The 70777-nt window shown below is 46.1% G+C and overlaps 2 protein-coding genes and 2 long non-coding RNA genes across 6 annotated transcripts; 2 read left to right on the top strand and 2 right to left on the bottom strand.

Annotated features, from left to right (window-relative positions):
• The first annotated feature begins 15132 nt into the window (after positions 1-15132).
• On the top strand, positions 15133-48461 carry ece2b (endothelin converting enzyme 2b). 3 transcript variants are annotated; one of them, XM_026191602.1, is made up of 19 exons: positions 15134-15442; positions 31011-31097; positions 33710-33845; positions 34292-34507; positions 34675-34799; positions 35939-36085; positions 36315-36380; positions 36466-36654; positions 39527-39669; positions 40658-40772; positions 41577-41687; positions 41781-41879; positions 42143-42220; positions 42589-42692; positions 43805-43915; positions 44302-44369; positions 44830-45020; positions 45098-45193; positions 45486-48461. In XM_026191602.1, exons 1-19 carry the CDS (start codon positions 15410-15412, stop codon positions 45660-45662), a joined length of 2292 nt encoding a protein of 763 aa, XP_026047387.1. In that variant the 5' UTR covers positions 15134-15409; the 3' UTR covers positions 45663-48461. The 3 variants fall into 3 exon arrangements, with proteins under 3 accessions (XP_026047389.1, XP_026047387.1, XP_026047388.1); XM_026191603.1 differs by lacking the exon at positions 15134-15442 and adding an exon at positions 30507-30877; XM_026191604.1 differs by lacking the exon at positions 43805-43915 and having other exon boundaries at positions 15133-15442.
• A 79-nt stretch (positions 48462-48540) lies between these two features.
• Positions 48541-62681, bottom strand: LOC113036509 (scavenger receptor cysteine-rich type 1 protein M130-like). The gene is made up of 8 exons (XM_026192909.1): positions 62596-62681; positions 61348-61703; positions 60994-61275; positions 57428-57733; positions 57074-57355; positions 52727-53056; positions 49741-49832; positions 48541-49651 (listed from the first exon to the last, which is right to left on the bottom strand). The coding sequence occupies exons 1-8, from the start codon at positions 62679-62681 to the stop codon at positions 49535-49537; spliced, it is 1851 nt and encodes a 616-aa protein (XP_026048694.1). The 3' UTR covers positions 48541-49534.
• Positions 62682-63486: 805 nt separating this feature from the next.
• On the top strand, positions 63487-64856 carry LOC113036748 (uncharacterized). Its single transcript, XR_003274495.1, has 3 exons — positions 63487-63758; positions 64438-64526; positions 64717-64856. It is a non-coding gene; the product is annotated as an uncharacterized LOC113036748 (long non-coding RNA).
• A 765-nt stretch (positions 64857-65621) lies between these two features.
• LOC113036852 (uncharacterized) lies at positions 65622-67379 on the bottom strand. Its single transcript, XR_003274512.1, has 3 exons — positions 67263-67379; positions 65999-66093; positions 65622-65882 (listed from the first exon to the last, which is right to left on the bottom strand). It is a non-coding gene; the product is annotated as an uncharacterized LOC113036852 (long non-coding RNA).
• Positions 67380-70777: the final 3398 nt, after the last annotated feature.

Below are 70777 nucleotides of genomic sequence, written 5' to 3'. Positions count from 1 at the left end.
TCCGAAAGCCGGGTAGACCGGAAATGAGCGACTGTGAAATTGGACGGTGTAGCCTTCAGAATTACGTCACCTGCCATCTCCTCCTTGCTGTCTAAAATATAACCGGACACTGGTGTAGATGTTCTCACACAGCAGTTTATTCAGCTGTGTGAGAACCCCGGAGGAATCCTCCCGAGGGATTAATAAAGTTTTATTTAATCTAATAACTTTAATCTCAGCCAAACCGATTTACTCACCAACAAATAAAACACAACTAAAGCACTGAAAAAGGCCAAACAATAACATGTTTACGTTGTTTGACGTTTACACAGCTACATTCTCGCCTGAAAATGTGTTAAAAGTTTATTTTGCGACCCAGAAAGATTAATAAGAGTAATCCGGTCGTTCAGTCTGACGTCACTAGCCGTGTCTGGGTCTAAACTCCGCTGCAGGTCCATATATCAAACGATCACTGTGGCATTACTGAGAGTTAAAAACTGTCTAAAGTCTTTCATCTTTAATAAAATGATCAGCGTTCTGCTCTACCAGGTGTAACAATTGAGTTTAACATCCAGGCATCCATGAAAACGGAATTTATGACATTTAATGGAGTTAGAAGTTAGCAGGGAGTTAGCTCGCTAGCTTCTATCTAAATACAATATAGCATGTCCTGACTGCGGGGTTTTGGAAACAAATTAAAACGTACAGCTCTGTTATCACTTCCAGCATAAATGAAGACAGAAAACTAAACAGCAGTGACGTTTGTAGGGTTACTGAAGTTGGGCTAGCTGCTATATAATGATGTGCTACGTGACTGCTAGCGACACAGCTATGTTAGCATAATATAAACAAGCTAACTTTTTTTCCACTCGATAAAAGTTAACGTGAGTGTTCTCGGTGGTCAGGAACAAATGTAATCGCATGGCAGGATGCTGTAAAAGGACCAAACTTCAGCCAGGAGAACAACTGAGATAATCCATCCACAATACGAGGTTAGTCATTCATATACTGCTGCATGGGCTGGGCTGTAGTTACATCCTAAGGTTTTAAAAACTGGCCTAATCACATTGGCCATATTTGTCACATGAGGTAGGACTCCAGTAGAGACCGTAATTTAACTCTTTCTGCTCCGCTGGCTGAATGAGACGCTGACAGATCGTTTTTTTCTTACTATTGGGTTTGTTTTTCTTTACTCGAAGAGATCAAATTATTGGTGGGGACAATTCAATAATCGCTGGATGTTGGTGGGGACACGTCCCTTCCGTCCATGCCAAATCTACGCCCTTGCCTGAAAGTGTGGGCTTGGCATGGCTGAGCACAGGAAAACTAAACGAGGGCCGACAGACAGACTGGTGTGGAAAAGCGTGTCTACAGTCAGCAACAGAGAAATGAATGCAAACATAATCAGAGCACGAGCCTCCAAACACAGAGCCAATAAAGCCCGATGTTCTGTGAACCTGTCCCCAAAACTCTCACCTCCATTTTAATCACAGCAGCTTCTTCAGCGAGCAGCAGCAGGAAGCATTTTAATTTTCCATTCCAGTTATCTTTACAATCACCGCGTGTCACACCTGAGTACAGGCTATCTAGTATGAGCAGCTTTCATACTGTTGCTGAGTTATTTCCACACGTATATTCTGTGTAATTACAGCAGAGACGCTGTGTAATTACTGTCTGCTCTCAATGATGCTGGAGGGAGCGAGGATGGAAATTAAACTCGCTGAAAAAAGACTCGACTAAAACTTCACAACTTCAGCCAGACGCTCTCACACTATTCATCACTGTGTCCATGAACGAATCGCTGAAATCAGTATGTTTCTGACTGCTCCTTACTTTTACTCCCTACATTTTAAAAACACTCTCGTTACTTTATGTGTGACGTATCTGAGTCACAGTGAGGCAGCGCTGTTCGTGTACGAATCACAAGGAGACGTCGCGTCAAAGACGTCACAGAGAGTTGACTTTGTCTCGGCCCAACACCTGAGCGACTGTTTGCGTCAGCGTGGAGCTGACCCTACAGAAGAGGAGCGAGCACAAAGGGAGCAACGTTTTTAAGTGTTTCTGTCAGCTCAACAATCCTCAGCAAACACACAAACTGTGTGCGCGCAGTTTGTCTCATGTTGTGAATCAAACTGATGGAGACTAACTGTGATATTTAAAGACTGCATGAAAACCCTCTGCAGGTTAGTGCAGGATAAACAGGTTAGCTTGCTGCACAGTGGCCTGGTTTCATGGTCACAGGAAGCTTACATAGGTGGAGCAGAGATTCATAACAACAAATCAAGAAGACTGTGGAGGAGCAGACGGAAAACACCGAGCGTTTGTGACACAAACCACCAGCTACACTCAAGAACTGCGAGAGCAGATTAGACTCAAAAATCTAACAGAGCTGGAAACGTTCTTCAGGACGACTGAAAGTGAGAAAGAACGAAGAATGAAGAGAAAAATGTGGAAAGGAGGAAGAGAGGAAACGAGCCACAGGTGGAGTTCAGGAGACGTGATTCTGATCGGCCTGATGTTAAACTGCTGCCTCGCCTCCTCTGCCACGCTAAAAGACAAGTGAGGAAGGGTGTGTGTGTGTGTGTGTGCGTGTGTGTGTGTGTGTGCGTGTGTGTGTGTGTGTGTGTGTGTGTGCGTGTGTGTGTGTGCGTGTGTGTGTGTGTGCGTGTGTGTGTGTGTGCAGCAGCTGCTGCAGTCAGATTAGCAGCTCCTTTCACTCATTAGTTCTTTGTTAAGAAAAGCTTTCAGGAGCTTAATGAGAGCTGATGATTGGCAGCTGAGACACGCAGCAGCAAATGGAGAGGGCGTCCATTACCGCCGATCACGCGACGGCACTACGTGTGAAATCACATGACCCGCTTTGAAAGTTGGTCAGATACTCAAAGTGCATTGAAAACAGTAACTGCCCATTTCTTGTAAACATGATCAGAAACAGATGCAAACCGAAGCTCAGCGGCAATAACACATGACGCCGTGTAGCACGTTCAGGAGGAGCTAGCCTCAGTTCTCACGGTGGGACCGTCTACCCAGCTGGTGATTAAATACATTAACTTCAAAATGATAAGAAATGAATGATGCCAACCAAAAGAAGAATGCAGCCCAGAGGCGGAGCCAGACATTTGAAACACCCGGGGCTTAGCCCAGTAAGCCACACCCCCGCTCCACCACTGATGCAGCCAGAACTGAGCCTTGTGGAACACCACAGGTTAGGGGAAGACCGTGTGTTTATCATATATACGTCATTCAGTGTGATCAGAGACACAAGGTCAATGACTCGACACGAAGGATGAGCCGACCCAGTTTAGACCAGATTGGACTTCATGTGGTGTGTGACCTGAAACCAGTTTAATACCACGATTTAAGCTATCGCTGTTAACATTACACAAACTTACAGACTCTAAGCTAAACGTTTGCGTGAAGCCAGTGTCCTCGATGTCCAGGCTTTGGCGTCCTGAAGCGTCCCGTACTTGCACTTATTTCAGGGACGATCTCAGCAGCTGCGACGCCACACGGAGCTGTGACCTCACTAAACTCTCTCCTGATGACTTTACGGTCTCAGCCACTGATTTCAAGCCCGAATGAATAAAACATGATTTCTGTTTGGTTTCATTTTGTGGTTTCATTAGAGTCAGAAAATCCCACAAAGCAGGGGCGGGCGTAGGCTTCACAACACGACCCCACAAATCGCATCTTTTACACACAGTCTGTGAGCTCATCTGCGCTTCCTGCTGTGGATCTTATTATAATGTCCGCATGGCCATCAGAAACCTGCTGCTTGAATATATGTGATTGTTTCACAGCGGCGTGCAGCAGAGCGTCTTCCCTTTTTCAATATTAAATTTCAGCATTTAATTACCTTCAATAAAAGACTTTGGCTAATTTGAGGCATTCGTGTTTGCCTTCCAGCCTCAAATCCTAATTAAAGCCTAAAAAGGTTCGAAGCCTCATAAGATAAGATAAGACAAGACAAGACAAGACGAAATAAGACAAGATAAGATAAAATATGATAAGATAAAATAAGATAAGATAAAATAAGATAAGATAAGACAAGATAAAATAAGATAAAATAAGATAAGATAAAATAAGATAAGGTAAGATAAAATAAGATAAGATAAGATAAGATAAAATAAGATAAGGTAAGATAAAATAAGATAAGATAAAATAAGATAAAATAAGATAAAATAAGATAAGATAAAATAAGATAAGACAAGATAAAATAAGATAAAATAAAATAAGATAAGATAAAATAAGATAAGGTAAAATAAGATAAGGTAAGATAAAATAAGATAAGATAAAATAAGATAAGATAAAATAAGATAAAATAAGATAAAATAAGATAAGATAAAATAAGATAAGATAAGACAAGATAAAATAAGATAAAATAAAATAAGATAAGATAAAATAAGATAAGATAAGACAAGATAAAATAAGATAAAATAAGATAAGATAAAATAAGATAAGGTAAGATAAAATAAGATAAGATAAAATAAGATAAGATAAAATAAGATAAAATAAGATAAAATAAGATAAGATAAAATAAGATAAGATAAGACAAGATAAAATAAGATAAAATAAAATAAGATAAGATAAAATAAGATAAGATAAGACAAGATAAAATAAGATAAAATAAGGTAAGATAAAATGAAATAAGATAAAATAAGATAAAATAAGATAAGATAAGATAAGATAAAATAAGATAAGATAAAATAAGATAAGATAAAATAAGATAAGATAAGATAAGATAAGATAAGATAAGACAAGATAAAATAAGATAAGATAAAATAAGATAAGATAAAATAAGATAAGATAAGATAAAATAAAATAAGATCAAATAAGATAAGATAAGACAAGATAAAATAAGATAAGATAAAATAAGATAAGATAAAATAAGATAAGATAAAATAAAATAAGATCAAATAAGATAAGATAAGATAAGATAAGACAAGATAAAATAAGATAAGATAAAATAAGATAAGATAAAATAAGATAAAATAAGATAAGATAAAATAAAATAAGACAAAATAAGATAAAATAAGATAAGATAAAATAAGATAAGATAAAATAAAATAAGATCAAATAAGATAAGATAAGATAAGATAAGACAAGATAAAATAAGATAAGATAAAATAAGATAAGATAAAATAAAATAAGATAAAATAAGATAAGATAAAATAAGATAAAATAAGATAAGATAAAATAAAATAAGATAAAATAAGATAAAATAAGATAAGATAAGATAAAATAAGATAAGATAAAATAAGATAAGATAAAATAAGATAAGATAAGATAAGATAAGACAAGATAAAATAAGATAAGATAAAATAAGATAAGATAAAATAAGATAAGATAAAATAAAATAAGATCAAATAAGATAAGATAAGATAAGATAAGACAAGATAAAATAAGATAAGATAAAATAAGATAAGATAAAATAAGATAAAATAAGATAAGATAAAATAAAATAAGACAAAATAAGATAAAATAAGATAAGATAAGATAAAATAAGATAAGATAAAATAAAATAAGATCAAATAAGATAAGATAAGACAAGATAAAATAAGATAAGATAAAATAAGATAAGATAAAATAAGATCAGATAAAATAAGATAAGATAAAATAAAATAAGATAAAATAAAATAATCGCTACCTTATCGTGGTGGAGGGGTTTGTGTGTCACAGGGATCCCAGGGGCTATGTTGTCTGGGGGCTATTGCCCCCTGGTAGGGTCTCCCATGGCAAATTGGCCCTGGGTGAGGGACCAGACAAAGAGCGATTCATAAGACCCTTATGAAAAGGACACCGAGGGAACAGTTTACCCTGCCCGGGATAGGGTTACCGGGGCCCTGCCCTGGAGCCAGGCCCGGGGAGGGTGCCCGAGGGCGAGCGTCTGGTGGCCGGGCCTTAGTCCATGGGGCCCGGCCGGGCACAGCCCGAAGAGGAGACATGGGCCCATCCTCCCGCAGGCCCACCATCCGCAGGAGGCGCCATAGGGGTCGGGTGCATTGTGTGCCGGGTGGCGGCCAGGAGCGGAGGCCCTGGAGGACTGACCCCCGGCTGCCAAGACTGGCAATAGGGACATGGAATGTCACCTCTCTGGTGGGGAAGGAGCCTGAGTTAGTGCGTGAGGTTGAGAGGTACCGGCTAGATATAGTCGGGCTCACCTCTACACATGGCTTGGGCTCTGGAACCAGTCTCCTGGAGAGGGGCTGGACTCCTTGGTGAGAGGCGGCGGGCTGGGGTGGGTATCCTAATATCCCCTCGGCTTGCTGCCGGTACGTTGGGGTTTTTCCCGGTGGACAAGAGGGTTTGTTCCCTGCGCCTTAGGGTCGGGGAACGGGTCCTGACTGTCATCTGCGCTTATGCGCCGAGTGGCAGTTCAGAGTACCCAGCCTTCTTAGAGTCCCTGGGGGGGGGGGGGGGGGTGCTGGAGGGTGCTCCACCTGGAGACTCTGTTGTGAGACTTCAATGCTCACGTGGGTAACGACAGCGAGACCTGGAGGGGCGTGATTGGGAGGAACGGCCTCCCTGATCTGAACCCGAGCGGTGCTCTGTTATTGGACTTCTGTGCTAATCACAGTTTGGCCATAACGAACACCCTGTTCGAACATAAGAGTGTCCATAAGTGCACGTGGCACCAGGACGCTCTAGGCCGTAGGTCGATGATCGATTTTGTAATCGTATCAGCAGATCTGCGACCATATGTTCTGGACACTCGGGTAAAGAGAGGGGGTGAGCTGTCAACTGATCACCACCTGGTGGTGAGTTGGATCAGGTGGTGGGGGAAGACGCTGGACAGACCTGGTGCACCTAAACGCATAGTGAGGGTGTGCTGGGAACGTCTAGCAGAGGCCCCAGTCCGCGAGATCTTCAACGCACACCTCCGGCAGAGCTTCAACAGCATTCCGAGGGAGACTGGGGACATTGAGTCCGAATGGACCATGTTCAGCATCTCCATTGCCGAAGCTGCTGCATTGAGCTGCGGCCGCAAGGTGGTTGGTGCCTGCCGTGGTGGTAATCCCCGAACCAAATGGTGGACACCAGAGGTGAAGGGAGCCACCAGGCTGAAGAAGGAGTCCTATCGGGCTTGGTTAGCCTGTGGGACTCCGGAGGCAGCCGACAGGTATCGACAGGCCAAGCGGAATGCGGCTCGGGCAGTGGCTGAAGCAAAAACTCGGGTGTGGGAGGAGTTCGGAGAGGCCATGGAAAAAGACTTTCGGACTGCCTCGAAGAGATTCTGGCAAACCGTCAGACGTCTCAGGAGGGGAAAGCGGTGCTCTACCTGCACTGTGTATAGTGCTGGCGGAGCGCTGCTGACGTCGACTGAGAAAATTGTCAGGCGGTGGAAGGAATACTTCGAGGACCTCCTTAATCCCACTGATACGTCTTCCGAGGAGGAAGCAGAGTCTGGGGATGAGGGGAATGACCCGCCAATTTCCGGGGGCGAGGTCATTGAGGCAGTTAAACAACTCCTTGGTGGCAGAGCCCCTGGTGTTGATGAGGTCCGCCCCAAGTTCCTGAAGGCTCTGGACGTTGTAGGGCTGTCCTGGTTGACACGCCTCTGCAATGTTGCGTGGAGATCAGGGGCAGTACCTGTGGACTGGCAGACCGGGGTGGTGGTCCCCATCTTTAAGAAAGGGGACCGGAGGGTGTGTTCCAACTACAGGGGGATCACACTCCTCAGCCTCCCTGGGAAAGTCTATGCCAGGGTGCTGGAAAGGAGAGTTCGTCCGTTAGTCGAACCTCGGATACAGGAGGAATAAAGCGGTTTTCGTCCTGGTCGCGGAACACTGGACCAGCTCTTTATCCTCTCCAGGATACTTGGGGGTGCATGGGAGTTTGCCCAACCAGTCTACATGTGTTTTGTGGACTTGGAGAAGGCATTCGACCGTGTCCCTCGGGGTGTCCTGTGGGAGGTGTTGCGGGAATATGGGGTGTCTGGCCCATTGCTACGGGCCATTCGATCCCTATACAACCGTTGCAAGAGCTTGGTTCGCATTGCCGGCAATAAGTCGGACTCGTTCCCGGTGGGTGATGGGCTCCGCCAGGGCTGCCCTTTGTCTCCGGTTCTGTTCATAATTTTTATGGACAGGATTTCTAGGCGCAGCCAAGTGGCGGAGGGCTTTTGCTTTGGTGGCCTCAGAATCTCATCTCTGATTTTTGCAGATGATGTGGTTCTGTTGGCTTCATCGGGTGAGGGCCTCCAGCTCGCACTGGAACGGTTTGCAGCCGAGTGTGAAGCAGCGGGAATGAGGATCAGCACCTCCAAATCTGAGGCCATGGTTCTCAGCCGGAAAAGGGTGGAGTGCCCACTCCGGGTCGGGGATGAGTTCCTGCCCCAAGTGGAGGAGTTCAAGTATCTCGGGGTCTTGTTCACGAGTGATGGGAGAAGGGAGCCGGAGATCGACAGACGGATTGGGGCTGCAGCTGCAGTAATGCGGACGCTGCACCGGTCCGTCGTGGTGAAGAGGGAGCTGAGTGTAAAAGCGAAGCTCTCAATTTACCGGTCGATCTACGTCCCTACCCTCACCTATGGCCACGAGCTGTGGGTAGTGACCGAAAGAACGAGATCGCGGATACAAGCGGCAGAAATGAGCTTCCTCCGAAGGGTGGCTGGCCTCTCCCTTAGAGATAGGGTGAGAAGTTCGGCCATCCGGGAGGGGCTCAGAGTAGAGCAGCTGCTGCTCCACCTCGAAAGGAGTCAGCTGAGGTGGTTCGGGCATCTGACAAGGATGCCCCCTGGGCGCCTCCTGGGTGAGGTGTTCCAGGCATGTCCCACCGGGAGGAGGCCCCGGGGCAGACCCAGGACACGCTGGAGAGATTATATCTCTCGGCTGGCCTGGGAACGCCTTGGTATTCCCCCGGATAAGCTGGAGGAGGTGGCTGGGGAGAGGGAGGTCTGGGCCTCTTTGCTTAGGCTGCTGCCCCCGCGACCCGGCCCCGGACAAAGCGGATGAAGATGGATGGATGGATGGAATAAGATAAGATAAAATAAGATAAGATAAAATAAGATAAAATAAGATAAGATAAAATAAGATAAGATAAGACAAGATAAAATAAGATAAAATAAGATAAGATAAAATAAGATAAAATAAGATAAGATAAAATAAGATAAGATAAGACAAGATAAAATAAGATAAGATAAAATAAGATAAGATAAGATAAGATAAGATAAGATAAAATAAGATAAGATAAAATAAGATAAGATAAAATAAGATAAGATAAAATAAGATAAGATAAGACAAGATAAAATAAGATAAGATAAAATAAGATAAGATAAGATAAGATAAAATAAGATAAGATAAAATAAAATAAGATAACTCAGCAGGTAATGTCGACTGATTGCAGAACCACACACAATAGAAGAGTCAGATGTTCTTCCATTTTACATTCATTCTGAATTTAATTCAACAGAAACAGTAATGTGCAAAAGTCTTGAGCCATTTCTTGATGTTTTTATTTACGAAACATGCAAACGGTTTCATTCTAACTCGTCACTATTCGGTGACTATTTCTGATCGCCAGTTCTCGTGTCATTTTCATATCTGTTTCCCTTCGTTAAGCACGGCTTCCTGGCAGCCGTCCTTCCACTGAGGCATCTCTGATGAGGATCAGTGGACAGTAATGATCAGCTGACGGTCCAGATCTTCTCTCAGCTCCTGTGTCAGAACTTTCAGAGGTTTTAGGCCTCGTGCTGCTTTGTTTAAACGACACACTGCACACCCCACTGAGTTTTTGTCATGTGTAGTGGGACCAGAAGTACAAACTCAGATAACAAACTGACCTTTATTACACACAGGACAAGAGACTATCAGAATAAAGCAGGAAACTCACAGTGAGACTAAACACCTGAACCGAATAAACACAAAGACACGGATAATATAACGGAAACACAGACCAGACACGTGGAACACAGGCGGCAGAATAACGAGGAAAACGCTGATGATCAGCAAACAGTGGGTACTATGTATCATTAATGTGTAACAACAGTCTGCACAGTCATCCACGCTTTAATCCTATCAAGACTTAAAGTGTGCATTATTAGGGGCGTGGCCTCTTTGACTGACAGGTGGACGGTGACACCGGTGGCTGTAGCTATGTTGGTGCTACGGCTGCGGTGAGGTTTGTGTACTAACAGACATATAGGTGACATTCATCCTGAACCTGTCTAAACGCGACAGCCTCAACCTGACATCATCTCCATCATCTGCTTCAGCAGCAGCGAGTCATCTTTAGGTGGATGTGCAGGTGCGTTCAGCCTCTGACAGGAAGCTGCCGTGACGTCGTACACCTCTCCGTCTTGTTAAGAAATGAGCGTTTCTTTATTAAACAGGAAACGGCAGCTGCAGCTGCACAAAGAGCCTGAGCTGCCAATCAGCCCGTCAGCCAATCACACGCCAGCATTTAAACAGCTTCAATAAACCTTAATGAGCGTTAATTACATCTGAAAGCTTCACTGGAACACAGCGCACACTGCCTTTTAACTCTGTGTGTGTGTGTGTGTGTGTGTGTGTGTGTGTGTGTGTGTGTGTGTGTGTGTGTGTGTGTGTGTGTGTGTGATGTATGCAGCAGCTGATTAGTCGTCTTTTTAAGGTGAAATCATCATCAGAAGCCACACACACACACACACAGACACACACACACACACACACACACACACACACACACACACACACACACACACACACAGACACACACACACACACAGACACACTCACACACACACACACACACACTCACACACACACACAGACACACACAGACACACACACACACACAGACACACACACTCACACACACACACACACACACACACACAGACACACACAGACACACACACACACACACACACACACACACACAGACACACACACACAGACACACACAGACACACACACACACACACACACACACACAGAGCACGATGATGTCAGCAGCATTCAGGAGATCAGAGGTCAAACTGCGATCAGCAGGGCTAACCAATCACAGAGCAGCTGATAAAGTGGAGAAACACAGCGTGTTGCCGCGGTGACGTTATCATCAGCCTCCAGGTTTGGAGGTGAGTCAGACTGTGAGGTTTGTGTGGGGCCCAGTGCATGATGGGTAGGCGCGGCGTGCTCTGGGTTCAGTCTGCAGCGAAAAGATGACACAAACTTCAGAGTTTAACATTTAAGAGACGCGACCTTTGACCCCTGCAGCAGCTGCTTCCTCCTGATTAAAACCTCGCTGAGCTTTAGTTTGTTCACACATCCACACGTCTTTCACTGTACGCCGTTTATACAGATGAGTCACTTTAACCTCGAAACAAAATGAAGGCCCATGTTTGTGAAACGCTGCAGGTAAGAGCTCCACCTGGCTCAGGTAAGCAGCCAGCTGCTGGGACGATATCTGCCTCAACTTCAAGACTCTGAATATCCATGAGCGTCTCTTTGTCCATCGACACGACAACGTCTGAGTGTCTGCGTGACTCCAGACGATCTCCACAGTTCCTCCTTTAGCCATCGGCCTTTTTGTTTCTTCCATGGTGAGATCTAAAACCAGGCGCAGAGTCCATCATGGAGAGGACCTGGAGGAGACATGGTCCACGTTTGAGTCTGCAGCACAGCCTGTGATGACTTCACATCTGATTCACTGAAGCTTCACAAAGATGCACAAAAGAAAACGTTGTTTTCAGGAGGCTGACCTTCAGCTGTAACTGTGTTTGATTAAAAACTGAAAGGGGAAGCGACGCAAACGCCGCCGCCGCCGCATCATGTAAAGTGACGTTTGGAGCGCACAGGTGAGGATGAGTCAGCTTCCTGCAGGTGTTTGAGCGTCACCGGCGTCTCTCCCACAATAAGAAGTCACCCGACAACGAGAAGCTGAAGGTTTTCACCACAGCTCGTCTTCGTCTCTTTGACAGATGCAGCTGCTGCTTTTCTTCTGCTCAATGACAAGGTGACGCTGAAGAGCTCCTCATTCACTTCACCTCCTCTCCTTCACTGCCTCTTCCCCTCTCTCCTTCCTCACAGGGAAATGAGAGGAGAGGATGAAGAGGAGAGGATGTGATGAGGAAGGGAGGTCGTCTTCTTTGGAAGAACCGTCAGAAAAAAGAGGGCAGGAAGAAAATGAAAAGAAATAAAGTACAAGAAAACTGAAGATGGAAAGAAAGAAGACAAAAAGATGGTGAAAGGTTGATGCACTAAAGAAAGAAAGAATCTGTCAGGAGATGACATCATCAGTCATTTCCTGGTCCAAACAGCAAGAACGGTCTAAATTCTTTTAGAGTCAGAAGTTCGTTTCTATCTACAGATGATAAACCATCACATGAATGCATCAGGCAGGAGTCAGATGGTCTGCAGTGAGAGCAGGGAGCAGGTGGAGGTTACAAACCCAGTGGAGACACAGACAGGAGGAGAGGTAGTGAAGGTGGATGAGCTTAAATAGCTGGGGTCAACCTTAAAGCCGTGGACGGTACCCGAGACAGGTGAAGATGAGAGAGCAGGCAGGGTGGAGTGGGTGGAGACAGGTGTCATGGGTGGTGGCTGAAGGAGAGCAGCAAGAGGTAAAGGGAAGGTTTAAAGACGGCGGTGAGACCTGCTGCGATGCATGGAGGAGGAGGAGGCCCAGCTGAAGGTGTTAGACGCCACAGTCTGTCAGAGGAGGTGTGCAGAGGAACACTTTATCATCCACAGAGGGGCAGTTTGCTTTGGAGCCAGCAACACAAATAACACAAGACAGAATGACAAAATGAACAGGAACAAATGAGGATTCAAGGGAGGGAGAGTGGATATGATGGAGCTGCCAGGCTGGAGGAGAAGAGGACGAGCTCAGAGGCTGATGAACGCAGTGAAGGAGGACATGCAGAGGGTGTGTGTGTGACAGAAGAGGTGCTCGCTCAGCTCTGTGAGAACAGCAGCGACGCCTGGAGGATTGATGATGTGCTGCCACCTGGTGGAGCACGTCCTGCTGGACAGACCGTTCACTATCATCTGACAGAAACACGTCAACACTTTAGAAAGAGAAAAGCCTCCATTAGAGAGGCGTCTGGCAAACAAGGAAAAGAAGGGAGCTGTGCGACGCTCCTCCACGTGACGTCACGGGCGAGTAGCTCACAGAGGCTGAAGAACTGCTGCTCGTACTGTGTGTCTGTGGCCAGCAGGGGGAGCTGCTGGATAACTTTGACTTCATCTCCACAGTTTAATGAGGAAGCAGGTGTGACACAGACACAGGTGACAGCGTGAGTCACTGAAAAAAGAAGAACCTGTCTGAGCTCCAGGTGTACCTAATAATGTGGCCTGCTCCCAGGTGAAATTTTATTTTGATGCTGAAATCTGAGCACTTCCTCCTCCTGCTGATCCAGTCCAGCCGGTTCCTGGTTTGTGCCTCCTGTGAGCCGTGATGTGGGAGAACCTGCTCAACCCGTCTGACCCCGCCCACCTGCTCCAGGTGACAGCGTCAGCTCACATGCAGCGCAGTCGTCTTTATAAACGCTCGTTTCATCTTCTTGATCCTTTCATTCCCTCGGCCGACATTTTGATTGGATAAAGTTAAAGAGGATGAGTTCTGCATGATTCACTGCTCAGAATAATCCTTCTTTGTCTTATGCTCGTGCAGCCCCTCCCTCCATCCTCTGTCTCAAACACGTTGTTACTGTTGTTACACGTTGTTCTGTCTGAGCTTTGGAGATTTCTGAGGTTTGTGTACCTGGACACAAAGCAGTGAAGCGTGCTGGAGCGTCCTCAGAGGAAAATCCCCTGGATTGAAGTTTGCTGGACAGATAAATTCAGACCGTTATGAAAGCTCTCACTGACTCGTGGTTCGTGCATGTGAGCGTCCCCCAAAGGGCCGTTGAGAGCAGGAAGAGCAATAAACAGTTTATTGATTTGGTCTGTCTGTAAATGGTCTGTATTTGTAAAGCGCTTTTACTTGGTCCTAAGGACCCCAAAGTGCTTTACACTACACACAATCATCCACCCATTCACACACATTCACACACTGGTGATGGCAGCTACAGTGTAGCCACAGCCGCCCTGGGGCGCACTGACAGAGGCGGTTTCTACGCCTGTCCTGTGAGGCTGATGGAGTCCTCGGCGTTCAGCTCTCACACTGACCATTAACTACACATCTACTCATAGAGATACAGAGAGTGGTTTAAGGGTGGTGTAGTACGGTGGCCCCTGAGGTGATAAAGAACACTTCCCTTCCTGGAAAACGATGGATCACATTCGCGGCTTCGCGTGTGTCCAGTTCCCGGTGTGAAGGATAAACTGAGCTGAGAGCAGCAGATCAGAACCAGCGAACGCCGTGACGTTATGATGTGTTCGTTTTCAGCGTGTTTACATTTTAAACAAGTGTTTCGGTTTTATGAGCATCGTTGACTTTTGTAAATGATCAGAATAAAGACTTAAAATAGTATACAGAATACTCCTAAAAATACACTTAGTATATGTCTCAGTGTGTGTGTGTGTGTCTATATAAATGGAGAGTCCTCTTCACACGCTGAGGTTGATTGTGGAGTTCCACAGGGTTCAGTGCTGGGACCAATTCTGTTTACATTATACACCCTTAGAGCAGGGTCTCAAACTCGCGGCCTGCGGGCCACTAGCGGCCGTATATTGATGTGAAGAAATACGCTGCAGTCTGGTCCTTGATGTTTGGGAGGGTTGTTTGTTGAGTGCAGTTAAAATAAGTTCTTAAAAAATGATTCAGCGTGAAGACAACATGAGCAGAGAGCAGATGTGAGCAGATGTGCACAGATGTGCACAGATGTGCAGGTCAGCTGCTTCTGTGTTTGTAACAAGTACATTTTTTAGAGTTTTTACTTTGTTCGGTTTGATCTGAGTAACGTCATCACGGATGCCGGTGACCGTGCCGTGATGTGCGCGCGGTAAGGTTAAACCTTCAGGGTCGTGGAGGCTGAAGCTCTGCGGTCACAGGAGTCACTGCCGCCGTGGATTCTGGGAGTTGGAGGAAGAAATGAAAGTGTAATATTAAGGGAGGAGGAGGGCTAACAGCGGCGGATTTTCGCCCCACAGGGGGTGAATGAGGCCACGCGTGGGGAATTCACAAAAAACTCAGTGCGGAACTTACCGCAGCCACAGAGCGACGAGGAGCTGGAGGAGGTGACGTAGGGCCGTGTGAGTGACGTCAGTCCCTGTGTGTTTCGGGGTGTGTTTGTTTGTGAGAGGAAGAGGCCGGTTGGATGTTGGGCGGGGTCTGAGGAGAGAGAGGGAGAGAGAGAGAGAAGCGGAGAAAACCGAAAAACCTCCCGATCCTCCTCCTGCTGCTCCTGCTGCACACAGACAAAAGGACACCGGGACGACACACACGCACAGACTCGCACCCACACACACAGACGGCCAGAGCGCGGCACAGACGGACGGACACCCGGGAGGATGGGCCGGCGGAGCGGTCGTCGGTAGCGCTCTGATTTCGGGGACGGAGCTCCAGGATGAGCGTAGCGCTGCAGGACCTCCGGAACACCGTGAGTACGCACACACACACAGCGCGCCCGGACGCGTGACACTCGCAGCCCACGCGTGTTCTCTGTGATGCTGATCACCTGTCAGTCACTGTCGTCGGTGTGTGTGCACGCGTGCGTGTGCGTGCGTGCGCGTGAGCAGGAACACTGGCAGGCCTGAAATCAGGGCTGACCTGACAGTGACGTCACGGATCAAACAGCCTGATCAGAAATGAGTGTGACGCAACAGGTTTGTAAACACACACACACACACACACACACACACACACTGATCCCAATGGTGTAGGTTTGTTTATAACCACAGAAGAAGAACAGACAAAAACACTCTTCTTCTTCTCCTCACCTCGCGGAGCTGAGGTGGACAGTTAGCTTGTGGCTGCAGGTAGATCTGCTCCTGCACACTTTGATAGTAAAGATGGAGCTGCATGACACCACCCACTGGTCTCTGGTGTTTTGGCCATGGCTGTGTTGGTTTTCATGGTGCCAGAAGTGACCATATTTGGATAAGACCGTATTGGAGCATCTCACACACACACACACACACACACAGACACACACACACATCGATACCTGTAACTCAGTAGCACACAGTATTCCAGGGACTCCTGTTACCCAGGGTGAAGCCCAGCAGCTACCTGTATCACCAAGCAGCTGTCAAAGAGGCCACGCCCTTCTTAACGTAGAGTTTAAACATTAACTTCACCCTGTACAGGTGTTACGAAGCAGGACATTAACTGTACAGACCAAAATCAGTTTTCTCTGAAATAAAGTGAAGCGAGTGTACAGCAGGCCGCCTGCTCCCAGAGGACACCGCTCTGTTATCTGTGCTGCTGGGTTTGCGTGGGTGACTGGGGTCTGCTGGCAGGATGCAAAGATAAGTCAGTGTCATCAGGGTGTGGGTGGAAGTGGGAGCAGCTGCACATAAATAAAACAACTAAGAGTCAGAGGTCCTCATCGGGTGCCTTGTGGTACTCCAGATCTGATACTCACCTTTGCAGTGATGTGATTTGTCAGGAACGCAGACACACGTGTGCGAATGTGAGGATATCTGAGGTGTGAGTCTGTTTGAGGTGTTGTGCTTTAACTGTGTGTAAAACCAGCAGCTGCTGTCTGACAGTGATTTAGCTTCTTATTAGCTATTTAACAATGTGTCTGCATAGTGGGAGTGTGACCCACAGCGGGCTCACAGGACTCGCACAACAGGAAGTTTTGGGCTGGACCTTAAATACCCAGCAGTGCTGTGATGACAGCTGAGCCCTGCACAGGTACGAGCAGCAGCCATTCTGATGCTGACTGCTTCAGACAGTAACCGATACACTGGTCGAGGAGTCACACGCTGAGAGACTTGAGCCGAGAGAGCCGAACACCAAACAAGCCGAGCCCCCTGAAAGTGACTCCCTGCAGTGTGACGCAAACAGGAACACTTTGTTTTGCAGCTCCGCGAGTTTGCACTCTGCAGTTTGTCTCACAGAGAATGAACACGTGAGCTGTGTCTGCAGTCATGAATGCAACGTATCAATAGTTTCCTGGAATTAAAAGATTATTATTCAGCTTAATTGAGTTTAAATGGGCGAGTCCCTGGAAGGAAAATCTCTCCCGGAAGTGTTTATCAAAGTTTAGAGGAAGTTGTGGAAAGTCTGGAAAACAAAGCATCGCTTGTTGGCCGTCCGGTTTGGCGACTGCAAGGATCTCAGACTGAAATAGGCTGATGCACAGACTGGCTGAGGGGCGAGCTCAGGGGAAGAAAGCCCTCAGTGGTTTTTATTGAGGTCACTTTTCCACTGCAGATTCACTTGGAGTGGAAAAGTTCATGAAGAGATGATAGCAACTAAATACAGGTCTGTGCAGACCCCACAATTATACCTACAGAGCAGGTGATTGGACGTCAGAGAACGTTGTACTGGACATGTGATGTCAGAGGTCCTGACCTCTGTGTGTGTGTGTGTGTGTGTGTGTGTGTGTGTGTGTGTGTGTGTGTGTGTGTGTGTCTGCATTAAGGTACAGATGTTTAAGACTGCTCTGTGTGTCGGGGTCCCGCCCGGTGTAATCAGCCTCTGTATTTACCGAGGACGTTTCCAGGTTTGGTTTGCTCCGCCCTCCTTCTGTGGGTACTATTTGGTCTGTGGAACCTTTTGTCCCCGTTCACTCTGTTATCCCCACAAATCGGTGTGTGGAGAAGCAAAGGCTGAAGCGCCATCTAATAAAACAAGATCCACGTGTGTCATTCTCACAGTGCAGCTGCACAAACACACACCAGCACCATTAAACCTTCATTCCACTCGGAGAGTTTTTATCCACTTTCTTTGGTTGTTTGGTGTGTGTGTGTGTGCGTGCGTGCGTGCGTGCGTGCGTGCGTGCGTGTGTGTGTGTGTGTGTGTGTGGGCTGGGCAGGGTTTACTGTTTCCTGTCTGCAGCTCTGTGACTTCCTGTCTTAAGACACCCACAGTTTCCATCTGAGCAACAAAACAAATGAAGACGTGTGCGAGTGTGACCTCTGACCTTCATCGCTTACGTCATCATCATCATCTTTTTTTTCCTCGGCCTCTTGTGTGTTGGTAGAGCCGCCGCCTGCTCCTGTTCCTCAGCTGTGAAACCCTGAAAATCAGATTTCCATCATCATCATTTCCAGCTGGCAGCAGAATATTTCCCGTCCATTTCTTCTAATAACCGGTCTCTATCGTCCTCCCCACCCTCGTCTTCATCAGCCTAATGACTGGAGCTGAGACTTCTTCTCCATTAACTGATGGATCCTGAGCGCTCCGTCACAGTTTCTTAAATCTGAGTTTTGCAGAGCAGGTGGAGTTTACTGGGAAGAGATATAGGCTTGGAATTGGGTGGAGGTTTGACGGAGGGTGGAGGAGGGTCAGGGGTCAATGAGGAGTCACTGTGAGTGATGATGTGCCCTCTGGGATGGGAGGTGGTTGCCGTAGTGATGACCTGCAGGTGGTAAAGGTCACGAGGCAGCTTTAGTGTTCAGTTTATAAAGTCACACCAGTTTGATGCGAACGAGTGTGTGTGCGTGTGTGTGTGTGCATGTGTGTCTGTGTGTGTGTGTGTGTGCATGTGTGTGTGTGTGCGTGTGTGTGTGTGCATGTGTGTCTGTGTGTGTGCATGTGTGTGTGTGTGCGTGTGTGTGTGTGTGTGTGTGTGTGTGTGCATGTGTGTGTGTGTCTGTGTGTGTGTGCGTGTGTCTGTGTGTGTGCATGTGTGTCTGTGTGTGTGTGTGTGCATGTGTGTGTGTGTGTCTGTGTGTGTGTGCGTGTGTCTGTGTGTCTGTGTGTGTGCATGTGTGTCTGTGTGTGTGTGTCTGTGTGTGTGTGCCTGTGTGTGTGTGTGTCTGTGTGTGTGCATGTGTGTGTGTGTGCATGTGTGTCTGTGTGTGTGCATGTGTGTCTGTGTGTGTGCATGTGTGTGTGTCTGTGTGTGTGTGGGTGTGTGTGTGTGTGTGCGTGCGTGTGTGTGTGTGTGTGTGTGTGTGCGTGCGTGTGTGTGTGCGTGTGTGTGTGTGTGTGTGTGTGTGCGTGTGTGTGCGCGTGTGTGTGTGTGGGTGTGGGTGTGTGTGGGTGTGTGTGTGTGTGCGTGCGTGTGTGTGTGTGTGTGTGTGTGTGTGTGTGTGTGTATGCAGAGAGCAGATTGGTGTTTCTGACCTGTCGGTGGAACTTTTGAAGATGAAAATTTGTTTTTAGAGTTAAAGTGAGACTTGGTTTAGCTCAGGGTGAGTTAGTCTCAGGGTGAGTTAGTTTGGCCCAGGGTGAGCTAGGCTCAGGGTGAGTTAGGCTCAGGGTTAGTTAGTCTCAGGGTGAGTTAGTTTGGCCCAGGGTGAGTTAGGCTGAGGGTGAGTTAGTTTCAGGGTGAGTTAGGCTCAGGGTGAGTTAGTTTCAGGGTGAGTTAGTTTGGCCAGGGTGAGTTAGGCTCAGGGTGAGTTAGTTTGGCCCAGGGTGAGCTAGGCTCAGGGTGAGTTAGTCTCAGGGTGAGTTAGGCTCAGGGTGAGTTAGGCTCAGGGTGAGTTAGTTTGGCCCAGGGTGAGTTATGCTGAGGGTGAGTTAGGCTCAGGGTGAGTTAGTTTCAGGGTGAGTTAGGCTCAGGGTGAGTTAGTTTCAGGGTGAGTTAGTTTGGCCCAGGGTGAGTTAGGCTGAGGGTGAGTTAGTTTCAGGGTGAGTTAGGCTGAGGGTGAGTTAGTCTCAGGGTGAGTTAGTTTGGCCCAGGGTGAGTTAGGCTGAGTTAGGCTGAGGGTGAGTTAGTCTCAGGGTGAGTTAGTTTGGCCCAGGGTGAGTTAGGCTCAGGGTGAGTTAGTTTGGCCCAGGGTGAGTTAGGCTGAGGGTGGTTAGTTCAGGGTCAGTTAGGGCTGAGGGTGAGTTAGTTCAGGGTGAGTTAGTTTGGCCCAGGGTGAGTTAGGCTGAGTTAGGCTGAGGGTGAGTTAGTCTCAGGGTGAGTTAGTTTGGCCCAGGGTGAGTTAGGCTCAGGGTGAGTTAGTTTGGCCCAGGGTGAGTTAGGCTCAGGGTGAGTTAGTTTCAGGGTCAGTTAGGCTGAGGGTGAGTTAGTCTCAGGGTGAGTTAGTTTGGCCCAGGGTGAGTTAGGCTGAGTTAGGCTGAGGGTGAGTTAGTCTCAGGGTGAGTTAGTTTGGCCAGGGTGAGTTAGTTTCAGGGTGAGTAAGTCTCAGGGTGAGTAAGTCTCAGGGTGAGTTAGGCTCAGGGTGAGTTAGGTTCAGGGTGAGTTAGTCTCAGGGTGAGTTAGTTTGGCCCAGGGTGAGTTAGGCTGAGTTAGGCTGAGGGTGAGTTAGTTTCAGGGTGAGTTAGTTTGGCCCAGGGTGAGTTAGGCTGAGGGTGAGTTAGTTTCAGGGTGAGTAAGTCTCAGGGTGAGTTAGGCTCAGGGTGAGTTAGGTTCAGGGTGAGTTAGTCTCAGGGTGAGTTAGTTTTGCCCAGGGTGAGTTAGGCTCAGGGTGAGTTAGTTTGGCCCAGGGTGAGTTAGGCTGAGGGTGAGTTAGGCTCAGCGTGAGTTAGTCTCAGGGTGAGTTAGTTTGGCCCAGGGTGAGTTAGTCTCAGGGTTTGTTAGGTTGAGGGTGAGTTAGGGACAGGGTGAGTTAGGCTGAAGGTGAGTTAGTTTGGCCCGGGGTGAGTTAGGTTCAGGGTGAGTTAGGCTCAAGGTGAGTTAGTTTGGCCTAGGGTGAGTTAGGCTGAGGGTGAGTTAGGCTCAGGGTGAGTTAGTCTCAGGGTGAGTTAGTTTGGCCCAGGGTGAGTTAGGCTAAGGGTGAGTTAGTCTCAGGGTGAGTTAGGTTTAGGGTGAGTTAGGGACAGGGTGAGTTAGGCTGAAGGTGAGTTAGTTTGGCCCGGGGTGAGTTAGGCTCAGGGTGAGTTAGGCTCAGGGTGAGTTAGTTTGGCCCAGGGTGAGTTAGGCTGAGGGTGAGTTAGTTTGGCCCAGGGTGAGTTAGGCTCAGGGTGAGTTAGTCTCAGGGTGAGTTAGGTTGAGGGTGAGATAGGCTGAGGGTGAGTTAGGCTGAGGGTGAGTTAGTTTGGCCCGGGGTGAGTTAGGCTGAGGGTGAGTTAGGCTCAGGGTGAGTTAGTCTCAGGGTGAGTTAGTTTGGCCCAGGGTGAGTTAGGCTAAGGGTGAGTTAGTCTCAGGGTGAGTTAGGTTGAGGGTGAGTTAGGGACAGGGTGAGTTAGGCTGAGGGTGAGTTAGTTTGGCCCGGGGTGAGTTAGGCTCAGGGTGAGTTAGGCTCAGGGTGAGTTAGTTTGGCCCAGGGTGAGTTAGGCTGAGGGTGAGTTAGTCTCAGGGTGAGTTAGTTTGGCCCAGGGTGAGTTAGGCTCAGGGTGAGTTAGTCTCAGGGTGAGTTAGGTTGAGGGTGAGATAGGCTGAGGGTGAGTTAGGCTGAGGGTGAGTTAGTTTGGCCCGGGGTGAGTTAGGCTCAGGGTGAGTTAGGCTGAGGGTGAGTTAGGCTCAGGGTGAGTTAGTTTGGCCCGGGGTGAGTTAGGCTGAGGGTGAGTTAGGCTGAGGGTGAGTTAGGTTGAGGGTGAGTTAGGCTCAGGGTGAGTTAGTCTCAGGGTGAGTTAGTTTGGCCCAGGGTGAGTTAGTTTGGCCCAGGGTGAGTTAGGCTCAGGGTGAGTTAGGCTCAGGGTGAGTTTGGCCCAGGGTGAGTTAGGCTCAGGGTGAGTTTGGCCCAGGGTGAGTTAGGCTCAGGGTGAGTTAGACTGAGGGTGAGTTAGGCTCAGGGTGAGTTAGTTTGGCCCGGGGTGAGTTAGGCTGAGGGTGAGTTAGGTTGAGGGTGAGTTAGGCTCAGGGTGAGTTAGACTGAGGGTGAGTTAGTCTCAGGGTGAGTTAGTTTGGCCCAGGGTGAGTTAGGCTCAGGGTGAGTTAGGCTGAGGGTGAGTTTGGCTCAGGGTGAGTTAGGCTGAGGGTGAGTTAGACTGAGGGTGAGTTAGGCTCAGGGTGAGTTTGGCCCAGGGTGAGTTAGGCTCATGGTGAGTTAGACTGAGGGTGAGTTAGGCTCATGGTGAGTTAGACTGAGGGTGAGTTAGGCTCAGGGTGAGTTTGGCCCAGGGTGAGTTAGGCTGAGGGTGAGTTAGACTGAGGGTGAGTTAGGCTCATGGTGAGTTAGACTGAGGGTGAGTTAGGCTCAGGGTATTACAGCTGAGTATTAGTGCTGTATGTGTGTAACACACATTCTTCACACACGTGTCTGTGAGCCATCATCGGGTCAGGAAGTTCATGTCTTTCCTGCAGAGACACCGAGGACAGCATATCCCCCGCGGTGCTGCTATTGTAGGTCTGAGAGCACCAACGTGACCCGGAGTAATGAACTCGGGATCACCCTGGGCCGTCAGTGAGGCAGCCATGCACACTCACAGACACACCTGCAGCCCAGGTGAGCTGACATGCACGTGTCTGGGCTGTGCTTTGTGATGTGTGTGTAAGTGGGATTATAAGGCTAATTCAGAACAAAATCTCAGTCAGCGACTGTTCGGTGACCCTTAAATCACAGATGGGGTATTTCTCGTTTATTTCGCTCGGGAATTCAGATTACTGTCTGGAAACTTTACCGGGATGGTCGACGATGGCGAGACTTGTTCCTCGGAGGGCGTCACCTTTAAAACCAAAGGGAAACATAAATACAGACAAGTTCATCCATCTGTTGGGAAATCAGGCAAAACGACACTTGCTCAGGTCTTCGTAGTTGTTCCCTGAAGGAAAGCTTGCAGCAGAACTGGAGGTCACGATGAGCGGCTGCTACCTGATGTAAGGGGAATGTTTTCACTCCTTTTCCTGGGATGTTGGTGCAGCGGTCTTCAGGCCTGATTTGTTCTGTTCTCTATTTGTTTTCTTGCCCTTCATCGTAGACGCTGTGACCCAAACTAAGAAGAAGATTGCAGCGTGAAGGTTTCCGTGATTTTCCTGCTCAGCGTCCCGAGCAGCGAGCTGATCCGGGACTACAGGGAGTGCTGACGTCCCCTGCGGTTTTAATCCCGTCTGAGCGAAGCTGCAGTTTTTAAAATGCTGTTTTCTTCTGACTCGGCAGACCTGCTGAAAGTCCCGCTTTAAAGCAGCCGGTGTTATTTCCACGGGAGGGGGTGTTGGCGCCCGCTCCCCTTCAGGAACAGTTTTTTTTCGCCGAGCTCTTCCTGAGCGCCGCTTAAAGGAACGCAAAATCCAATTAGAGAGCCCGTGAAAGGCTCTGCACAGACTCACCGTAATCATGTTTTCTTCACCCATCAGTAATTCAGCGACCGTTGCCGGTTTCTGTGGTTACACTGCGAACACGATTCACGGCACAAACAAAGGCCTGAGTCAGCGTTAAGCTGATAGCTCTGCTTTTACTCCGAAGACGAGGAGTGAAAGTGGCGGAGAATGGGCGTCCCCACCAGGCCGGGAATTCAAACGTCGCTTCTGACACCAGCCAGGTTTTTTTCTTTTTTTTGAAACTTCTGCCAGTGTCTGAACAGATTGGATCAAAGTCCCAGAGTGTGACCTTCACAGGCTCTTTGATGGCCTCTAACAGCTTTGTGAGCTGAGCTTTGATCTGCTGACACTGAGATGTTGCATTGATGTGCTGGTCGACACTGACAAACACTGATGAAGGTTGTCTTAGAACTAGGGCTGCCACAAACGATTATTCTGATAGTCGACTAGTCACCGATTAATTTTGCGATTAGTCACTAATCAGATCATCATCCATTGGACGTAAAACTACAGCTTATTGCACCAGCAGCATCTGCTCTTATATAACTATCATTAGCTTACAGCTTTAAGTCTTTAAGGTGCTAACTAACAATAAAGACAAGATGATAGTTTATTAAAGTTTAATGAAGTTTGCAGATTGTTTCGGTGAAGTTTAATAAACTCCTTGCTATCTAAAATATAACAGGACACCGGAGTAAACTCTCGAGCATCTCACACTTCTGATAATCAGCTGTCTGCTTGATGTTTATTCAGCTGTGTAAAAACTATAACTTTAATCTCAGCCAAACCGATTTACTCAGGAACAAATAAAAGACTGAAAAAAAAAAGCCAAACAATAACATTTGTAAGTTCTCTAAGTGACTTATATATCATGTTTAACCTGAGTAGCGAAAGACGCGATTTGCCGGGAGTCCGTGTCCTCACGGCTCTAGTGAGCCTAGCCCCCGGCTAACTATCGAGCTAGTGGGTAACAGACGTCTCCGAAAACGTCGGAGCGCTTTTGAAAATATGTGGTGTCCTGATAAACTGAGCAGATATTTGAGGTTTACACAGCTACATTCTCGCCTGAAAATATGTTAAACGTTTATTTTGTGACCCAGAAAGAATAATAAGAGTAATATTAAAACTAACTAGCTGCCGCCATTGTTGGAAACTGAGTTGGGCTGCGCTATGAATTCTGGGACACAGCTTCTTCTTCTTCGGGGTTTAACGGCAGCTGGCATCCTTGTACATGCAGTGCTGCCATCTTCTGTTTCAGTCCGTTATTACACTCTTAAATCCTACTACTTATTCCTGCGTCTTTTGGGATCTTACAAAGCTTCAAACGACGTGTCGACTATTAAATCAGTCGTTGACGATTTTGATGGTCGACGTAATCGTGACTAGTCGACTAATCGTGGCAGCCCTACTTAGAACCAACAAAGACTCCAAACATTCCTACACTCGCGCTTTTCCCAGGATTGATGAGAAGCATCGGCGCTGTAACAGCAGAATGTAGGCAGTGTAGCATCAGCCATGCTCTCCTGTGAGGTTTGGAAAGCAACAGCTGCTTAATTTTGCCAAGTTGACCGTTGCACTGCGTCATCAAGATGACGGATGAATGTGCTGCAACACTTAGATGGGTAAAAAGCGTCAAGCTGTCGGGGAGGGCTTTAGCAAAAGGACCGTAATTAAGTTTGTCTTTATTGAAACACTAAAAATTCATTGGTCAGGTTCAGAATAAAGATTAAATACACGTGTGTCACAGTCTGGCAGAGGTAGACTGTATTTGTTGTGAAAACAGGACTCAAATGCAAACCAAAACAATGAAAAACACCACGTGGATGAACAGAAAACGAGCAGTTTATTAAGGCTGGCAAAATAAATACAAACAAAGGGCATGGGTGAAACTAAACAATAACCGAAACTGGGGGAACTAAAACTAAAACATGAAAAAACCTTAAACCTGGCGTGGATACCTGGGGACGTGAACAGACAGACGACCTGACGAGGAATGACTGAAAACACACGGACCAAATCCACACAGGAGGATATCGAGGGAAATGCAAACAGCTGACACGCACGAACACAACAACGTCACAACGGGAGAGTAAAACTAAACACAGGAACACAGGACCTCTTCAAAATAAAACAGGAAACATAATGAGGGGGTTGGAAACACAAGGGGAAACTACCAAGCAAATGAACTTAGATAAGCTAATGGACGTAAACATAAACCATAAACATCAGAATTAATTAAAACTCAAAACGCTGAGTCAAAAGACCCAGGACCGTGACAACGTCACTAACGCTGACAGAGATGGCCCCGCCCCAGGAATCGAGGGAAACTGAGACGCATCAGCAGCTGAAGCTAAACATCCTTATTGCAGACTTGGATGCAAAAAAAATCTGATTGGCTGTTTTGGTCTCCAATCAGCTCGAAATTATGAAATGCAATATCCCAGAATGCATTTCGTCCAAAACTCTAACGAGGCAGTGGCGGAGGCTGAAGAAAGCATACGTATGCTTTCTTCAGCCTCCGCCACCTCCTCCCCCACCAAGAACTTCGTCTTCAGCCAGCATCGCCTCACTCAAAAGGCGATGGAAAAAGGTGCTTCGACTTTGAATTTTGACTTCCGAAAGACCCTCTGGAAGTCAGGGTTCCACTATATTACTCTTTCTGGGTCACAAAATAAACTTTTAAGATGTTTTCATGTGAGAATGTTTCTGTGTAAACTTCAAATATCTGCTCGATTCATCAGGACATCACATATTTGCACAAGTGCTCTAACGTTTTCGGAGATGCCTGTTACCCAGCATCACCGTGTTTTTTTTCTGTGGAACACGACAGCAAATACTAAACACACGAGTCTGCACGATCAGTGCGGACTCCTGAGACCACTGATGCTTTTTACAGGGCGGGTCTCGTTTTTCCAAGACTCTGTCTAGTCTTTATAGCGTAACTACATTTTCCACGTGTACTAACACCTTGTAGAGGATATACAAATTCTATTTTCCAAAAGTAAAAGGACTTTCTACTAGTGTCTTAAGCTGGTAGAGGAGGAGGGATAATCTGGCTCCTCTGTTCCCCCCCTCGGGGAGGACTGATGCATTATGGTTATTCTGTTTGCATCGAGCATGATGCGTATCATCGGGTGGAAAACCAGTCCAGCTGGTTCTTTGTGCACTGATTCCGAGTTCATGGAAAACAAAACAGTATGAAAGACTCAAAGAGTCGCAGCTTCACCTGGAAGGAGACACTTTGGAGCGCCGGAGTGATGCTAGCTTCCCTGAATTATTCCAGGCAAAGCTGTGGGATTTTGAGAAATGTTCAGATCATGAAGTCCAAACACAACCTCTGAGCCGGCGAGTCTGGATGCTCTGTCTTCTACATTAATGAGAAGAACTTTGACTTCTGTCTGTGAAGGTTCTCAGTCATCCAGGTCATCGTGGTCAAAGGAGCTTGCAAAGAAAAGCGCCTGGACTTCTTCTCGGATGAGAGGTGAAACGTCTTCAAGCAACTTAAAGAAGTCCAGACGCTTTTCTCTGCAAACTTCTGTGAAATCAAAGCGAGTGCTGGATCATCTCTGTAGGTTCCCAGTCATCCCAGTCATGGTCTGAAGTCTGACGTACTTAAAAAAAGAAACACCTGACTTCCTTTAAGTCTGACGTTTCAAAGTGAAGACGTCTCCTGCATGAGGTGAAATCCAGCTACACTTGAGAAGCCCAGAGTCTGTGATGGAGGACGGTGCAGAGCGTGAGCAGAGAGGGCAACGTGTCTGCACCAGAGATCAGATGCTTTTCACAGACTTTTTACAGCAGTTCAGACGATTCACATGAATCCAGATCCTTTCAAGAGTGTCCAAATACTTTTGGGCTCGCTGGTGTCCTCGGGCGTCTGCTTGGTTCTGAGTGATGAGCAGCGATGTACTGGCTACTGTCGCTCTTGGATGTGGAGTTTTTCAGGCCTGTCAGCAGCACCGAGATGAAGCTCGTGTTCAGGTGTTTGTACCTCAGGTCATGTGTTTGAGTACGGAGGCTGTGAGGGGACAAAAGAGCAGACTTCACATCCAGAACAGACAGACAGGCGTTATATAAGCTGCAGTGAACTCCATCCGAGCTGAATGGAGATGATTCACTGGCATTATTTAATTACACACACACACACACACACACACACACACACACACACACACACACACACACACACACACAATGACATCAACCTCTACAGAGAGATATAACACACACTCCTGTCTCCTGTCTCCTAGCAACCCACTCCCCCCTCTCTCCCCCTCTGTGTGCGTCATCAATTAAAGAGAACAGAGCCGGATGAGAGACACTGACAGAGAGTGAGACAGGGAGAGAGAGAGAGACAGCCCCCGAGTGGGTCCCGAGGAAGGAAACAGTTGGAAACCTTTGGTTTCCTGTAGGACAGCAGGACCGTGAGACCGCGGAGCCTCCGAGGACAGACCGGAAGACGCTCCCACCCTCCGCTGACACTGAGACAGACCCGCTGCCGCGCCTCCTTTGTGACCCGCGGTGGGAGAAATCCATCCTCAGAAGCTGCTGGAGCTCGCCGCTCGCGTGGGGTCGGCTGTTTGAGGTCGACTCGGATAAGTGTCGGTGTGACGCACGTTTCCATGGTTACACTCACTCGGGCTCATGTGCGGGCCCACGCTTGTCTGAAGCCATCACACTCGCCAACATCTAGCTTTTAGGAAAGTCCCTCTTTGTGTTGTTTCTGATTGAACCGTCAAAGGTCAAAGGTCGTATCAGGGGGGGCTGTTCCTTCAGGATACTTACAAAAGTTGCCTTTGATGTAAGCGTAGGCCACGTAAAAGCGTCTGTGTGAAACCACGAGACGTGTGCGACTGCAGGCCTGCACATTCAGGTGCTCTTTAGGCCTCGCACTGAGCGGTTCTGCTGTCGGAGCTTTTGGCGAGCGGGCGGTGGATCCGTCCGAGACACTGAGGAACGCTGCAAGCTCGCACTGCAGTCACAGCGAAGCCCCGCTCGTTAATCTTCCCCTGCTTTCTGCTCCTTGACTCAAACGGGACATCGTTTCAAAATGAACTTCGTGTTTTATTTATTAAGACATGAAACCAGCGGCTGAGTCTATAAAGTCATCAGCAAAGAGTTCACTGAGCTCGGAGATCAGCTGGTGCAGAGCCTCGTTTGGCGTAGACTTCAGTACAGTCAGACTATGAAGGAGTCGCCCTCTACGAGCGCTCCAGTCGGTTGATGCTGAAACAGGACGGCGGCTCTGAGGTGTGTCGGCCCTCGGGGCCCCCACCAACCTGCTCAACATATGCTTCATTGCCCTGAAACATTCCTGTGATTCACAACAGTAAAGACACCCTGTAAAAACATCATATTTCACTGGAGGGTGACGAAAACCAAAGCGCTCAATGAAGTCAAACTACTCAAAAAGGAAAGAGTGCAGTGAAACCTTCAAACTTCAGCCCCCCCAGGGGCGGCCGCGCCCCCGCAGGCCTGAAGGGAAACATTTACTCAGCACAAACAACACGAAGCTCCACTTTGTGGGATTTCTTACAAAGTGCAGGGGGGTGAGGGTGGAGGAGGGGCGAGGGGGGTGAGGGTGGAGGAGGGGCGAGGGGGGCGTCTGCATAGTTTTGGTCAGAGTTCAGATCAGCTGTAAACTGTGGTTCAGACCATCATCATCATCATCCTCACGCCTTCAGCACAGCTTCACTGCTAACACGCTAACAGTTAGCACCGCACACGGTGGTTTCCATGGCGCCCATAAGCAGTATGTGAGCTGGTGTTGTGGTGAAAACGGAGCGCAGCTGTTTGAGTTTATGTCTCTGCCCTGGTCCGGGATCAGCGCTCGCTTCTCCCTGCAGGGTGGAGCGCCGTGCTGTTTGTGCTTCTGCCACACAATGAGCGAGGGGGTGGAGGTGCAGTCGGCGTGGGGGAGGAGGGAGAAGGGGGCCGAGGGTAAACAGAGGAAGTGCAGATTTATTTGATCACAGTTAACTGTCTCCTCATGCTGAGCCCCGCTCTGCTCTCAGTTTACTGCACGAGCTGCACGTTTCTCATATTTATTCATCTGTCGCTGCACAAACACAGAGTCCTTCGCAGGGACAGTCCACGCTCATCGCCAACGCCAGTCTGTGATGGTCTGAGAGCCGAGGACAGCAGCTGCCCGGCGGTGCTGGCTCTGCTTCGTCCTGTTTCTGGGTTCACGCTCCTCCACCTGGCTCCTTCTCCGTGATGGAGCAGTAGCCTGCACGTGTGGACAACACGTCGAGCTGCTGAGCGTGGATGTTTTAATGAAGGTGGCAGTTATCGGCCATGTCCCTGCGATTCCTCCGGGTTCTCTGATGAGTCTTTGTTTTCATTGAGGACCATTATTCTGAAATTGTTCCATCTCCATTTCAAAATCATCAGCTGTTGTCAGTGCTGCTACGCCTGCGGCCTGTTTTGGCCTCCACACCAACACCTTTGAGACACTTCAACATGAGCTGATATTTATTTGTGCAGCCCGACTCCTGACAGGCTCATGTAAACGCCACCAGATTTCGCCAGCTTCCAGTTTGGATTCAGGAGACAGACACTATCTCTACTTTCAAGATCAGGCTTCAAACTTTCCTTTTTGCTAAAGCATATAGTTAGGGCTGGACCAGGTGACCCTGAATCCTCCCTTAGTTATGCTGCAATAGACGTAGGCTGCCGGGGATTCCCATGATGCACTGGGTGTTTCTTGTTCACTCACTATGTATTAACAGACCTCTCTGCATTGAATCATATCTGTTATTAACCTCTGTCTCTGTTCCACAGCATGTCTTTATCCTGTCTTCCTTCTCTCACCCCAACCAATCACAGCTGATGGCCCCGCCCCTCCCTGAGCCTGGTTCTGCCGGAGGTTTCTTCCTGTTAAAAGGGAGTTTTTCCTTCCCACTGTTGCCAAAGTGCTTGCTCATAGGGGGTCATATGATTGTTGGGTTTTTCTCTGTATCTATGAAGCGCCTTGAGGCGACTTTTGTTGTGATTTGGCGCTATATAAATAAAATTGAATTGAATCAAAGCCCACTGATCAATAACCATGAGTCCCATTCACAGAGAGTTGGGGAAAGGCTGCAATCACAGCATTTGGTGACAGATGTACCCTTAGGCCCCCTCCTCGATTCAGAGATGGTCTTTCCCTCCTTTCACTCAGTGCTGCTGGTTTCAGGGCGAACAGATGAGCAGAATCAGCCTTTTGGGATTCATGTCTGTGAAGGTTCTCGGTCATCCAGGTCATCGTAGTCAAAGGAGATCGAAGCTTCTTCAGTTCAGGACTGAAGAAGCTTCTCGGATGAGAGGCGAAACGTCTTCAAGCAACTTAAAGAAGTCCAGACGCTTTTCTTTAAAAGCTCCTTTGACTTTTGGGATTTCCTTACCTGGATGATTGAGCGTGCATCAGGACATCAGCTGTTTTTGTTCAGATTAAGTCAAATAAATCAGCCTTTTAGTGATCTTAGTGTAGAAACTGAGTTTACCTGTGGGTGTAGCGTGGACACGCGTGTGATTCACTGAGTCCCACCTGTTTTCTGTGTGTGCACCTGTTGGTTCAACAGGTTCCTCTTACATTTGTAATGAAAGCCATCCTTGAAACCCAAAGACAGGCTCCAGCGACAAACGTGTTCGTCACAGTTATCCTCGGTTCACGTCTGTGTGCAGCGTGACTGCAGGTCAGCTGTAACCCCACCCTGTCAGACCCAGCAGTGCTTCCTACGTCGATGCTGCAGCTGAGCCAGGCTGAGAGGCTCTGTTTTAATAAAGGTTGATGATCATTTGGCAGCGTTTCCAGAAGCTCTGCTCTGTGTTTCCGCCCCGCAGATTCAATTTTCTCGGCTGTTTTTCTTATGTATGCGTCAGGGTGCACGTCTCTGACTGCCTGCCTCTCTCTCCACAGATGTCCAGCTATAAGCGAGCAACCCTGGAGGAGGAGGAGGTGTCCGACGTGCCGGCTGAGGCGGCCTCGTCTCCTGACAGAGTGGAGGTCAGTGAACGCGGCAAACACGTCACATCTACAGGAAATTCATTTTATTTGTAAAGCTCAGATCGCAGCGTCAGGCGCGTCACGGCGAGGTCGCGACCTCTCAGCCTTACAGAGAGCAGCTCTGAGCGACAGTGGAAACCACTTTAAGCCTTTTAACTGGTCCCAGGTGAAGTCCCAGACCCAGTGGCATCAACCCCCTGCATGCAGGCCTTTGCGGGGTCAGACTGAAAACCCAACAGGGGCCCCGCAGTGTGAGTCCACCACCAACAAAGAGAGGAGCAGCAGGAGGTCTGGAGCTCCGCCACCAAGGCTGCTGGGGAACATTTTGGCAGCGAGGGGAGGACAGAGCGTTCAGACACAAACTTCTGGCCCCACGTCTGCAACCTCTTAATCCATCAGGCCTGTGCTGCACCGCGCAGGCTTCCAGTTACGTCACAGCGCAACCACGCACTAAACAAGCAGGATGTCTGAAATCACAGAACTGTTCAGGAGAACTGCTGCAAACATGAAAACCCAGCGTCTCAGACGAAAGCTGAGTATCAGTGTGAAGCAGCTCTCAGGCAGCTCTGTGACGTTCTCCAGGAACGGTTCTCCAGGAACGGTTCTCCAGGAACGGTTCTCCAGGAACGGTTCTCCAGGCTTCCTGAAGGACATTCAAAGCTGTTCTTTGCATGTTTCTGCGTTTGTTCTGTGCTCTGTCAGGATGATCCCACACGGCTTCAGTGGTGCTGAGGTCCACCATCATGTGCTGGGCAGCATTTCCATCACCATGAAGCTGGTCCTCTGCTAACCAGACACAGCCCAGGCTCATCTGCTGAGGTCACACAGGTCAGAGTTCATGTTGCTGTGAAAATGGTCAGGCACGAGGACGGGACTGCGAATGAGTGAAAAACATCTGACGAGTACTTTTTCAGCGAGCCAGAGAAGAACCTACAGGAGAGTCTGACTACTGGCAAGCAAACGATTCAAGACTTCTGCACACGCTGAGCACTTATAAATCAGTTTAAAATGAGGATGTGTTAGAAGGTGGAGACGGTGCGGCCTCATCGTCCGTCACTATCAGGACCTTAATTACTGTGGATGTGAATTTATTTTCGGCTGACATTTCGTCGTCATTACACTGTTTCAGCGCTCCTGGCTCTGATAGCTCTCTGATATTGAATGAGAAGAAATCGTGCTGCTCCACAGCCATGCTTCACGGGCCAGTTTGCTGACACTCTTGCCGCCTTTCTTTCTGGCACTGTTAGCAACTTAGGTGTTCTCTTTGACAGCTCCTTTAAGTTTGACAGCAACTATCCTCTGTAGTTAAATCTAGTTTCTACCAACTGCATCAAATCTCCAAGGCCAAGCACTACATACCAGAGAAGGACCTCGAGAAACTTCTGTGACCTCTAGATTAGACGACTGTAATCCCGTTACTTTGGTCTCCGCCCTTCTTATAGATCGCAGCTTGTCCACAACACTGCCGGACGCCTTCTGACTGGAACCACAAGGTTTGCCTCTGTCAGCCCAGTCCTTGCTCACCTGCACTGCCTCCCTGTCAAATACCGAATTGAGTTTGAAATTCTGTGGCTTACCTTTAAAATCATAAACAATACTGCGCCGTGCTACCTCACTGAACTCCCTCCATATACCCCTGGCAGAGCCCTAAGGTCATCAGGACAGTTACTCTCGGTTCAGCCTGGATCCTGGTAAAGACCAGAGGTGCTTTTGCCCGGCAGCCTCGAGCCTCCGGAACAATCTTCCTGCTGTTCGCGCCTCTGACTCCATCTACTCATTTAAATCTCAGTTAGAAACTCACCTGTTTGACTGAGCGTTTTCAGTTCGTTAGTGCACTTCCCCCATGTTTCACCCTCATGTTACTTATCTTCTACTAATGTCCCACTGCATTTACCTTATATTTATGAATACCCTGTAATTTTATCTTCTAAACGAATGTTTTACTTCTTATTTTGTCTGTACCTTTGGTTTTAAATGTGCTATAGAAATAAAGCTGTATTGTATGTAACCAAGAGGTTACACAATAATTAAAAAATAGCAAATAAATCACAGAGTGCATCAAACTATTTGGGGCATGAAACGGGAAACAGACTCTGCGTTTGTGGACATTTGATCTGCAGCCTTGGTTTGTGTCTTGATGCATTCTCAATCATCCAGGTGAGTAATTACACGATGTGAACCAGCCTGAGGTCAGGCTGACCTGCTCCGTGTGCTCGAGCAGCCGCTAGGACACGCTGCAGCTCTCTGATTACTGTGCTGCGCTTCCACAGCAGCACAAAGAAAACACTTTCAGTACTTGAAGCTTCTGAAGTTGAAGGTGCTGAAGTGAACTTCATAGCAGCTCCAGTACGATCCTACAGGTGGCGTCGCTCATCCCTGTGTCCACATACATCCATGTATAATCCCAGTAAATGGTAAACAGACTTTTTCCTGATGCGTGCATTGCATTGTGGGACATTATCCCGACACTGTGACATGCACACCTTGTGGTCAGCGCTCTAACTTCACCACAGCTCATCGAGATTTGAAGACAGTTTTCCTAAATGTGGATTTGAGCTTAAATATGACCATTACCTGGATCATGGATGGATGACACCGTCTTTGTGTCTCAGGTGGGCTTCAGGAAGGGTGGTGTGGACATCCTGGGGAGGAGGACTCAGCTGGAGGTCCTGCTCTCAGTCCTGCTGCTGGCCGCCCTCCTGGCTCTACTGGCCTGCCTGGTGGTCCTGGGACTCGGCTTCAGCTCAGGTGATGGATCCCTCCTTCACTCCTCTACCTCCTTTTTCCTATAGTTCTTGCCTCCTTTCCTTCCCTCTTTCGGTGACCGTCTCTTTCGGTTCTTGCTTCCTTGGTGTTGGCTTCTGTTGCTGCTCCTCCTTAACCTTCACACCTTTGCCTTTCCATCTCTACGTCCTCCTTTCCTTCCCGATGCCCTTCTGTCCACCTCAGCCTTTCCTTTTTTCCTGTCTCCGCCTTTCCTCTCTTTCCTCCTCACCCGCGTTATGGATCGTCCCCATGCCTCCTCCTTTCTTTTGTTTCTTTGTCTCCATCTCTTTGCTTTTCCATTCTCCTTCCTTTCTGTATCTTTATCTTTTCTGCCTCCATAATAACCTTCATGACGTCCTCCCGTCCTCTCATAATTACAACTCTTTTCTTTGACCTTGACTTTTTTTCTCACCCATGATGCTCTGCAGACAGTGGGCGTGGCCTGTGCCTGTCGGAGGCCTGTGTCACTGTGGCCAGTCAGATCGTGGAGGCGATGGACCGCAGCGCCGACCCCTGCCAGGACTTCTACCAGTTTGCCTGCGGAGGCTGGATGAGGAAGAACCCACTGCCTGACGGACGCTCGCGCTGGTCCACCTTCAACAGCATCTGGGAGCAGAACCAGGCGCTGCTCAAACACCTGCTGGGTACGCCGGTGGGCGGAGAGATGCGTGCAGAGATCATTAACTAGCTAATGGTCTCGCTGCTGGCTTCACCCTGTTAACACTGTGAAACTTTACTGTTAAAGACGAGCACACGGCCAGCTTTCTAAACGCGGACTTTTTAGTTTACAAAGTTTGTTTTCGTTCTTTAGAGAACGGGACGTTTAACGGCAGCAGCGAAGCAGAGAGGAAGACTCAGTCCTACTACCTGTCCTGCCTCAACACCCAGAGGATCGAAGAGCTCGGAGCTCAGCCTCTCATAGACCTCATCACCAAGGTACAGCCGGTCACCATGGCAACCGCATCACTCAGGCAAATTTGCTCCAAGTGTTTAAGGTTGGAGACAGAAGTGAGTTTGGAGGGTTTTTGTCCTGCAGAATGAAACGCAGGAGAAACGAGAGACTAACGAGGAAACATTATTGTTTTCATCTCTTTGCTGTAAAATGACCCTCAGGATCTTTGTGGTTGGTGGTGAAAATCCTTTTTCATTCATACAATACTGAGGATATTTTGTATGTTATCATAACAAATTACCACAACGGTTTAATTTTGTGTTGTGACCACAGTCAAGCTGCTTAATCAAATGATCCCAAAGTAAAGGACGTGGAGCGAAGTCCACACTCGGGAACGTTGTTGTTCCATTTATTGCACATTCATCGTTGTAGCTCAGAAGCTTCCCAAATCAAAACAAAGCACAGAAATCTGCACGATTCAACACAAAGTAAAAGCAAACGTGTTATTCCATCGAAACTTCATGAACACTATAAACATGATTGTTGGACCAATCAGCGTGTTCTCGCTCTGCTACGACTTCAAACTTCCTGTTTGATCAGTTACAATAAAATTTATTATTATAAAATAATAGAACTGCAGGTATTACAGTAGTTTCACCTGGACCCTTTATCACAGGACTGTAGCAGCATCTTTGTGTTAAACTTTGTAATATTTGTTTAAAATCTGTAGTTGGTTTTATTCCAGTTTTTTTTTTAAATCATTTCTTTTAAGCTTTTATTTTGAAGTAATCCTGTGCTTCCTTCCTGTGGGATGTTTCCTAATTGGAGTAAAATGAATCCTGGATGGAAACTTTATATGTAGCAAAATCAATAATAAAGTATCATCAGCGTACAGGGTTAGGATTCAGTCTGTAAACACACGGAAGTGATAACGTCAGTGTTACGTTTTATTTATACGCTTTCATTTGTTTTTCCACTGTCACCGAGTCCAGCTCAAAGAGGGAGCACCTGATAGTTGGGTTTCCTTTGCTGTCATCACTTTATCATCTACAGCACGTGGAACTTTAGGTTTGCCATCACTATACTTACAGGAAATGGGATTTTGGATGACAGTGTTCTGTTTAGCATCCGTGGATTTCCACGTTTCTGCTTTGTTATTCCAGTAAATGTGAACTGTGTGCAGATTGGAGGCTGGAACATGACGGGCCCCTGGGACAAAGACAACTTCATGGATGTTCTGAAGGTGGTCTCCGGTCCGTACCGAGGTCAGCCGTTCTTCAGCGTCGGAGTCAGCGCCGATCCCAAAAACTCCAACAGCAACGTCATTCAGGTGAAGCAGAAACACCTGGTGACACATTCAGCCGATGAGCCACTGAATGAACATCTGTCTCAGTTTCCTCTTTAACTTAAACTATTTCATACTATTTCATACTAGAATACTTATGCTTCAAGCTTCTGCAGACGTGTTTGCTTTTTGTATTTGTCTGCGACAGCAGAAAGAGAAGCTTTCAAATGACTTCTGTGCTGTCACAGAGTCACCGTGTCGATCTCTTCTGCAGGTGGACCAATCAGGGCTCTTTCTGCCATCCAGGGACTATTACCTTAACAAGACAGCCAATGAGAAGGTAAGAATGCCTGGAGCGGTGTACCTCTTCCAGTGACATGCTGACTTTATTGAAGCTTAAATAGAATAAACCTGACTTCTTCCAGGTGTTGGTGGCGTACCTGGACTACATGGTGGAGCTGGGGATGCTGCTGGGGGGCGAGAGGAGCTCCACTCAGGCTCAGATGCAGCAGATTATGGACTTTGAGACAGGGCTTGCCAACATCACCGTCCCACAGGACCAGCGGCGAGACGAAGAGAAGATCTACCACAAGGTCACCATCGCGGAGCTGCAGGTGAGGCTGGCGTCCTGATTGGTTTCTGTGTCTGGTTACATCACAGGCCACTGTTACTGAAGGAACCTAGTGATGTTTGGCAAACATCTGAAAGACGTGAGGGTTCAGAGCCTCTCCTCCCACATTCTAGGTTGTTTCCTCTGAGGCTGGACAGGAAGTGAATCTTCACCTGTGTCCATCTGGCTCGTCACCGTTTCTGTTTTGAGCCGAGAGCTGTCGTCGTTTGAGTCACGAGGTCTGAGTCTACGTAGAGTCACAGATGTGAACGGAGGCTTCACTTTGTATTGTGTTTGATTCGCTGTCATGTTGTGAAACGGCGTCACATGTGCAGAATTCACTGTCAGAAAAATGTTTGCTGGAAATATTCAAAAAGTCACCGAAAGTCAAAGAGCTTCAGAGACGCGTCGAGCAGACGCAGCCTGACAGAATCAACATGAAAGCAGTTGGACAAAAGGTCAGAGGTCACGGGTGGTGGCTGTCAGGGGTGATGGAGACAAACGGACGGCCAATGTTCATCGGTCTTTATCAGCGTGACGCTTGTGTGCGTCCTCTTTCCTGCTGCTAACTGGGTTTGGGTTCATTTCTCTGATCTCAGGTCAGATTACAGCGTTTGTTCTGCAGCGCTCAGACCGTGCGTTTGTGTTTTCTCCTCGCGTTCCTCTGACGCGTCCTCCTGCCATCTTCGCGGTGGCCACAGTAATTCAGCAGATGTGTTTCATCGTCGGCGTTGTGGCTCTGATGTCGTGGCGGCGCAGCCTGTCTGCTGCAGCTCTCTGTCCTCCAGGGCTGCAGATGCTTCAGGGGTCCCCATGGCTACCGTTGCCATGAGTCGTTGCTATGTGACTGCACCTCTGAGAGAGGGAGGGAGGTTAGATAACAGGTTATTATATAAACATGGTTGATGTGAAGATGGAGGAGACCTCAGCAGTCTGGACTCTTCCTCCTCACATTCATTTTAATTCTTTTATTTATTGTTTCAGATGCTTTGATTTTGCTTATTGAAGCATCTAAATTTATATTTTTTGCACATTTTTTAATAGTTCTGTGAAAATGAGACTCCCGAGAAGCTGATATATTTCCTGCAGAACAAAAGAACAAACTCTGCAGGCTGTACAGTACTGTGCAAAAGTCTTGAGTCAATGTAAATAGGCAGAGTGATTTATTGAAACATGAAATATAGCACATGAGACAAAAACAGAGTTTGTGCATTTCTAATGAGCTGAAACTGAACGTTTGGTGTGAGCAGCTCTCTGTGACCATCTTCAGTTCTCCAGGTTTCTTCTTTGGATGTTTCTGCCTTCTGTTCCCTGTCAGGATGAGCCCACACTGCTTCAGTGATGCTGAGGTCCGGCTCTGGGCAGGCCCATCCCTGACCCACAGAAATGAAGCTGCAGCCAATCAGAAGCTTTCCTGTATTCGTGATGGCACTTTTCTCAGTTCATAAGTCATTGTTTTTAACAAAGATCTCCAACACCACCGACTGACACGCAGCCCAAACCACGACTGAGCCTCCTCCGTGTTTCACAGACTCTGTGTACTCAGTGAGTGTGCACAGGCCTGGCTGCTGCGTGTAGGTAACACAGGAAAGAAGGTGAAACTGCTGATTTGTGATCTGTTTATGTCAGAGATGCATCCGTGTTCCACCCATACATTGCAGTATTGTGGGGGTCTAGAGGCCCACTGCTCTGCTGTAGCAGGGTGAAAGGCGGGGTACACCTGGCCCCGTCCTCAGCCCGTTGCACAGTAACGCAGACGCAGAAACCTGTTGGTGTCCACGCCTACGGCCAGTGTGGGAATGTCACGTAGCCTCACACAGGACGGACAAACCCAATGACCTCAGCCGGCTGGTGGATTCAGACCCTGGACCCTGTTGCTGTGAGGACCGCTGCTCCGCTGTACACAACCCTATGGTGAAGTCATGTTGTTTAGGGCTGTGGAAACTTTACATGGGCTTTGCTGATCGGAGAGCAAAACGTGTCAAAGCTGTGAGCTGCTGCTTTCTGTGCCATTGTCTTAAAAAAGCCTCCACTCATTCACTGTGGTGTGTTTCCTCCCCGCAGAGTCTCCACACTTCAGTTTTTGACTTTCTGACTGTTTGAAGCTGAAGCAAAGCAGACAGCAGGGATTAGCTTTCCATCTCTGCATCTCCCCCCCGGGTGGTGCAGTCTGCTCCCACACTGAGGATTACTGCTGACAGGCAGGCAGCCCTGTTAAAAGCCCCACTGCTCTTTCTCACAGACAAACAGGAGCTGCTAAGTTTGAGATGCGCATGAAGTCAGAGCCACTTTGCCTGTTCGCGAGTCAGTATTTGTGGAACGTGACTCCAAATTATTTGTGCAAAATTCGCCTGTTTTTCATACCGCAAATTTAAAATATTCGCTAATTTTTTAGATTTTATTTTTGCGACTAAGTAGTAAGTTGTAAATCGAAATGGTATTGTTTGGGGTGTTTGGGGTGGTAGCTTGGGTTATACCTGGTCTCTAACCCCGGCAAACACAGAGGGCTCGAGTGTAAGGCCTTTATATGCAGAGCAAACTGACAGTGTATCTACACCGTGTGCAAGCAATCACACATGTGTACATACGTGTGAATGCAGATGTGCCTGCTGGTCTGTCAGACTCTTTAAACACACTCTGATGTCTCTGCTCGCTCTTCGTGGTTATGTTTTTTTATTCTTTCTGGACGTTAGCGTCTCCTCTGGGATTCTCTGTTTTACTTCCCTCCTTTGTTCTTTTCCCAACACTGTTATCCTCCTGACTGGCTTCACCTCCTTGTCCTTCTTCAGATGCTCCTTTGTCTCATTTTCCCCGTTGATTGGTTCATTGCTGGGGTCAGTTTTATTGTGATGTGATGTGTGTCTCTGCCTTTCCAGCTGCTGGCTCCAGCCATCGACTGGTTGGACTACTTGTCGTCCTCTCTGTCTCCTCTGGAGCTAAACGACACCGAACCTGTCGTCCTGTATGCCAAAGAGTACCTGCAGCAGGTGTCGGAGCTCATCAACAAGACAGACCGCAGGTCAGCCGCTATCCACTGCCCCACCCCCACAGCGGTAACACACAGGTCTTATTGACATGAATTGTCAGACTGTGCTGCTCTCATGAATGAAGTGCAGGTTTGAGCAGCTCCGTGACTCTCACTCAGAGTGAGACTCACAGACACAATTAATCATTAACCAGCCAAATTTTTGTCAGGTAAATGCATTAAAAACCTTCACCGTCTAAAGCTTAAATAGGTGAACAACAAAACAGTAGTTAAGTTGTGTGAAGTATACCCACCGCTGTGAAGCCGGACATTTGAGCACAGGTGTCTGTGGGGACTGACCCACTGCTGCAGCCTGAGAAGTGAGAGGGTTAACTTAAGAAATATGCACAGATAAAAAAGCCAAATCACACTCCAGCTAAAGATGCGGAGCTTAGTAACTGTGAAACAGAAACTAGGATGAGTACGATTTCTAAAGGAATAACTTCTCGAGTTCATTTTTAAAGAATGAACATCAAAAAATAATCAAACACTTATGTCTGTGTTTACGTGCATCTGGTAACACTCCTGTCAGCCCAAACACTATAAGCAGAACAACACTGACTGCTGAGTTCTGAAAGTTCTAAATTAAACCTGTACAAACTTCTTATTCACCAACATGTCCCACAGTGACGTAGTCCCTGGCATCCATCCTTCCCTGCTTGCTCTGCCCTGCTTGCTCTGCCCTGCTTGCCCTGCCCTGCTTATCCTACCTCTGCTTGCCCTGCCCTGCTTATCCTACCTCTGCTTGCCCTGCCCTGCTTATCCTACCTCTGCTTCCCTGCCCTGCTTATCCTACCTCTGCTTGCCCTGCCCTGCTTGCTCTTCCCCTGCTTCCCTGCCCTACCCCTGCTTGCCCTTCCCTGTTTGCCCTACCCCTGCTTCTCATGCCCTGCTTGCCCAGCCCTGCCCTGCTTGCTCTGCTCTTGCCCTGCTTATTAAATCTGCCTGGTTGGTGTGTAATGAGAAGTGTGTGTGTCTCCAGTCTGCTGAACAACTACATGATGTGGACATTGGTTCAGAAGAGTGTCGCCAGTCTGGACCAACGCTTCGAGAATGCTCAGGACAAACTGCTGGAGAGTCTTTATGGGACCAAGAAGGTACAGAAGCTTGAAATACTACTGCCACTGCTGCTGATACACTCATTAGTGTTACTACTGCTGCAACTGGTAATCCTGCTAATGGACCAATGTGTGTTTGGGTTATTGTGTTTCTGACTGGGACTAACGCTTTCTTTTTCAACTCCTTAAACTGATGGTGCATTCAGCTGGTGTCAGAATAACTGGAGTTGTAAGTTGTAATATGGTGTTTGGGTTCCAACCAGTCGGTGCCCTTCAAGTAGAGTGACCTCAGTTAGCTAGAATATTGTTTATTTCAAGGAATGCTTAAAACAACCCGGAAACAGCGATCAGTGTGTTGTTTAAACATTCTGACATTCTGATAAAATACTGTGCATCGTGTTTAAAATTCATGTTGTTTTAATAACAACTTAGACACACACGAACACAATAAACTCAGAGCTGGTCTGATCATTACTAAGGTCATGTCTGAAACCATTCACTCATCCTGTGGGATACAGTTTTGTTTGTTTTTTTACAGTTTTTTTACTCACTGTTTTTTACTGGAAAGTACTTGGTCAGCCATGTTGTTTTTAAAGTACTCTATAAATAAAGTTGGATTGAATTGGTTAGCTCACGCTTAGTTTCATGTGTTATGCCAAGGAAGGAAGTGATACCTTAGTTAGAGCCAACTGGTTCAATCATTCAGGACTGGTTTCAACAAGCAGCTGCTTCTTTATGCTAATACCAATCTGTAGCAGGTTAACTGCTTCTAACTGGTTGTAGACTCACCTGCTCTGGTCTAACTGGGCCTAGGAGTTTGTAACTGCATGTGTTTTATCGTAGTCCTGTACGCCGCGCTGGCAGACCTGCATTGGGAACACTGACGACACCCTGGGCTTTGCGCTGGGAGCGCTGTTCGTCAAGGCAACTTTTGACAAACAAAGCAAAGAGATTGTGAGTCACTGAGCCGGCCCTGCCTTCGGAAACTTCGTCATGAGGTCAGATTGAGGTCTGGTTAGTTTGAGCTCACTCGCTCATCTCTTACAGGCTGAAAAGATGATCAACGCCATCCGGTCAGCGTTCAAAGAAGCGCTAGACCAACTCAGCTGGATGGACGACCAGACGAGACAGGCTGCAAAGGACAAGGTCCACACAGACACACAAACACAGCGCATACGCAACTTAAAGTTTGTACCCTTGGGGTTTTGAAATGTAGGAGACAGAAAATGTTGGTGGTGGTTAGGTTTACAGACGGGTTAGGCTACCTTAGTTGAGCTTAAAGTGCCCGGTATCCCATAATATAACAGTTTCACTGTAAATAATATCAACAGCACCAGGAAAAGAGGCAGAAAAAGGCTGATAACTAGGAAAAGGGTTAAAGACTGATTTGTCTGTGTGCTCCTCGTTAGGCAGATGCAATCTATGACATGATCGGCTTCCCAGAATTCATCCTGGACTCCAAGGAGTTGGACGATGTTTATGACGGGGTGAGTGAACACTGCTAAACATCGCTCGGTCCTCTGCAAACCAACCGAAGTAAGTGATGGTGGCTATCCCGCCCTGGCTCCCAGAGAGCCAATCAACAGCCAGACCAGGAAACACGAGACGTCACAGGGCTTTGAAGTGGCAGCACCAAGAAGTGCTCCAAGAAAGACGACTGGTGGTAATCAGTCGTCTGCACAGCACACACTGAGGGAACACTGTGAAAGCCGTCCTAAATCCGATTTAGGACATTTGCAATTAAATGTTTCCTGCAGACTCTGAATGTCAGACTCTAGATTCACGTTTGGGTGGTGCTGTGCTGCCCCCTGCTGTTCAACTTAATGTAATCTAACAGCTTGGTTCTGTATTTCAGTATGAAGTGTCAGATGACAGCTTCTTCCAGAACATGTTGAACTTCTACAACTTCTCCTCTCGAGTGATGGCCGACCAGCTGAGGAAGACTCCCAACAAAGACCAGTAATGCACACGTGCATCAGTGCACACAGAGGTCACTAATACACGCCGACATCAGGAGGCGCAGCTACACAAATATACAGGCGCACACGTCCTCAGGGGTCGTACTCACAGTGTAACGCAGTGTAACCATCAGTTTACATTATTTATATTATTTATTTTTTATATTATTTTACCAATTTAAACCTACACATCAAAGACTTTTAGTTAACAAAATGACAGGACAAGAGCTCGCATTAAAAACAGGGGCTGATGGAGGATTTTCACTATTTTATTTATGAGCTCAGAGGTAACTGTGCGCTCAGTCTGTGGAGCTGATTATGAGACTTAAGTCACAGTTTAGTTTCTCATGTGCAGGTTTGGGAAAATGAATTGGCCGGCCCCGGTAAAGGTCAGAGGTCAGGTCTCAGAGAGAGCACACCTGTGGTTTAAACCTGACTTATTTGTAATGTGAGGTTTTAAACTGAAACAAATGCATTTCTCCCGTCGGAGTCTCGTATGAATGGTGTTACAGGAGCGCTGAAGATAAACATGAGGTTTCCCGGTCAGGGACAGTCCTCCAGGTGACACCGAGCTGACTCTGACTGGTACTGAACTACGCTGATGCTTCCGTCAATGTGTTAAACCGCGGCTGTAGGCGGGCTGTGTAAAATACCAGCTTATTCAGTATATTTGTATCATCTGTGTTTGGTACAATTCGTCGTTGATGACGAGATATCCCAGGACCAAACAGGATCGATGTACATGAGGCTGACATTGCTCCTGTTGGCGCTGATTTTTGCAAAGGGGAGAAGTTATCTTTGTAGTTGAGCGCAGAGCTAATCCTGTCATCAGATGGACTGATCATAAGGCCCACACTGTTTTGAGCATATGTGCAGAGTCGTAGTGGTTTTTATAGATCTACCAACAGATTAGCTGGTGTTTGTGCTGGAAGAGCAGCTCTGGTTCACATCACAGCTGGTCAGTAACTCGTCTTTGCTGACACTTTGCAAATACGATCCCTGAACATTTATACGGTATGGCTGGACCGCAGATTAACTCCTCTCCCTCCCCTTCCTTTCTCTCTTCCTCTCCTCCTCCTCCCAATCCTTTCCTTGTTTCCTGTCCTCCTCCAGATGGAGTATGACTCCTCCTACAGTTAATGCCTACTACATGCCCACTAAGAACGGCATCGTCTTCCCTGCTGGGATCCTGCAAGCTCCCTTCTACGCCCACGACCACCCCAAGTCTGTTTACCTCAGTATCTACCTGTCCATGCGTCTGCCTGTCTGTCTTTACATGTTCTTTTCTTCAGCTTTCACACTCTTCAGGATGCTGTTTGCTCTTATTGTTGTTGTAATGAGCTCTGCTGACTGTAGGGGGCGCTGGCAGGACTTTAGACTTTCAGTTTGTGGGTGTGGCTTAAATCATCACTGAGTTTGGGCATAAAGTTCTGATTAAGTGCTGATCCGGTCATCCGCACCATGTGTGTGTGTGTACTGTAAATATATAAAAATACTAATTATAAACTTTATAAAACGTGTTTTTTATAAAGAGCTTCCAGACCAATCGCAGCTGTTTCTGGACTCGGTGTGTGGGTAACGTTTTGACTGCTGTGTGTTTGTGTTTTCAGGGCACTGAACTTTGGTGGCATTGGGGTGGTGATGGGCCACGAGCTCACGCATGCCTTTGATGATCAGGGTGAGTTTCACTCCAGGTCATATTTGATTCACTGCACTCAGTGTGGGCGTGGCCTGTGTTTATTCTGAATTGGGGTGATTATTAACGGACGGCTGCAGTCCTGGCGGCCGACTGTCGTTCCTGTTGTGCGGCTTTGAAGTCTGATTGAAGTCGGCTGCCCGGGGCGCACATGCAGCTGACGTGTTGTGATGTAAATTCAGATTTGTCCACGTGGTCTTAAAAACAGGCAGGCGTGGGGGCGGACCCTCAGTAATTCCATAATTTACCTCAAAATGAACTAAACAAGCCTAATGAGCTGGAACTAAATCATGTTTAACGGGAGCTTAAAACAGGCTCAGGCTCCAAACTGCAACAAAAACAGGAGCATGAAACATTAAACAATTGGAGAACCACAGATGGTAATCCTGATTACCTCAGGAAAGTACCAACACAGCTGCAATGTGGTCCTTGTGTCCATCAGGTCGTGAGTATGATAAAGAAGGAAACTTGAGGCCATGGTGGCAGAACTCGTCCGTGGAGGCATTTCGCCAGCGGACCGAGTGTATGGTGGATCAGTACGGCCACTACACCGTCAACGGAGAACACATCAACGGAAAACAGACACTCGGAGAAAACATCGCCGACAATGGGGGGCTAAAGGCCGCGTATCACGTGAGTAGGAACACAAACCGCTGCAGCAACAGGTCAACACCTCCCACTAACCCGCGTGTTGATGTTTTCCTCCTAAGGCCTATCGGTCATGGATCCAGGGAAACGGAGATGAGAAAAGACTTCCTGCTGTCAACCTGACCAATGACCAGCTTTTCTTCGTTGGATTTGCCCAGGTGAGACGCTGCAGACAAACAACGAAGCTCAGCTATTTGCTTTTTTCAGTTACAGATCTAGACCGCCAAACCTAAATGGGATTAGTTCATTCAACTCAGAAAATGTCAAACGCCATCCGTTTCCTGTTACCACTGGTGTCCCCCAGGGATCTGTCCTCGAACCTCTTATAATAGTCATCTACTTCCTGTTGCTCAAAGGAAGTAGATGATTGTGAGACATTTGATTAAAAAAATGAAAGAAAATGCTGCATCGAGATTTGTCCCTTCTCAGATTTCTGTTCTGTTCTTTTAGGTGTGGTGCTCAGTTCGGACACCAGAGAGCGCTCACGAGGGCCTCGTGACCGACCCCCACAGTCCTCCCCGATACAGAGTCATCGGCACGCTCGCCAACTCTCCGGACTTCAGCCGCCACTTTAACTGCCCCGAAGGGACACCCATGAATACGGGGAAGCGCTGCGAAGTCTGGTAGTCAGACCTGAAAGGACCAGCTCGGGGTGGTGCAGGAACGGGGGGGGGAGTCTGTCAGCTGACGGGTTGACGGGCTCGTTAGTGTCTTAATTAGAGTTCAGGTTCTTTCATGGGGTGGGGGGAGCAGGTGTAATCTTCAGCTTCAGTTAATCTGTAACTTGGTGACGATCAGACTTACTTCCTGTCTGGAAACTAAACGGACTCGGTGGACGTCACACAGACACGAAGGACTGACGAGGAAGAAGAAGCCACGTGGGCGGTGGCGATGATTCCTGCTTTTATCACGTTATTGATTCATAGTGTTATTAATGGGCTTTGGTTTGTGTGTGCGTGTGTGTGTGTGTGTGTGTGCGCGTTTTGTCCGTTGTGTGAAAGAGCTCTATAATTCCACCCCCTACGACATCACTGTGATGACCTCATACAAAGTTGAACTGTTACATAATCAGTCATGGCTGTGTGTGTGTGTGTGATTGGCCACTCAGTTATTGAGGAAGCTGTCGCCTGATTGGCTGGGAGGCTTTCAGTTTTAGGGGTGTAGATTAGGATTAAGGAGAGGAACGAGGGTTTCGTGGATTATTTATGAGGTTTTAAGCATTTAAAACACTTTTTCTCGGATTTATCTCCTCGGTCCGTTTCTCGTGTATATAATCTGTCAGAAATGTCGAAGTTGAATCCACGCTGTAACCACTGTTTCACTCTAAATTAAGACAGACGTGACATATTTTAAAAGGTTTTCCATCATTTTGTAATCTATTACAACCCTTTAATGAGTCTGTCGAGGATTGCCTTAAAGCCAGCGTTATCTTTAGGTAACACAGAGCATAGCTCACCTTCCAGTTTGCACAGTTTAACCGACTCACTACGTTAGCGCTCTGCAACCACTAAGTAACACACTGTTACCAGGAGACACAGCCTCACTTCCAGGTAAAGACCAGTGTCAGTGAATCAAACAGTGAGTAGAGAGGAAACAGCTTAAAACCAAAACCTGATCCTAAAACTGAGTTTGGAATTAAAATTTCAAAATAAAATGCAAACACAATCCTGTCTATGGTCTAGCTCACAAAAATAGATGATTTATTTGCAGTGTTTTGGTAGCTCATCTTTATCAGGTAAACGGTGAACCTCTGAACATCTACCACAGCGGTCTGGTTCACATGCAGCTCCACGTCACCAGTTTTCACCCATTTGCCAACAAAACAACTTAAAACAGAAGAAGTGGGAAATATACACTGGTGGGTGAAACTGGAGGTGTGGAGTGCGTGGTCCGCTGGTGAAATGGTGGATACTAAGAGCTTAGTGGCACAGGAAGTAGTGGAAGTCAATCAAATTTCCCAGTTGTATTTGTTTCTAATGTTTTATAATAACTCAAGTTTGCTGTTTCAAACACTAGTTATACAAAGAATCATAAATATACAAAAGTATGATGGAGTAAAGCTCACAGGACTGCATTTCAGATACAGTTGGTGCAACCGGTGAAAACACAAAACTGGAACACTTTATAATGAAACTAACAAGAAGCTCCACATACTCCTAATATACTAGTATAGATATCAAGCCACATGCAGCCATGTTTGTAGCCTTTGGATTTTTTTATTATTCTGTATTTAAATGATTTTCTATAGTTTTAAGCCATTCGGTGCGCGGGGAATGTGATTGGCTGTAAGCTTGCTGATGTCATGGCTTCTCTTGTCACAAACCATTTGCCTGATCTGTGAACGAGTCAGTGAGCAGGAGTCTGTCCTTGGAGCTCTGCATCTGTCCCACTCTTTCATTTTTTGAAATAATCGGCTGCTCACTGAGCTCGAGGTCTGATGTGATGTGAGGGTGGCGTGAACTTCAAAATGAGACTTTTGGTGTATAAATGGGTTCATCATCAGACCTCGGCAGTAAACAGCTGGACCAGGAGTGGGATTACCTTTAGAAATACTCAGAGTAAACATAAATATGAGAGACAGACTGTCGAAGTTAAAGATCCAACACACGTTAAACCTTCATTCGTTAAAGAACTGACGACTTGGTACCTCAGACTTCATTACCAACGATTCCTTAAAACATGGCTGAACTTTAGCTCCCGCCCAGTGCAGGCACATGACTGACGACAGGTGGCGCTCTCGGCCCGCTCACCTGAACCACAAGCTTAATATTCACGTTAAAGTCAGTGTTGTGATAATAACCATACACTGTGTATTGTCAGTGTTTGTGCATGTGTGGGTGTGCGTGTTTTGGAGTGTGTGCCGGCTTCGCCTCCCCCTATGACATGACCGTCCAATCCTACGCAGCTCCCGTGTGTGACGTCTTTTGTTCTGCAGAAGAAGAAGCTGCCTCCGGCGAAAGATGTGTCTGGGTGCGTTTGCGTGTTCTTGTATGTCTATTGTTGTAAGGACGATTAAAAACGTTGGTTCTCCACTTTGGGACAGATTTTCTGAGACCCTTTAGAAGCAGGGTTAGGTTATGAGTTGGGGGGGTGCATCGCATCTACAAGGGTCCTTGTGTAGGTGCAATGAAACAATAGACAGACAAGTGTGTGTGTGTCAGGAGTCAGAGCTGTGTAAAAATCTGTGTGTACAGTAAACAACAATAGAGCTGAAGTAGAAGAAACTGCTCATTTTAAACTCTGTGTCTGTCCTGAGGGGGCGTCAGTGCTCGTCCAATCACAAGGCTGCGTTTCAGGTGGCTGCTGTGGGGGAAAAAACACCTGAAGTTTTATCTGCTTTTATTTTATTGCCCGAGAATGTAGAGAAAAGAATGAGAAATGTTTTCTATCCGGCTGCAGAAATATAATAAACACTGAACACACTCAGCCACACAGTCCTGCTCTGTTATTACAAGGAAAGGTGGAGCACGGGTGGGGGTGCATGATCGCTTTGGCTCCACCCAGCATGTGAGTGTTTGAATGTAAGCTTGTTTACCTTCTCTGTAACACGGCTGCTGACGAGGATCAAATCAATCAACTAGAAAATCAATGAGAAAAGGCACTATTGAAAGTTAATGGTGTGCTGTCCTCACCCTCAGGTTCCTGGTTTTCACCAGCGAGCTAACAATGCTCCAGTAATCAGACTCATTTTCCTTTTTTGTGCTGATTTATTGAATGATGGCCTCTGACCTTCTCTTTGACCATTGTAAAACTGAAAACATACAAAATATTGTATTAGCTAACTAACATTGCAAACTAGCTTGTTACAAGCTTACTGCAAGCTAACAAGATAAAACTTTCATACTCAATTAAACAAAGTTTTAAACACAACAAGAGACAATTATTATTTAATCATCACTCATACTTACGGACAAATCTCATCCGAAGCAACATTTTCAGCTTGGAACGATAATGCTTCAGCATTACGTTCAGCCATCTTGGATTTTCCACTTCCTCTATTTTTCTTTTTCCAAAGTAATCAAAATAATATTACAAATCAGCCACTAGAGGGGGCTCTAGGGCAGATTACTAAACTGTATTATCCAGCGTAACGTATAAAAGGCAGAACAAATATCCTTTATTTATATAAAGTTCTGCCAGGAGAGCAGACTCTGCTCCACACTGGGGCCTCCGCTTCTCCATAGAGCGCCCCCTGGAGGAGCGAAGGAGGCCCACAGCCAAGCTCCCTACAGACCACCTCTGCATCCTGCAGGTCAAGCTTCACGCACTGAGGACCATCTCTGGTTACACTTCCCTGCAGTCAGTGTTGAACAGCAGGTACATTAGGGGCCAGTTTCTGTGTAAAAATGTGATTAAAAACCTGAAACACTTTGATGGTTTTGGACTTTTCATGCTGGCAGTAAGAAAACAACAGAATCATTCCAGCCTGACTGATTAACAGAATCTTTGTTAGAAAGAAAGTAAAATCTGTGACTGAGGTGATGGATGAGCTGAGAACTTCATCTGGATATGAGATGAGCTCCTTCCTCTTTAGCCGGCCCTTCTTCAGCTGCACCAACACCAAAATTAACCAGCTTGTTGTTCTCCGGTCTGCCCAGCTTCTGCCCCCTGCTGGCCTGGAGGGACATAAGCACACATAGATCAGACTGACTGCATCGTTCCTCTCTCAGGGCTTCGTTCTCTGATGCAAACATGTGTTCAGTACCTTACAGTAGAAATACAGGACAACGTTCTCCAACAGCAGGATCAGTGGCAGGACGAGCGCTCTGATGATGAAGCCTGTGGGATCTGGATGACCTGCGGGATCGAACACATTCACAGTCATCACGAGTCAAACAGCTGCCATTAAACACAAACTGCAGAGAAATCTGTGAACATCGTTTATCTGGACCTGAACCTCTGCTCTGAGGACAAACCCCTTTAAACCCCTCTGAGAATAATCTGTGACTGGAGCCTGCACAAGTTAAACTGAGTTTAGTGATACTTAAAAGTCAGAAAATGTTTTTCATCAATTAAAGACATAAAAAGCTGATTAGTCATGTGGATAAAATACATATATCCCTTCATTTATTGTCTCTTCCAACCATCCATGTAACATCAGGTGTTTCAGATCAGGTCATTGGTATTTAGGGAGTGATGCCTGTGACACTGAGGACCTGCTGTTGTCATTGGTGTTGAAGTTGTCTCATCATACTCTGGCCTCTGACAGTGGACTCATCTCTGTGCTTGTCCTGCTAGACCTCAGTGCAGCGTTCGATACTGTCGACCATAATATCCTATTAGAGCGATTAGAACATGCTGTAGGTATTACAGGTACTGCACTGCAGTGGTTTGTATCATATCTATCTAATAGACTCCAGTTTGTGCATGTAAATGGCGAGTCCTCTTCACACACTGAGGTTAATTATGGAGTTCCACAGGGTTCAGTGCTAGGCCCAATTCTGTTTACATTATACATGCTTCCCTTAGGCAGCATCATTAGAAGACATAGCATACATTTACACTGCTATGCAGATGACACCCAGCTCTATCTGTGCATGAAGCCAGATAACACACACCAATGAGTTAAACTGCAGGAATGTCTTAAAGACATAAAGACCTGGATGGCCGCTAACTTTCTGCTTCTTAATTCAGATCAAACTGAGGTTATTGTACTCGGCCCTGAAAATCTTAGAAATATGGTATCTAAGCAGATTCTTACTCTGGATGGCATTACCTTGGCCTCCAGTAACACTGTGAGGAACCTTGGAGTCATTTTGACCAGGACATGTCCTTCAACGCACATATTAAACAAATATGTAAGACTGCTTTCTTCCATTTGTGCAACATCTCTAAAGTTAGAAATATCCTGTCTCAGAGTGACACTGAAAAACTAGTTCATGCATTTATTACTTCCAGGCTGGACGACTGTAATTCATTATTATCAGGATGTCCTAAAAACTCACTGAAAAGCCTTCAGCTGATCCAAAATGCTGCAGCAAGAGTCCTGACAGGGACTAGAAAGAGAGAGCATATTTCTCCTGTTTTGGCTTCCTGTTAAATCCAGAATTCAAAATCCTGCTCCTCACATACAAGGTCTTAAATAATCAGGCCCCATCTTATCTTAATGACCTTGTAGTACCATATCACCCTATTAGAGCACTTGGCTCTCGCTCTGCAGGCCTACTTGTTGTTCCTAGAGTATTTAAAAGTAGAATGGGAGGCAGAGCCTTCAGTTTTCAGGCCCCTCTTCTGTGGAACCAGCTTCCAGTTTGGATTCAGGAGACAGACACTATCTCTACTTTCAAGATGAGGCTTCAAACATTCCTTTTTGCTAAAGCATATAGTTAGGGCTGGACCAGGTGACCCTGAATCCTCCCTTAGTTATGCTGCAATAGACGTAGGCTGCCGGGGATTCCCATGATGCATTGAGTTTTTCCTTTCCAGTCACCTTTCTCACTCACTATGTATTAACAGACCTCTCTGCATTGAATCATATCTGTTATTAACCTCTGTGTCTCTTCCACAGCATGTCTTTATCCTGTCTTCCTTCTCTCACCCCAACCAATCACAGCAGATGGCCCCGCCCCTCCCTGAGCCTGGTTCTGCCGGAGGTTTCTTCCTGTTAAAAGGGAGTTTTTCCTTCCCACTGTTGCCAAAGTGCTGCTCATAGGGGGTTATATGATTGTTGGGTTTTTCTCTGTATCTATGAAGCGCCTTGAGGCGACTTGTGTTGTGATTTGGCGCTATATAAATAAAATTGAATTGAATTGAATTGAATTGAATCATACTATTATCTACACAACATTCTCTGGGGTTAGGGGTATGTCTGGTATTACATTTTAAAGGTACCAGGAGTGATCAATCGGTGTATTTTGTGGAAATCAAGCAGCTGCTTGTTTCTGGTTAATCCTTTTTGAGTCAAAAAGCTGTCTCCAAACCCCCCCACACCTCATTCCTGGATCTGCCAGTAACTCTACAGCTGTTAGTGTCAAAGTGATGCAACCATATTGAGCTTGTACACATTTAACCGGCACAGCAGAAAACCAGGAAAATCCTTTATGGCCCAAGAAAAACTACAAACTACAGTTGGTCAACATCCAATCAAAGAGAAATAATTTGCTTTAGATAGACAAATCAAAGATGAAATGTTTGGCTACAGTAACTGTAGAGACATTCAGAACAAACCAATGGCAGATGTTAAAAAACAAACCATCAACCAGGCAGAACTATGCTGGTGTGTTGTTGCTTCACAGCATCAGAGATGGAGAGACTTCAGCCACTGATTCCACTCTGAACTGCAACATAATGATGACACATCTGTCTTAAAACTGAACAAGGACTAGATGAGTCGATGGGATAATGATCCTCAACACATGAACACATTCACCAATAAGTGACTCAGAAAGAAGAATTAGAGGAGGAAGGAGTCAACGCCCAGTTCAGCTGAATCCCGCTGGAGTGTTGTGTGACGAAGCAGGTGGCACACGCAGGAAAACCACCCAGAAACAACATTCTGGCTTAAACAGCAGTCCAGATGTTAACAGGATGTGCCTGGGAGGACTGATGTTTTGATTTGTCGCTGTGTAAATGAAATAGTTTTCAGAGAACCGGCGTTACTGTGGTAACCATTCATACTCTGCTCGTCACTGTTTCTGGCTGCAAACCTTTCAAAGTTAGATTTTACAGAAAATCTCTCTGCTTCAGCTCACCTGAGACAGTCACAGACAGCTGGCGGCTCTCAGAGGAGAAGTTGTGAGAAAAAACATAAACACGATAAAAGCAGCTGTAGTTTCCTTGGTGGGCGGGCTCTGTGACAGGAAACAGGAAGTGGGCAGAGTGATTGACAGCTGGCTGGGTGTAGTTGTATGCTGTGTTGGAGGAAGTGAAGGTGAGCTGGAAGGAGCCTCCTGGGAACTGTGGCTGGATGGAGCAGCTGATGGTCAAGCTAGAGCCCCTGGACACCCGAAGCCCCTGCTGCTGTGCCTCTGAGACCCCGTCCATGGAGGCAGGGACAATAATGCTTGGCTGAGCCAGCAGGTCTGTAAATGAACAGAGACCATGACAGGTGAGGTCATCATCAGAGGCCTTATGGCAAACAAAACAGCCTCTGAACAGCAGCGACGACGGACTGTAAACTGAGATACTGGATCCACCTTCAGGACCTCCACAAACCCAGTCACACAACTTCCTCCAGATGTTTGTTGAACATCAGCAGTTTATGGAAAGACTGAAGTTTGCAAAAAGTTAAACCTTTCTTTGACTCTTGGTGGCGCTGTCACTTGGTGTTCGCTCGCTCTGTGGTAGAGTATCACTCCCTGTTCCTGCTCAAACACAGTGGTGTTTCTGAGTAGCTTATTTGCTTAGCAATTTAATTAACAACTTTTAAATACATTCTTTTTCATAGTATAATCTTCACGTGCTTCACCCGAAGCACACTTTCTGTGTACTCACTACCTAATTTATAGCCAAAGTATTCACTCACTGTCTCTGTACTGTTTCGCTAGCTTAGCTTAGCTCGTAGCCAACTCGTTAGCACCATGGCTACTTCACCTGTCCCTCCTGCACTTTCTTGCTCATTGTGTCAGATGTTTAGTTACTCCTCGGCCTCCTTTAGCAGTAATGATATCTGTAACAAATGTAGCATATTTGCAGCTCTGGAGGCCAGGATTACTGAATTGGAGACTCGGCTTCGCACCCTTCATTCACCTGTAGCTAACCAGGCCCCTGTAGCTGGTGCAGCCGAAGATAGCGTAGGCCCCGCTAGCTGTTCCCCGGCAGACCCCAAGCAGCTGGGGAAAGAGGGCGGCTGGGTGACGGTGAGGAGGAAGCATAGTCCCAAACAGAAGCCCCAGGTACACCACCAACCCGTTCATGTGTCTAACCGTTTTTCCCCACTCTGCGACACACCCGCCGGGGGTCAAACTCTGGTAATTGGGGATTCTGTTCTCAGACATGTGAAGCTAGAGACACCGGCAACCATAGTCAATTGTCTTCCAGGGGCCAGAGCAGGCGACATTGAAGGAAATTTAAAACTGCTGGCTAAGGGTAAACGTAAATTCAGTAAGATCATAATTCACGTCGGCAGTAATGACACCCGGTTACACCAATCGGAGGTCACTAAAATCAATATTGAATCGGTGTGCAACTTTGCCAAAACAATGTCGGACTCTGTAGTTTTCTCTGGTCCCCTCCCCAATCAGACCAGGAGTGACATGTTTAGCTGCATGTTCTCCTTAAATTGCTGGCTGTCTGAGTGGTGTCCCAGAAACGATGTGGGCTTCATAGATAATTGGCAAACCTTCTGGAGGAAACCTGGTCTTGTTAGGAGAGACGGCATCCATCCCACTTTGGATGGAGCAGCTCTCATTTCTAGAAATATGGACAAATTTATTAAACCCCCCAAAATATGACTATCCAGAGTTGGGACCAGGAAGCAGAGTTGCAGTCTTACACGCCTCTCTGCAGCTTCTCTCCTCCTGCTACCCCCCCAAAACCCATCTCCATAGAGACTGTGTCAGCTCCCAAAAAGACAAAAAACAAACTAAAAACCAGCAACAAACAACTTAAACATAAACAATCACAAAGAAAGAACAATACAGTATCCACATCTGAACCAAAGAGTAAAACAGTGAAATGTGGATTATTAAATATTAGGTCTCTCTCCTCCAAGTCTCTGTTAGTACATGACTTAATAATTGATCAACAAATTGATTTACTCTGCCTTACAGAAACCTGGTTGCAGCAGGATGATTATGTTAGTTTAAATGAATCAACACCCCCGAGCCATTCTAACTACCAGAAACCTCGAAGCACAGGCCGAGGGGGCGGTGTGGCAGCAATTTTTCACACCAGCCTATTAATCAACCAAAGACCCAGACAGACTTTTAATTCATTTGAAAGCCTGATGCTTAGCCTCGTCCACCCCAGCTGTGAAACTCAGAAACCAGTCTGACTTGTTATCATCTATCGTCCACCTGGGCCTTACACAGAGTTTCTGTCTGATTTCTCAGACTTTATATCTGATTTAGTTCTGAGCTCAGATAAAATAATTATTGTGGGTGATTTTAACATCCATGTAGATGCTAAAAATGACAGCCTCAACATGGCATTTAATCTGTTATTAGACTCAATTGGCTTCTCTCAAAATGTAAAAGAACCCACCCACCACTTTAATCACACTCTAGATCTTGTTTTAACATATGGCATAGAAACTGAACATTTAACAGTGTTTCCTGAAAACCCTCTGCTGTCTGATCATTTCCTGATAACATTTACATTTACAATAATTGATTACACAGCGGTGGAGAGTAGACTTTATCAAAGTAGGTGTCTTTCTGAAAGCGCTGTAACTAAGTTTAAGAATATAATCCACCCACTGTTATCATCTCCAATGCCCTGTACCAACACAGAGCAGAGCAGCTATCTGAACGCTGCTCCAACAGAGGTCGATTATCTTGTTAATAATTTCACCTCCTCACTACGTACGACTCTGGATACTGTAGCTCCTGTGAAAACTAAGGTCTCTAATCAGAAGTACCTGACTCCGTGGTATAATTCTCAAACACGTAGCCTAAAGCAGATGACTCGTAATCTGGAGAGGAAATGGCGTGTCACAAATTTAGAGGATCATCATTTAGCCTGGAGAAATAGTTTGCTGCTTTATAAGAAAGCCCTCCGCAAAGCCAGAACATCTTACTATTCGTCACTGATTGAAGAAAATAAGAACAACCCCAGGTTTCTCTTCAGCACTGTAGCCAGGCTGACAAAAAGTCAGAGCTCTTTTGAGCCAACCATCCCTTTAACATTAACTAGTAATGACTTCATGAACTTCTTCACAAATAAAATTTTTATCATTAGAGAAAAAATTACCAGTAATCATCCCACAGATGTAATATTATCTACAGCTACTCTTAGTACCATTGATGTTAAGTTAGACTCTTTTTCTCCAAGTGATCTTTCTGAGTTAGCTTCAATAATTACTTCCTCCAAACCATCAACGTGTCTTTTAGACCCCATTCCTACAAAACTGCTCAAAGAAGTCCTGCCATTAATTAATGCTTCGATCTTAAATATGATCAACCTATCTCTAATAATCAGCTATGTACCACAGGCCTTCAAGCTGGCCATGCATTGAGTTTTTCCTTTCCAGTCACCTTTCTCACTCACTATGTATTAACAGACCTCTCTGCATTGAATCATATCTGTTATTAACCTCTGTCTCTCTTCCACAGCATCTTGTCTTCCTTCTCTCACCCCAACCGGTCACAGCAGATGGCCCCGCCCCTCCCTGAGCCTGGTTCTGCCGGAGGTTTCTTCCTGTTAAAAGGGAGTTTTTCCTTCCCACTGTCGCCAAAGTGCTGCTCATAGGGGGTCATATGATTGTTGGGTTTTTCTCTGTATCTATGAAGCGCCTTGAGGCGACTTTTGTTGTGATTTGGCGCTATATAAATAAAATTGAATTGAATTGTCACAGATCGTGACTGTGAAGAGAAATGAAACACAGCCCCTTAAATATTCTCAGGGGTAACTCATAAGTAATGATTAGGAGTTTTCAGATCTTTTAAAACATTTTCATGTACTTCGTTCTCATGAGAACATTTCTCCTTGTTGAAGTGATTTATTTGTAGCTGTCTGGTCTACGCTGCTATAAGCTTTTGCTTGGTTAACTGCATGCAAACGACTGCTGAGTGCGACAGAAAGAGCAGCAGCAGTAAAACGAGTTAATGGGATCATTAAAGGTTTGTTTATTTGTAAGTACTAACGTCAGGTACTGTTAGCTAGGTTAAGTAGGTCACATACCAGCAAATTTCAACCTGAGTATTGTTCGGCAGTTCTTTTGCTTCCTCCATAGACTCTAGTGTTCAAATGTACAACTTCGTAAGAGTTTGCAGCTGGTTACATAAACTTTCTTGGTCTCGGTGCTTAAATGTTCCCTTCATAACTCTTTAAAATGAACTAAATCTATGTCTTCCACTAACAATCACTTCCTTCGTGTCACACCTTCAACTATTTTTCCCCCCGTTGTTTTTCACAAACTGTGTAATTGATGGGCTTACCTGAACAGGTGACACTGAGCACAGAGGAAGAGTAAGATGGTTCTACACATTCCCTTAGGGAAGATCTCAGCTTGAAACAATCAGGATTGATCTTCAACACAAATCTGTATGTGGACTTTTTTTTTCCAACAGAAACAGCAGAGCCACAGTCCAGATGTTCACAGAAGACACCTGCTGCCTTCAGAGGCCAGTCAGAGCCAATCACTGGTCTCCATTCTCCCAGGTGTTTCACCTCCAGTGTGCCTGCACAGCGACTGGCTCCTCCCACCAACCTGACAGGCTCTGACAGAAAGCAGAGAGTCATCAGTGAGAGAACAAAGTGAGTTTGAACCAAAGCTGCAGCTCCTCTTCTACCTGAGCAGGTGAGTCCAGCAGCTTTGCCAGGTGAGCAGCTGCTTCTAGCTGAGCCTGAGCTTCTACAGTCCAGGAGAGCAGACTCATGGCCTCCACACTGGAACTCTCTGCTCCACACTGGAGCCTCCGCTTCTCCATAGAGCGCCCCCCGGAGGAGCGAAGGAGGCCCACAGCCAAGCTCCCTGCAGACCACCTCTGCATCCTGCAGGTCAAAGTCAGCTTCACACACTGAGGACCATCTCTGGTTAGACTTCACCTGCAGTCCGCCTGAACACAGACTGGAACCATTCAGCAGCCTGACAGAGTCTGCAGAGATCAGAGATCCATAATGTTCATGTTTCTTAGACTGTCAGCTAGATAATCTGCACATCTGCAGATTGTAATAAGAAACTCAGAGTAAGAGCAAAGTGTTTTTGTTCTGGTACCCCAAAAGGTCGATTCTGTTCATCTGGATGTAGTGTTCAACCTTTTGGGATTTACTTAGCTGGATGACTGAGCATCAGGACTTTGGAGCAGGAAGATAACAATGAATTAGATTAACAACAAAAACTACAATAACATCCATTCTGTCTTAATTAGATCTGCATTTCTTGGCTAATAATTCAGTTAGTGGAAGAATGGGGTCCGTACCCGCGTGCTGTGCTGAGTACCGCATGGTTTATGGATATCACAACCAACAGCATCAGTTACATGCACAGGAGCCACGCTTACCAGCAGGTACAGAAAAAACCTTGCTGTGAGGTGACAGTGCAATGTGCCACTGCACCTCCACGTTGCACCAGTTTGTGGTGTGTGAATGTACAGTCCCGTTTAAAATCACTTGGAAAATGGCGAAAAAATCATTGGATTTGGATCAGGGGAACACGAGGGATGGTCCAAAAGTGTGATTGAAGAAGTCCTTCAGCATTGTCCTGTTGATAAACCCGGGCGTCACCACACAGACGAGCAGTGTTGGTCACGTTACTTGAAAAAAGTAATCAGTAACTAATTACTGATTACTTCCCCCAAAATGTAATCCCCTTACTTTACTGATTACTTATTTTCAAAGTAATTAGTTACTTTTTAAAAATATGATTTACAACCTGAAGAGGTGATAAAGCGAGAGATCTTTCAGCCCAATTCTACTTTTTCTGCATAATCCATCATACAAAATGTAATCAAATGGAAAAGTCTCTTTTTTTAACTTGTTTTATTAGTTTTAATCTTTTAACTTTATGCATCAAGCAAAAATTCTCTGACTGGAAGAAATTAGTTTAACATTTAAACCTATTTTCTGCACATTCCAGCTCATAAAATAAAATATTTTTGTGTTTACACTCAGTCTTTCAAATAGATGCAAGTAAAACACAGCAGAAAATAAATAAAGTCACAGACTCAGCGGTCCTGTTGCTCTATTTTCCCCTCTATTTAGGGGGTTGGGAAGCGTATCTGTAACCGGAAGCTCGCCGGTTCGATCCCCTGGGCTCTCTGTCCTGGTCGTTGTGTCCTTGGGCAAGACACTTTACCCTGCCGCCTACTGGTGTTGGCCAGAGGGGCCGATGGCGAGATATGGCAGCCTCGCTTCTGTCAGTCTGCCCCAGGGCAGCTGTGGCTACAACTTTAGCTGCCTCCACCAGTGTATGAATGTGAGAGTGAATGAATAGTGGCATTGTAAAGCGCTTTGGGTGCCTTGAAAAGCGCTATATAAATCCAATCCATTATTATTATTATTATTATTATTATTTTCACCTGTAAAGCAGGAGTGGGGTAGGCGGAGGGTTACCCTGGTGCAGGTGTGCCGCGGTCAGTGGAAGAATCCGCGAGTTTCTCTGTGAGTTTCCCATTACGTCGTAGCTACTCGGTGCTTGTTTGGAAGTTTAGGGGTTTTTTTCGCTGTAAAAAGAAGTTTTCTTCCCACGCACAGCGGGCACTAATGTTTTTGTCACTTTTTATGGAATCAAACTCAAAGTAAGGTCAGTACTTCCACGCTTTAAACGCTGCACGCTCATACTCTCTCCCACACTCGATATATGATCCATTGTTGATCTGCACACAGCTGTTGTCACGAACGGCGCACTCGCTTACGTCACTGTCATGAGACACGCTCGCAATAAAATCACGGTTTTAGTAACGCAGTAACGCAGCGCTCCTACGGGAAAGTAACTGTAATCTAATTACCTTTTTTGCAATAGTAATCCCTTACTTTACTCGTTACTTGAAAAAAGTAATCTGATTACAGTAACGCATTACTTGCAACGTGTTACTGCCCATCTCTGCATACGAGGGCCCTCAGTCATCAGGGATGCTCTGTGCATAGCCACATGGCCAGTGGCGTTTGATGCCCCTGCAGCTCCTGCAGCTCCGTTGTTCCACTGAAGGAAAAAGCACCCCAGACCATGATGGTGCCCCCCCCCCCCCACTGTGGGCGTAGAAAACACCTCAGGTGGGATCTGCTTATCATGCCAGTAACTCTGGAAACCATCAGGGCCATCAAGGTTACATTTGCTCTCATTGGAGAATAAAACTTTCCTCCACCTTTCAGCGTGCGATGTTTGGTCCAAGCGGTCATTTCTGTGGTGTCCAAGGAGACGAGGCCTTTGAAGGCGTTTTTTGTTTTTTAAGGCCCTTCAGTCTCAGATGTCGTCTGATGGTTGCTGGCTGCAGTCGGCTCCAGTAGCGGCATTGATTTGTGTTGAGAATCATCCAGTGTCTTTACGGACAGCCAGTTGGATCCTCCGGCTCAGTGCTGGTGACATGTTTGGGGTTTTCCACTGGACTTTTTTGTTCCATAACCTTCAGGATCATTTAAGGAATTCCAAATGACTTTCTTACTGCGTCCCCCCTCAGCTGCGATGGCGCGCTGTGAGAGACCCTGCTTATGCAATTCGACAAACCGATCACGTTCAAAAACAAAACTTTTTTGCCTTTGCCGTCAGAACGTCATGACAGTGACACCACCTGACAGAAAATGACAATGAATCCACAGTTTTGCACAGATTTGTCTTTTTTCCGGCCTGAACTTTGGATGAGCTGTAAAACAGTCTCAGTTTAAGTTTGTTTTGATTTTAAACTTTTGATCAGGGCTGAAACTCAAAGTATATTTTCATGATTTTCTATAACACAGGCTTCACCTCCGCCAACTGGAATTCCTGAGCTGGACCTCTGGACTGTGTCTATACTGCTGGATGTTTCCTAACACTAACTAGCTGTTACTTGTGTCTGTGTGATGCTTTTATGTGCTCTGTGAACCTAGTTTGATAACAAAGCTAGCATTAGCTGATAACACTTCAGAAAACCAACAAGACTTAAAGCTAAAGTCCAGAATTAAAAATATTTATATACAGTCTTCTGTCTGGTCAGTAGTGCAGCTTGATGCATTAACTTGGTCTGGACTGCGACTGATTTGGGAACAAGAGAAAATGACAGTGGGTCCTCTAAGCTAGCCAATAATGCTCAAGCTTCTTCTCAAAGGGGTATCCTTCGGACACAGCAATGGTACCACCTATTTACATTAGTCTAGATTGTATATCACCTGACATGGCTGCATATCTATCTTCTAATAACATTTATGAAAGTGATGGCCTTACCTGAACAGGTGAGATCAAGGATAGAGGAGGAGGACCATGATATTGCACACTCCCTCAGAGGAGATCCAGACTGAACACAGTCAGGGTTGATCCTCCAAACAGATCCATATGACTTAAATATCAGTCCTACAGAAACAGCAGAGCCACAGTCCAGATGTTCACAGACAACAGCTGCTGGTTTCATGGTCCAACCATTGTCATCCACTGGTCTCCATTCTCCCAGGTGTTTCACCTCCAGTGTACCTGCACAGCGACTGGCTCCTCCCACCAACCTGACAGGCTCTGACAGAAAGCAGAGAGTCATCAGTGAGAGAACAAAGTGAGTTTGAACCAAAGCTGCAGCTCCTCTTCTACCTGAGCAGGTGAGTCCAGCAGCTTTGCCAGGTGAGCAGCTGCTTCTAGCTGAGCCTGAGCTTCTACAGTCCAGGAGAGCAGACTCATGGCCTCCACACTGGAACTCTCTGCTCCACACTGGAGCCTCCGCTTCTCCATAGAGCGCCCCCCGGAGGAGCGAAGGAGGCCCACAGCCAAGCTCCCTGCAGACCACCTCTGCATCCTGCAGGTCAAAGTCAGCTTCACACACTGAGGACCATCTCTGGTTAGACTTCACCTGCAGTCCGCCTGAACACAGACTGGAACTATTCAGCAGCCTGACAGAGTCTGCAGAGATCAGAGACGCAGACACACAAGACAACGATGGCAGCAAACAACTATTCACTCATTCAGACTCACAACTCCAACATGAGTTCATCATTAACAACAGAATGTTATAGCAGCGCACGCTGGGCTCATGTCAGCATCACGTTTAGATTTTGTACGCAGATTTTTGAATAAAGCTTTGATTAGAAAATGTTCCAACGCTATCGAAAGGAGCAGGGCTGAGTACCCAGGGGAAAGAGGCCATGTGACCATGTTTCTCTGGCCTCCTCTCATACACTACACAGCTCTTTCTCCTCTTGAGCTCATGATGAACAGGTTTCTATACAGAAACAGGATTGTGGCAGTCTGCACGTTACAGGTTGAGGCTGATTTAGAATGATACCGATTCACTGACATAAACATGGAGCTACGAACAAGTTTAAGTTTAATAAACTCCTACAGTGATCTTACATGGACACTTTTTCAAATTCTTTTTGGCCTTTTACTTAGACAGTGAAGAGCAGACAGAGAGAGAGGGAACAACCCCTTTCCCCCATTCATTCAATATATTTTTGGATTTCTTTAACGAAACTTTGCTGTGTCTGGTCTCATCATTCACACCATCTGGGCTCCATAGCACTTTTCCTTCAGTCAGTTAAATTCACCCACTGCAGTAAAACTAGCCCTTAAATAACTTTGTGTTACATGTGGCCTGATGTGTGAATGAATGGGTTTTGTGTTATTTAATTGGGTATTTTCTGTGTTTTGAAAGGTCTGCGACCAGAAAAACATGAAGTTTATTAAGAAAAGTGGTGTCAATGTTGCACATCCTGTCATTGTTTCAAAAGATTTCACCTGGCTGTGAAAAATGAAAAAAATAACAAGCTAAAAAGACCAAGTCAAACAGTAAAAACTGGAAACCAGCAGCTCAGAAACCCATCAAGCTGAAGAGGGAGCACCGACATGCTGGTTGGTGATTGGTCCAGAGAACTCCTGAAGTCCTGCTGGACAAAGTCGCTGCACTTACCTAAACAGGTGAGATTGAGCATGGTGGTAGAGGGTAACAGTCGTAAACAGTCCCCCAACTTAGATCCGGACTGAAAGCAGTCAGGTCTGAACGACCATACGAGTCTCCGTGGGGACTTTCTCTCTTGTACAGAAACAGCAGAGCCACAGTCCAGATGTTCACAGACCACAGCTGCTTTCTTCAGGGTCCAGTTATAGAAGTCTACTGGTGTCCATTCTCTCACGTGCTTTATCTCCAGTGTACCTCCACAGTGACTGGCTTTTCCCACCAACCTGACTTCATCAGGCTCTGAACAGGAAGCAGAGTACAGAAAAAGGTCAAACGTTGCTGCTGATTCTGCGTTTGTGATTATTTATTTCTCTTTGACTCCGTTTACCTGCTGAACTCTGATTTCTCTCACTGATTCCTGAGGAGAAAATCAGAGAAGAGCCATTGATAAAAGTAATGCGTTACTGTAATCCGATTACTTTTTTGAAGTAATGAGCAATGTAAGGGATTACTATTGCAAACAAGTAATTAGATTACTGTTACTTTCGCATAAGCACGCTGCGTTACTGCGTTACTAAACCGTGATCAACAATGGATAATATGGAGCGATGGAGAGAGTATATGGAATCAGAACGATGCCACCTTGAAACGAAACCGAAAAATGGATTGAAACCGAAAAAAAATATTGTAACTGAAATAAATGTACTGAAAAATCTTGTATTGAAACCGAAAAAAAAAATTGATAGTGAAAAACAATTAATTGAAACTGTAATTTTTTTGTTTTCGCTTACAATTTTTTTTTGTTTTCGGTTTCAATCCACTTTTCGGTTTCACTCTGCTGGCACTGTTTTGGTGTACGGGGGCGCGCTGGGGGGCGGGGATTCCGACCCGCATGTATTTGCATATATTATAATGCTGACCAATGACTGGAGAAAACACTGACGACGCGGCTGCGGTCACGGACAAACTCGCACGTGTCTGTTCGGGAATGGCAGATGCCGAGAGGTCCAGCGTTTACATTACCGACTATTTCAAAGTGACAGCCTGAGGTGTTCTTCAGTAAATTGGACTACCGGACAGGAGGACCTGAGGCCCCACCGCATTATTTTTGGTAAGTTAAATGTGTTTGTAAGCTAATCCGTAATTTAGGTCCTTAGCTAGCTACCTAAGGACCTAGCTAGCTAAGATGAGCACTAGGCTGTCGGGGAAACATGTTTTGTAAAGTTCGTTTAGCTACCCCGTGCAGGTGAATGAATTTACCCTGACTAAAGAAATCAAGAGAAACGCACCGGGCTGCTCAGTGACTAACCACGGTTACTGTACTTTTATTATGAGTATTATACTGTAAGAGCAACGGGCTGGACTCTGCTTCTGCTCCTGTGCAGAGCTGATTATTAAATATGTGCAAACAGCAGCATGTTTTCTGTCGCTTTCCACATGTGGAAGGACATTAAAGCCAACTTTTAAATTCCCCTCATTAGTCAATAGCTACGGATTAAATAGCAAAGCCCGATACTTATGTACTGAAACCAACTACTTCCGCTTGTCAGCTTAACTTAAAATGTTACATTTTCCCCTGATTATTTTTTTTTAGCTTTTGTTTTTTTTTTTTACTGTTTGTTACAAATATTCAGGTTAAAAAACTGTCCAAATTATTTTTAATGAATTATGTTCACAAAGTCACATGTGCAGTACTCTGTACAGCTTGCATCCTTTAGGACAAATAATTTGAAGCATTAATATTTCTTGTTCAATACTGAGCTGATAACACCTCTGTATGTTGTGACCAGGATGCAGCAGCAGACTGAACCTCGACTGAAACCTGCTCCATCATTTCATCTTTGCAGATGTCCATTTATAAAGCATCAACAACTCAAAGGTAAACATGATATTAGAAAATGTGTTAGTAAAGCCTTTAAAACAAATAAAAAATAAACAGCTGTCGGCAGAACTGTAGGACTGAACAACTTCAGATCCCGAGTGTGTGAGGCCGGAGAAGGATCAGCTCTATTTCAGATTTGAGATAAACTTTATATTTCAGTTTGTGATGATTCTGTTTGTGATTACAGGAGCCGTCCTCAGATTCAGACCTCAGCACCACCCAGTGACAGCACACAGATCATCCTATATCTTCAGTCTTTGTAGTAACTCCAAAATTAACTGAAGAAAACAGTACAAAGGTTAAAGTACCACATGTGCTGTCAGTGAAAGCTGCAGCTGTTTTATTGATAAATTTAAAGACAAAAGGTCAAAAGGATTAATCACCCCTGTAACTGTGTCACTATACATCAGCATTAACAGGACCTCAGTTTGGTGTTTCAGAAAGCTGCTGATCTCAGACCTGCACAGCTTCTGTTTTAAACACTGAATGTACTCAGCTACATGAAGAGCACATGATGTTTTCTCTGACACAATTAAATAAAACCTAATTAAACTCAAAGGTTGTTACTTGTTTTTGAACTAAAAACTTGTGATCTGGAATTCTTTCACTGTTTTTGACAATAGTGTTATTTATCATAAAGTAGTTCAGAGTCATTCATACCAGAGAGCACAACATATATTTAACTTTCTACAGGACTTAAAGCTATTACTATAGCTTATAGCTATTACTTACCTGCACTACTGTATAGTTCTGTGTAAATAATCATTCTGTACATATGATGATTTTTAATCCTACAACTGTTTATAATTTGCATAGTTCACATTTCTGTATAACTATATCTCAGATTTCTGTAGTTTCTCATATTTATATCCTGTACATAGTTTGTACTCACTACAGCCTGTACATACTTATAGTTATAGAATATTCACAACATACTTCATACCGTGTACATTATAACATACCATAATAGACCCATTTCTGTAATATACTTACATATCTATACTATTGCTAATATATATTGTAATATATCTATATCATGGCTAAAGCACTTCTGGATGGATGCAAACTGCATTTCGTTGCCCTGTACCTGTGCAATGACAACAAAGTTGAATTCTATTCTATTCTATTATGTAAAAGTCCAGACCCTCTGAGGATTATCTGAGTACTTCTAACATTACACAAAACAAAGGTCTCCATCAGTGTTCATGAAATGCTGGGTTTATCCTTCTTGTGAGGGAGCTGCTGGTGAAGATCACGAGCCCTGCTTGATCCCGGCGATGAGTTTCAGTCTTCCTGGTGTTTCTGAAATGATGCCTCTCACTGTGGGTCAACAGAACTTCTGGCACAGGACAGCTGTAATGAAAGAAATTGAAGTTTTGGAAATGACCTATATGTGAGAAGCAGATTTTGTATTTACTTTTCTTTTGCCAATCAAGATAAAGTATAATTTTCACCATACAATTACTAACCTTGTCATCTCCTGCACTGTCTGTTTTGGGCTCTGGGCTCCTCCTTCCCAGCGCTCATGAGACTGCTTTGCTGCACTGTGGTATGAGGTGCTAACCTGTTGACAGTGTTGGGAAGGTTAATTTTAAAATGTATTCCACCAAAGATTATAGAAGTAATGTATTCTGAATACTTTACAACTACATGAATGTACTACTGCTGTGTGATTTATTACTATTACTGAAGGCTACTCGCCACACCAACACCAACTAGATGTTTAAATCTTAATATAAATGAGTAACAGTAGGTGGACATTAGGTAAGGCTGCAGCGATCTCGTGTAGAAAACTATTCCTCGCGTATATAAAACAGGTCAGCAGCTCTGAGCCGTAGTAAAGGGACCTCTGGCTGATACGTCCGGTTCGTGTCGGGCTCATAGCTGAAAACTAGCTTTACTTTGTTGTCTGGGTCAAGTTTGCTAGCGACAGAGAGAGGCGTTGAAAGGCTCCAACGGAGCTTATTGTTTCAGAGGAAAACACGAACACAGTGTACAGTCGAGTCTTAACAGCTTACTTACAGCTGGGCTCGTCAGGCTCTCTTTTTGGCTTTAGTGGTTATTATTATATTTACATGCTTCCAGCTCCCGTTTCTGCTCGGTGACAGCTCCTTTCTCTCCCTCCTCGCTCACAGACACATAACGGGTATGGCAGTCCATTCTCCCTGCAGCACGGACTACACTGCCCATGATGCTACATTGTTTAGGGCGATGCCTGTAACACTCTGCTGTTGCCTTCATATTAAATAATTTTTGTATAATAATTTTTAGAGGCTCTTATTGTGTGTTTTGTTTGGGTTTCCACCGGCGTGGAATTACCAAAAAATAGAGAGACCATAGCCTAACATATGAAACTGGTAAATACCGCCATGTAATCCATTTATTTCAACAAAGTAACTGTATTCTCAATATCACCTATTGAACAGTAATTGTAACGGATACATTTACTCATATTTTTGTATTTTAAATACGTAACGCCGGTGCATGTATTATGTTACTGCCCAACACTGCCTGTTGAGATCCTGAGATCCGCTCCTAGAACACCGGCCTCCAACTCCTAAAGAGACACGGGTGTCCCTAAATTTAGCAAATATTAGCTTCAGGCTAGCTTGCTACGACGAATAGGCTAATACCAGCATTTTACCACAACTTCACCAGATGTAGCTAAAAAAACTAAACTAATGTCCAGCCCAGTGGGACAGCAAGAAAAGATGACAAAAAATGATTACTTACTTGCGGTTTGGAGGTTCAAGCTGAAATTGAAGCAGCCATTGAAAGACGGGAAGAGAGAAAGATGGCAGCTTGGTCAGCACTAGTGGCCTCTATAATATATGCAAATACATGCGGGCCGGAAACCCCGCCCCAGCGCGCCCCCCCCCAGCGCGCCCCGGACGCCAAAACAGTGCCAGCAGAGTGAAACTGAAAAATGGTTTGAAACCGAAAAAAAAAAATTGTAAGCGAAAACAAAAAAATTACAGTTTCAATTAATTGTTTTTCACTATCAATTTTTTTTTCGGTTTCAATACAAGATTTTTCAGTACATTTATTTCAGTTACAATATTTTTTTTCGGTTTCAATCCATTTTTCGGTTTCGTTTCAAGGTGGCATCGTTCTGATTCCATAAGAGTACGGCTGTGCAGCGTTTAAAGCTTGGAAGTACTCACATTACTTTGAGTTTGACCCTGTAAAAGTGACACAAACATTAGCGTCCGCTGTTCCCTGCGTGGGAAGAAAACTTCTTTTTACAGCGAAAACCCCCTAAACATCCGAGCAAGCACCGAGTAGCTGCCAGGGAGAAGGATCCAGCTTCTATGCAAGGGGAGGGAGGGTCTAACAAATGCTGTGCCTTTAAAGTTATGTTTTTATTATACTTGTTATACATTCCAGCCACCCATGTCTATGAACTATATAAGAAAAATGTGGAAACTTCTTCACAAATAAAATTTTAACCGTTAGACAAAAAAGGACTCATAAATCATCTCACGTAATCAACGAGAGCGTGATGTAGACACAGTCTGCAGCTCTCGCTGAAACCTCCGGCACATTCTCACTCACAGAAACACATCTTTGGCAGTGATGCACAAGCTAACCACACAAGGTAAACATGCCCACAGCACAGAAAGGAAGTGTCATGAGACGTTCTCACACCTCGAGTTTTTTCTTACATTTAGTTTGGTGCTCCTCACATACTTAAATAATCAGGCCCCATCTTATCTTAATGACCTTGTAGTACCATATCACCCTATTAGAGCACTTGGCTCTCGCTCTGCAGGCCTACTTGTTGTTCCTAGAGTATTTAAAAGTAGAATGGGAGGCAGAGCCTTCAGTTTTCAGGCCCCTCTTCTGTGGAACCAGCTTCCAGTTTGGATTCAGGAGACAGACACTATCTCTACTTTCAAGATGAGGCTTCAAACTTTCCTTTTTGCTAAAGCATATAGTTAGGGCTGGACCAGGTGACCCTGAATCCTCCCTTAGTGATGCTGCAATAGACGTAGGCTGCCGGGGATTCCCATGATGCATTGAGTTTTTCCTTTCCAGTCACCTTTCTCACTCACTATGTGTTAACAGACCTCTTGTAACAGCAGTCTGGCGAGGAAGGAGCGACTAGCAGGTCCAGCAAGCGTGTGGTGTGGGGGTTAGCTGAATAACCCGAAGCCAGTCGGTTAAATCAAACAACAGACCTTTATTCATTATCAGCAACATAAGACCATACAAGCCAGATCTCCACGGCTCTACTCTGTCCGTACATACATGTGCGGGGTTCGGCGCCAGGCCGTTACAACAGTAAGGTGTTTCCTCGGAGACTGGAACATGAGCAGCATGGAATGGCTGCCGCTAACAACACCACACCCACTAGGAGACTCCAACAACTACTACAATAGTAGGGCAACCCCCCCTAGTGGTGCTATAACCCAAAAGGGTTGTTACGCTCTCTGCACTGAATCATATCTGTTATTAACCTCTGTCTCTCTTCCACAGCATGTCTTCATCCCGTCTTCCTTCTCTCACCCCACCCGGTCGCAGCAGATGGCCCCGCCCCTCCCTGAGCCTGGTTCTGCCGGAGGTTTCTTCCTGTTAAAAGGGAGTTTTTCCTTCCCACTGTTGCCAAAGTGCTGCTCATAGGGGGTGATGTGATTGCTGGGTTTCTCTGTGTGTGTTATTGTAGGGTTGACCTTACAATATGAAGCGCCTTGAGGCGACTGTTGTTGTGATTTAGAGCTGTATAAATAAACTTGAATCTTTTCTGTGTCCACTCCGTTCATCTTAGCATTTGTGTTTTCACTTCGTGTTTTTGTTGAATAGTAAGGCAGCACGTAGACTGGAGAGACTTGAGTTCAGTGACGTAAACACTGGTCTTTTATTTGAGTGGGAGTATCCTGTCAGAGTGTGTGCAGGATTTCAAACTACTGTGTGGTTTCGAGCTTGAAGAATTAAAAGTTGATGATGTGTTGACTGTTTTAAACTTGGGCGTTTTCTCTTTTTCTTTCCTTCGATGTGATTTTCATTTACGCTCTAAATAAAGCTCACAGCCCATCTTTTAACAGATTTAACTGAACTTCTTCCATCCATCCATACTCTGTCATTTATCCAGTTCAGGGTCAATGCGGGGGTGGAGCCTATCCCAGCTACCATAGGGCAAGAGGCGGGGTACATCCTGGACAGGTCACCAGCCTGGCGCAGGGCTAACACAGAGAGACAGACAACTGTTCGCACTCACATTCACACCGATAGGCAATTTAGAATCACCCATTAACCTAACCCCACTAACTGCATGTCTGTGGACTGTGGGAGGAAGGGAGGGAACCCACGCAGCACTGTGCATCTTCTTTATGTGGGTTGTCCAGAATAGCTCAGGATAACAACTACCTCTAAACCTGGACGTTAACATATGCATTCACATTTTTCTCAAAGCATTAAAGAGGAAGCTTTAATCAGTAAATCTAAATATTTACTGCATCTCGTGTTGTTAAAGCCGAGTCCTACCTGAGCTCCACAGCAGCAGCAGCAGCAACAGGTGATCCATGTCCAGGCCAACGTGTCTTTGATCTGATCGTCACATGTGCCGTGCTCGCCGTATATCTGCAACAGGAAGAGGGGGAGCTTCACTCCTCTCTCTCTATGTTAGACAATTGTGGATTAATATGGTTGTCATTGTGCAGGGAGGCCAAGATGAGCAGATTTGTTTTCAGCTTTTAGTCGTTTTCCATTGCAAGCGTTTGGCTTTTAGATTTAGCACGAAAACCTTTGTTTTTACACCTGGTTGGTTGAAAGGTTGCGCCATGTATGGTGTAGCAGGAAATGTCACACACACGCACACACACACGCACACGCACACGTACACACACACTTACATGTGAGTGCATGAACTGTCATATGACTAATGAGATGTATGTGTAACTGCTGTGAGGGGAGGCTTGAGTACAGAGTTGGCTGAGATCAGAGCTTACGAATCGAAGACCCTGTCCGGGCTCCCCTTGCAAGTAAAAACTTGAAGCGCTTTGTGTTTTGCTTTGTTCACAGTCGGACGCTCTCAGAGTCAGCAGCGTCTCTGTAAGACCCCACACTCTATTTGGCAGTTTTGGTTACGCAGAGAACCATCTTTCAGTTTAAAAACTATATTTCTATCTGTAAGCTCGGTTATTTCTGCCTCGGTGTCAAATACGAACATCTGAGGGACTCATCATCTGTTAGCCTGAGTGAAAATCCAGCTCTGTTGAAGTGCCACGGACACCCAGAGAAACTGTGTC

The sequence above is a fragment of the Astatotilapia calliptera genome, chromosome 14 (assembly GCF_900246225.1).
Source record: "Astatotilapia calliptera chromosome 14, fAstCal1.2, whole genome shotgun sequence".
Classification (NCBI taxonomy): domain Eukaryota; kingdom Metazoa; phylum Chordata; class Actinopteri; order Cichliformes; family Cichlidae; genus Astatotilapia; species Astatotilapia calliptera.
Note: the sequence above shows the minus strand (reverse complement) of the source record. Positions and strands in the feature narration are given on the sequence as shown.

Coding starts and splice junctions, on each gene's coding strand:
- ece2b (XM_026191602.1), top strand. CDS start 15,410: ATGAGCGTAGCGCTGCAGGACCTCCGGAACACC. Junction 34,508..34,674: donor GCTGCTCAAACACCTGCTGG/GTACGCCGGTGG, acceptor TTCGTTCTTTAG/AGAACGGGACGTTTAACGGC. Junction 36,655..39,526: donor TCACCATCGCGGAGCTGCAG/GTGAGGCTGGCG, acceptor CTGCCTTTCCAG/CTGCTGGCTCCAGCCATCGA.
- LOC113036509 (XM_026192909.1), bottom strand. CDS start 62,681: ATGCTCAATCTCACCTGTTTAGGTAAGTGCAGCGACTTTGTCCAGCAG. Junction 57,356..57,427: donor TGCTGGACTCACCTGCTCAG/GTAGAAGAGGAG, acceptor GCTTTCTGTCAG/AGCCTGTCAGGTTGGTGGGA. Junction 49,833..52,726: donor GCTGTCTGTGACTGTCTCAG/GTGAGCTGAAGC, acceptor TCGATCCCGCAG/GTCATCCAGATCCCACAGGC.